This window comes from Mus musculus, chromosome 13, assembly GCF_000001635.26.
Source record: "Mus musculus strain C57BL/6J chromosome 13, GRCm38.p6 C57BL/6J".
Lineage (NCBI taxonomy): Eukaryota > Metazoa > Chordata > Mammalia > Rodentia > Muridae > Mus > Mus musculus.
The window spans coordinates 22,123,954-22,196,042 of NC_000079.6; the positions used below are offsets into that span (position 1 = coordinate 22,123,954).

Genomic DNA, 72,089 nt, shown 5'->3' on the forward strand with positions numbered 1-72,089 from the left:
TTTGCAAACAACTCCCCTCCAGAAATCAGAGCTACATGGAGTGTTCTCATTCTTATGGCCTGTTTTCTTTTCTTCTATTGGGTAGATTTCATTATTTCCTTCTACACAGGTTTCACAGTGACTCGAAATTTTACTTTACTAAATATTAAAATATTTTTAGAACTTGGTTATGCTAGTTTCAGCCCCTTTGTTCTGATCAGCAGAGATGTCCGTGTTCCTAATGTCTCACATGCTCACTGAGAAGTAAAGAAATTACATTCTACAGTTATTTTCTATGTTAAACATATGTACTTTGTAAAGTGGTTGGGCATTATGAATTTTAGAGGTATGTGTGTTCATTCGGGAGAAGGCGGGGCGAAGGCAGGGCATAATATTTGCTATGAAGCATAAGCTGACTTTGAGGTGTCTTGGGACACCAAGTGCTGGGATTATAGGCATTCCCCTCCTAACTGACATTTGCCATAATTTAATATTGCAGCATTAAATTAAACATTATAATAACTCATTTCAGTTTCTTCAGAAGTCTTTCACCACACATTCTTAAATTTGGGGTTTCTAGGAAGGTAGATTCTTACCATTTTTCCCATCCCACCATCCCTTCCGTGTGACTTTTAGCTTTTCATTTGCACTGGGTATATTGCTTTAGGTAATGCTACTGTCAGAAATCAGTATTTCAGTTTTTATTCCAAAGCCAGAGCATGAGAGCAAGCTAGGGTAGATGGACGTGAGGAGGTGACTTATCTGAGCTGAGTTTGCAGGGCACAGTGAAGACAGTGAGACAAGTGAAGTCACTGGAGAAGGACACTTATTGACAGTAGTCAACTATGTGTCAGAGTTAGGTTACAAAACTGCTAATAAACCTAGTGTTGATGCAGAAGGACACTTATAACTAGGTAAGGCCTTAAAGTAACACAATAGAGCCTGGGAAACAGCCTCTCTCACATGGTGCTATGGCAGGTCTGGAGACCATGCTCCTGGCCAGGCTTCACTGGCACACTGATGTGTAAACACCTTGCTGTCAGACTGTTAGCACTGGAGCTTCCATCTCTGGCTCCTGGTCACTAACTATGGTCTGTACTGTGTTTGCTAGGCCTCCTTGTCCCAGAATCCCAGATTCCATATTCCCTTATACCGTGCAGGTGTACCTTGTTGGCCCACAGACAAGGGAACCACAGTGACAAGGGAGCACGGGGATCTGCTTGGCAAGATCAAGATGGCACAGCCTTGCCAAGCAGCAGACATTGGTGCTGCCCAAACTCCACAGCTCCCAGGCCTGAAGGACCGAGAGGATCCAGAAATTGCATCGACCCTGCATCCTCAAGACACTGCACTGCAGCCATCCCAGGAAGGATCCTGGCTGCTCTGAGCTGTGTGAGTGACATTCCTGAAGGGATGTAGGACCATGAAGGTCTGTTCACCAAAGCTGCCCATCAGTTCACTGCAGTTCTTCCCAGGTTAAACAGAAAAACTCAAACAGATCTTGCTGGAAGTGGGGTTGAACTGCTCGCTCTGCAGCTGAGCACTGTGCTTGAAGGGGAGCCAAGGCTGCCTGAGCTCCTTCTCTGGTTCAAGAGTAAAACTCTTCAGACTAAAGCAAGAGATAGGCTAGGCTAGGCTTTTTTTTTTCTAAAATAAACTAGATTCTTAATGTTTTATAATGTAGATTAAAGACCACAGTTGTGGTTAGTTTCTCTGTCAACGTGTCACGAACTTGGATTGCCCGAGAAAAGAGCTTCACTTGAAGATTTGTTCTGTCTTGACTGATTTGGGAAAATGTACTCCAATTGTGGGTGGCCCCTTTTGGTTAAGAGCCCAGGTTAAAAGTGTGTGTTCGAGGGAAGACCTTCCTGCCTCAGGCTTGCTTGACCTTCCCTCATGTCTGAGTTGATTTGCTCGGTTGCTGCTTCTGAGGCTGATTCCTTTGCTGAGAGGAGAACCAGCAGCTCTCTAGGAAACTTTCAGAGTTCTGGAGCCACACTGAGACTACTGAGGCATGTGCCTGTGAACTAACAACCAGTTATGACCCCCAGTGAGACAGATATGGTGAGACCACTCTAACTGTTGAGGCTTACAAGCTCAAGAACCAGGTAAAAATACTTGGTTTTAGCATTTTCCATGTGGTTTAGTGTTTGCTACTACTTTAAAGCTGACTTAATAACTTCTAGCAGTATACACGTACATATATCTCATAATATATTATTAAATATATACATAATATTTTCCATCCTTGGTTCAATTTCTCTAGGGAACCCTGACTAAAACAGCCACCTTTTCATTATGGTCTGAGTTAGATGCATGGCTGGGGAGGAGGGCTGTCTCTAAAACAACCTTGTGGGTGTTGACACACCATGTTCCACCGTCTTTTTATGGAGTGGGTGAGAGTGAGAGGTCACTACCTCACCTGACATTTACATCCAAGTTATTTCATGTTCTGTAATTTCTCATGTCTTATTAAAAATAAAAGTAGTATATAATTAACCTTGAATAGATATAATTTTGATACAACTCTGAAACCTCACAGATGAGCTAAATTAACATATCCATTTGCTCTTTTATTATCATTTCCTGGGTAAAGTGAAAGCCCTTGACGTCTCAGTGAATCCCAATGCACACTACAGTGCACTTCACATCACCATGTGTGCACTACAATCATGGAATTACTCTACCTGAGGGGCAACCTTGTACCCGTGACTAACAGCTCACCTATTCCCCACCTCCCTGTCTAAGAGAAGTAAACTAATGCTCTCTACCTCTGTGCGTTCAGTGGGTCAGAGGTGTGACTACAGTTTCTTTCAGAAATTCCTAGGAAATGTTTGTGAAAGCATGACTTACCTAGAAAAGGTTTCTCTGAACCTTTGTATCTGCTCTGCCTGTTACCTCAGCATGGTCCCTGCTGTCACCATCAGTCCTAGGAGCACCCATGGAGAAAGTTTCAAACACAGACTACTTGACAAGTTCTTATCTATTTATTCCTCTCTTTGATCTCTAACTTTCTAATAAGGTACAAATATGTCTATTTTATCACAGAAGTCAGTAACGTGATCAGATATGGAGTTCCAATGCATCATAGATATTGTACTGTGCTACAGCTACTTTTATAGAGTTTGTGACCCTGGAAAAAGGCCACAGATGTAGTACAGAGTATAATTTACTAAATGTGCTACCATAACAACAGTCTCTGAGCCAAATTAGAGATTGCCTTGGGAAGGCTGCTGAGGGAAGGATATTTAAAGATGAAAACATAGGAAGACCTTGAGCATCTTCATAAACAAGCCAAGAGCTGCTCTGCTCTGTCAAGGTTAGGTAATCCAGGTAATGTTAGAATAGTCTTTGAATGTCTGCATAAGCAGGGTACAGAAGTCAAACAGCAGCTAGTCATGGTTACACCTGTATACTTCTGTGTGTGTGGGGTCTCTGAGTCTGTGTACTGGGAACTTATCTTCCCAGGACTACAGTCAGAGAAAAAACTGCTAAGGGTTCCATGGCAGATGCCAGCATAAAAATGGAGTTCCTTTTGTCATCACATGACTGTCTAGGTGTGTTGATTGAGTTCATTTTCTCTGATGGTTAAAAAAAAATGTAGAGGTGTCAAAAGGAATATCCAACACAGAAGACAGATTCAGTGAACAGAATGAAGAAAGACTTTTATTAGTGAAGAGGTCACATCCAAACAGTGAGGGCACACACACAGATTGGGCCCTCAGCAAAGCAAAAGGGGACTTGGGAAGCTGAAGCCCAGTGTCTACTTGAGAGCTGGCTGTTCTTAAGATCTTCTCTCCTACTTTAAGTTTGGTCAGTTTGAAGAAAGAAAGGGAGGCTGATGGACCCACAACTGTGGTGTAAACATGTCCTGAGCTAGCCTCTAGCTTCTGAGACCAGTCACAGGTGGGAGTCCTCGTGGCAGGAGAAAAAGCCTACCAGGCCTTTAAGCTTTTGTCTCTGACTGGATGTTTCTTTTCTCTTACTATCTATTACTGGCCCCTCATCTGTCTGCCTCTCAGGGGCTGGACTTCCTCTCCTCGGTGCCGTCCTCACAGATAGTGAGGTGAGGAGCTTCTCTCCTCTCTGCTCTCTTTTCCAACCCTTTCTCTTCCTCTCAACCTTTTTTCTTCTCCCTTTTCTCCCTCCCACTCTCTTTTCTTTGTGACATAATCCTTCAGAGTCTCATGGGTTTGCACAGTCGGTCAATGGTGCTGTGTACTGGTTCATATGAAGATCAGTGTTTCTTTTCCTGTGAGTCCTCTACCTTCACAGCTGTACATTAGCAAACAGTTCCAGTCAGACATCAGAGCTGCAGTGTTCTCAGTCTCATGACTTGTTTCCTTATTTATTTATTTATTTTTATCAAGTAAGTTTGATTTCATCCTCTTACATGGGTTCTAACTGTTCACCATGGCTAGCCCATTTTGTCAAGCTTTTCCATTTTGGCCAAACTGTGACAATTCCCATAGTCAAGTTATAGAATGAAGAAAATTATTTTCTACATTGTTGTGTCCCTTCTCTGTGGACCCCAAGTAATGACTAACCCTGTTTAACCCTAACAACACCCAACTGCAACAAAAAGGAAATTTCTTAGTCTCTTTCCCACCATCTCCCCGAGAAAACCTAAGGAGGGACAGCAACTCCTGTCTGTGCCTTGTGTTAATAATGCTTCCAATAAACTTCTAATCCTCAAAAGATAATCTACCTCAGTATCACCCTTGATCCCTAAACCTAAGACATTTAACTGCCTTGATACATATATCTATAACACTGAATGCTAAGATGTTTCTAAACCTTGGCTATGCTGTTCTCAGCCCCTTTGTCCTGATCAGTGGGGATGTTGGTATTGCTAAAGGATGAGGGGCATACTGACAAATGCATCAGTTACTCTTTACAGCTGTTACTCCATATATATGTATACACACACACACACACACACACACGAAATTACTTACATATATACATATATGTATATATTCTAAGGCATATATAGCTAGCTGCAGTTCCTAATATTCTAATCAAATCATTAACTTAATCAAGGCCTGTAGCTCTCCAGCAGCCATGGAGAACTGGGTATCTGGAAGGGAGTCTGGAAATGAAAAAGGACAAGCAGCTGAGAGAAGGATGAAGCCAAGACAAAGGTTTCTGATCAAGGCCCAAAGTTTAATTTTCAGCTCTGCATTTATATAGGGAAAATACCACAGACCCATCCTTTGTTTCAGGTAGATTATGTTGCAAAGCAAGCTCAGCAGGCAGTCTGCTCCTGCAGGAAGTTGCAGGTGCAGCAAGGTGGAAGACCTCCACCTAGGTGGGAAGATTCTACCCTAGGTCAGCAGAAGACCAACTGTGGCAAACAATTACAGTCTGTTTAGCCTGCTCAAGGCTGAGAGAAAGGCACAATTCCCCCCTTTTTGTTTTTTAAAGATAAGCTGGATGGCAGCACAAGATTTGTTTTCCATGATCTTGTCTAGGGAATAGAGTGGCTAGGCAGTCATACCTGTCTTCGGCCCATGACTATATTGCTCCTTCTTACCCATTGTAGAGGATAAACACAGTTTTTGGTGTTTGTCTCTGTCTTAGGTCGATAGGAGCTCAAGAATGCAGTTTCCCATTCCTGGCTACCAGTCTTCAAAAGCACACTCTTTCCCATTCAGACCAAAGCCAAAAGGACATATGAACATGCACTCAATGCATTTCTTCAGAGCGATTAATGACTGCCATGGTGAATAGGTGAGCTTGCTGAAAGTGATCCTGTGTGAAGGCAACCTATCTGTTTAAGATACAAAGCCTAAAAGTTAAAAGCAAGAAGATTAAAGTTGCCTGTGGGAGTGTCCCAGGTATTTAATTCAGCTGCTAATTGGCAAAGATCCAACCCAAAGTGTACCCACCAGGTATGTAGGGAGTAGCCTTGAGAATTGATAGAAAGCACTTGTTCTCCAGTGAGATTGGAGACTACAGTCCAGGTTAACTCAGCTGGCTGATAGTGATTTTGAGCCATCTTCATCATTGGTATCATAATCATTAGAAGGCTCAGGATCTGTGTCCACTTGAAGAACCAATCTTTCAGGCAGTCATCAGGCTCCATTTTTTCTTGTGAAACAAACAAACAAACAAACAAACAAACAAACAAAGCCTTGCTCCCATATTAAATACCTGATCAGGATCATGCCATATGCCAGTAAGTGGATCCTTCCATTTCACCTTGGCATAAGTATGTCTAGTTGTAGGGTTCCATAGACACTCAGCAGAGAGTTCCTTGGCATTGAAATAAAAAAATTTTTTTTTAAAATAAAAAGAGCATTATTTAAATGATGTCATGTATGGGGATATAATTCCCCCTTTTTGTTTTGTAATGAAGATATTATTTTAAAGTTCCACAATACCGTGTCTTTGAGAATTATAAAGAATCCCAGTAATATGGATAATATTAAATTGTCTACAAAAATCTCAAATGCTTGACTGTAAAAGCCAGTTCCATTATCTGTTTTAATCTGCTTTGGAACACCTGAAAGACCTACAACATGAGGACTCCCCCACGTTCTGACTCAGGAGAGACAACACCCCAAATCACTCACAAGAAACGGTCTTGCTGCAAATTGCAAGAGGACTTTTTTATTTCAAGAGCGCTCTCGGGCCCACAGTCATACACCACGCAGGGGTAGAGGACCGTAGCTGGGTAAAGGGGTATTTAAAGGAAGAAACCACAACTCAAGGAGTTGGGGAGGGCATTGTTGGAAAATACCAAAAATACCAGTTAAGAGTCACAAGGAAGTGCAAAGTCACAAGAGTCACAAGGAATACCTGGTAATTGTGCGGGTTATTTCTCAAGACAGTTTCTAAGAGCCCCTAACAATAGCACTTTTCCATAGTGGGTTCCAGCAATGGTCAGGGTGGGTCAGGGTGACTTTCTTTGAATGAACACTCCTTGAACCCAGGAGGCGGGTGGGTGGAGAAATGTTGCTATCTGTTTTATGATTAGCATACCTTGGAGCATTGAGTCACAGAGGTCACATTCTCAAGCCTGGGCCTAAAGGCCTAGAATTTTGCTTTTACATTATACTTTTTCACATCAAGCATAGAAAAACAGTGCAGGCAATGAGTAATTACATTTTTTGTTGCTTCTCCTATTAAAGCAGTTGCAGCTAGAAAGCCTGAAAAGGTATCAGTAGTCACATGTGCATATTTTCCAACATCAGAAATATGAGTATCTGTTTTTAATAGTTGATTAGATATAAGTCCTTGAGGATTAACACCATTATGTGGTACAGGTAGAAATTGAGGATATTGAGGACAAGTCTTTACAATTTGACTTGCACATTTTCTAGAAATACCAAATTGCTGTCTCAAGCTACTTCTATTTTGATGATATAAAGAATGAGATTGTATGGCCAATTGTTCCTGTGTAAGACATATAATCTTCCTGGTATACAAATCTGCTACGGCATTGCCCTAAGGGGTGCAATCTAGTATGAGCTCCTAAATGTCCAAAGCCAATCCTTTAAAGAAACAGCACTTTCTCTTAACTTGAGTTGTATTTGCATAAATAATTGTAAAACTTGAGAATTAGCAGTATCTAAAAAAGGAACAATTTCAAGCAATCGCAAACCATGAGCTATATATTGGCTATCAGCATACAAATTAAAAACTTAATTTTTCAACATTTTTAAAATAGTGGCTACAGCACATAATTCAATTATTTGTGCTGAAGTAGAGGGAAATTCAAGAGAATAAACAAGTGATCCAATCCATATATTTCTCTCCCATAGGTAAGCTGCTTATAAATACAGTAGATGCATTCTTCATGGGATGCATGCATAAATTTACAGGAAATACAAAAGCATGCATAGAGGAAAATTGTAACAACTTGTCTTTTGGATAATGGTTATCAATTTTGCCTTAAATGTTTGCCATGCAATAGGCTAAATATCAGTATTCTGCAGTAGCCAATTTAATTGCTGTTTGAAATAAGGAATAACTGTTCCATTAGGTTCTTAAGAAATTCTTTCCAAAATACTTTCATGATTCTATTCTACAATTCTGTATTAACATAGCAACAGCCTCATAGTAGGGTGTTCAGACTTGGAGAAGAAGAAAGATGAATCCACACTAATAGTCCCTTTTCCCAAGGAATTGCTGTGAGCACATGAGTAGCAATAACATAAACAGCCAGCAATTAATCTATAGGCTATATAATTTATCTGTTGTTGGATAATGCTTCCTCTACTTTCTGCAAAACTATTCATCCCTCACCAGTTAATCAGCATTCCCCCTTGAGAATATCAAAAAAAGGCTTACGTCCTCCTATGGTGAGCTTAAGGTGAAGTCTTAGTCAATTAACATCTCCTAGAAACTTTTGAAAATATTTTGAAATAAGTAAATAATCTTTTCTTTCTTGAATTTTCTGTGTCACTTTTTTATTTTGGCTATAACTGGAGCCCCAAATATTGAAAAAGTTTGTCTTTGAATCTTTTCTGGAGCAACAACTACTCCAAAATTCTAATGTCCATTGTATAACTACTTTAGAGGCTTCAGCTAATAAAATACCCTCCATATAATGAATAATATACACTGAAAGATTCAAAATTTAAACTTCTTTTATTGAAGCAGAAACATTTAAAAAAAATAATGTAAGGCTGTTTTAGCCATTCCTTGAAACAAAACTTTCCAATGATATTGCTTCATGGGCACTCTAAAGTTACAAGCTCAGTAAAAGCAAACCCTTTACAATCATCAGGATGCAAAGAAACAGTATAAAAACAATCTTCAAAATCTATAATTACATATGTATTTACTGGAATGGCAGCTGGAGTAGGTAAGCCAGTTTGTAATGCCTTCACAAGTTCCTAATTTCATTAATCTTTCATAAATCTTAAGTTTGAACTTTGTTTTGGATAACACTTAGATAGATCTATTATAATAATGCTGCTTCCCAGGTAATCCCAAGGTCTCTGGAGACAAGAGCCAAAAAACTTCGTTAGTCAGGGTTTGCTGTGCAAGTAGAGACTGCCTTCTAAACAAGTTAAACTAAATCAAGGGGTGGATAGCCAGCAGATAAAGTCTTAATTTTTTCTTCTGAACATGAAACATAAAACAACAGTCATTCAAAGAACAAAACAAAAAGAGACATAAATTGACATGTGGACAGATTGGTACACAAAAGACAGACAACACACAGAGAGGGAAGAGAACTTGATGTAACCAGAACTAGGGATATCTCCAGTAGGAGCCAGAGAGGAAGCAGGATGTCGGCTGATTTCCTCCTGTCCCTAGGAGAGCTCTGAAATCCTTTTCCTTCTCTTTTGCTAATGTGTTCTGGACAGGGGACAACTGCTTTTATGAAACCTATTCTCTCTCTCTCTTTCCCTTTCTCTTGTCATTTGTGTATTTACCATTCCTACTTCTGGGAACCATGCACAGCATAAATGTATTTGAGCTAAGAATTTTTCTAACACTTTGTTTTGTTTGCTCTCTCTCTCTCTCTCTCTCTCTCTCTCTCTCTCTCTCTCTCTCTCTCTCTCTCTCTCCTTTCACCTGATGAAGCTCTTGGCCATGGACAAATGCCTATAAAGAATTCCCCCATCTCAATGTGCTTTCACCGCTAGATGAATTTGGTGTTGAGTCAACAGCTCTTCAGCCTAGCTTATATCCCCTTATTGCACCTTCTACATCAACAGCCTCCAAAAAATAAAATGTATGGCTAGCACTAGCATTAATGCTGTTTGTTGCTTACTACTGGGCAGGAAATTGTAACTTCTTCCATTTTCTGTGGAGCTCCACCAAGACAGTGTTTTTTAGTCAGTTCCTCCCCCCCCACCTCCCCCCCCAACCCCGATTTTCTATACCCTTGTTTGGGTGCCACCTGTAGCTGTCCAGCAGCCACAGAGAACTGGGTACCTGGAAGGGAGTCTGGAAATGAAAAAGGACAAGCAGGATGAAAACAAGACAAAGGTTTCTGATCAAGGTTCACAGTTTAATTTTCAGCTCTGCATTTATATAGGGAAAAATCCCACAGACCCATCCTTTGTTTCAGCTGGATTATGTTGCAAAGCAAGCTCAGCAGGCAGTCTGCTCCTGTAGGAAACTACAGGTGAAGCAAGGTGGAAGGCCTACATCTAGGTCGGAAGACTCCATCCTAGGTGAGCTAGGTTGATGGAAGACCAACTGTGGCAAACAATTACAGTCTGTTTAGCCTGCTCAATGCTGGGGAAAGGGCCCAAAAGCCTTTTAAACTAAATTTGCATTGGTTGTAGAGTAATCTTTTCTAGGCAATCTAAGACTGGTCAAGGAGTCGAGAAGGCAGAATGACAGATTATTAAACACCTCCCTCTCCATTGTGCCATCATGTGACTTTGGATCTCTTGCTTACTTGGAAAAAAAAGACTGGAGATAACCCCCATTGTCAGGAAGCTAGACATAAATAAATGACATAACATAACATAAAGAAATAAGGAATAACTAATGATCATCCACATTCATATCCTCTCAATGCACTTCCATGGTTATCAGGTCAAGGAAGTTCCCAGCACCTCCTATTTGTCATGGGATCTCCAAGGAGTCATGAGCGTGAGACCAACAGGGAAAGGGGTGTCAGGATATAACTGCCCTGGAGGGAGAGCAGATATTCAAATGAGAGACATTGCCCTCTCCTTTTCACAATCAGAGTATTGATACAATAAATGTAAAGTTTAACATTTGCTCAAGAGTCTGTCCAATCAAGAGAGGCCCATTGGACACAAAAACTGTATATGCCCCAGTACAGGGGAACGCCAGGGCAAAAAAAAAAAAAAAAAAAAAAAAAAAAAAAAAAAAAATGGGAATGGGTGGGTAGGGAAGTGTGGGGGAGGGTATGGGGGACTTTTGGGATAGCATTGGAAATGTAATTGAGGAAAATATGTAATAAAAAAAAAAAAGATCTGTCCAATCCCTGGAGAAGAGAATGACTGAAGCCCTGGCAACGTCAGAGGAGTAACTTGCCTCCTCAGAGAAGCTTCACACAGTTCCAAAAATACACACACCCCTTTTCTTGATTTTCTCTCTATTATAAAATTGTAACAAGGGATCTAGCAGACCTGAGCATTGCAGACAGGCCCAGTATGACAAACATGGCACCTGTAAGTTTTGCCTTTTCTAGATCCCTCTCCTTTGCTAAACCAGTAGATTATATTCCTAAAGCTAGCCACCAAGGCTTATTCCCTTATTTGTTCCCTTTGTTATGCCTGATACATTCCTGAAGTCAAACTAAGACACATGAAGGTCCAGCCATCAAGATTCATTATTTTGACTAACCTGAATAAAATATTCACTTAGAGCTCACCAACAGGTTCTAGCTCATTCTAACATAGACCTCCCCTTTTTCTGTCTTAAAATTAACACTTGCAAAGCTCTTTGCTGCTGTTTCTGCCTGATTCAGACTCAGCCACCTTGTCCCTTTCCCTTGTTTAATAAAGGATCTCCTTGGGTTTGGTTTGTGCTTAAAAATTGATATTTGGATGAACATAATTTGACATGCATGGAAGTACCCTGTCCATGTGTTTCTTTAGTAACATTGCTAGAGAAAAAGGGAGAGAAAGGATGACTCTTTTACTCCCTGGTTTTGCCAAACCACAAATTAATCCATTTGCTTAATCATTTTGTTTTCTAATTTCTTAAAGAAAACAGTGGCCTTATGAAATTCTTTACAATACCCATTTTTTAAGTGTGTGCATTTTTGTTTGTGGGCTGTGTGTGTGTGCCTGCACACATTTGTGCTCATCTGCAGACTTGATAATTAGGTTGATGTCAGGAATCCTATGTCTGCCACTTCCCTTCAGTCAAACACAGAGCACAGCCAAATGGCTCATCCTATTTCCCAGTTCCTCCTGAAAGAGCCTGTCTTGGTTTCTTTGGTTGGCATTAGTGGTAGGCTGTCACCTCACTAGAGATTTAAGTTAGGTGGCACTCACATTTGAAAGAAAAGCACTTTAACCACTGAGCTATCTCCCTAGCGAGGGTCTATTCATCTTAAATGCCACTCTGTTACAAGTGAATATCCTTTATAAGTGGTCAGCTCTAAGACAACATGAAGGTCTTGTTGATCCCCAGAATGTCCTCTGTGGGTGGGTGGCCAGTTTTCTCTTCAGATCTTCCAGGTGGAAGCTGTAAAAAGGCTCTCTTTTGAAAATTTTAACTTTCAATGAACAAACTAGTCAGAGCACTACAAGTTTAAATTGATTTATTTTTTGTTTATATTTCACAAGCAAAGAAGGAACTTAGAAGTTTTCTATACCACCACCAACAAAAAGAACTCTAGGACAAAGCATGCTGTAGTTGCCCCTCTCTAGCATTTGTGAATTCTCCTAGCTTACATAGCAAAATCCGGTTTATTTTATTTTATTTATTTTATTTTATTTTATTTTATTTTTTAATTACTGGAGTAAAGCAATCCCTTTTGCATATATACCTTTAGTTCATGCCTTCCATTAATGTGCACTCTGACAGTTAATAACAGGTCATCTCTGCAGATCAGGATAAACAGGAGGCGAGCAGTTTACCATCCTTAGAACTGCTTCTATGATTGGTATCATGGAGTCATGTGCCACCATGGAGCCTGTGTACAAGGGAGAATAAAATCTACCCAGTAAAAAAAATAAAGTCTAGCCCCTCCCCAAAATCTACCAATGAAAAAGGAACAGGTTATACTAAAGGAGAACAGTCTGGTTGCTCTGATTTCTGGACAGGAACTGCTTACAACAACGGATCTGGGACATTAGAGGGAGCACTTGTGACATTTATATACACAGCCACAGACCATTGCTCCACCTATGAAACTGTGGGGGTGGGGGAGAGAGAGAGAGAGAGAGAGAGAGAGAGAGAGAGAGAGAGAGAGAGAGAGAGAGAGAGAGAGAACCATTTAATTATATTTGGAGGACAGCATATAACAATATCCACTTTAATTCCAGATCTGTTCATGCTGTTGTAGCAAAGCTAGTTGGAACTTGACAGAAAATTAAAGATATAAAAGAACTTGCCATAATATCTGTGGCTTGAGCTTTCTCCACAGGGTTGTCCTGGGACTGATGGTGACAGCCTGGTCCACGCTGAGGAGACAGGTAAAATACTCAGATACTATTGGAGACTGCAGAGAATAAATGCACACACACACTGTGGTCCAAAGGTCATTTGGGGCCATGTGTCCTCTCCCTCCCCGGCCTGGGTAAAAGGAGCAGTACCCGTGATAGTGGGTCCAGTGCACTGCTGCATAGGGGAGCAGTGGTTTGCGAGGAGCTGTTGACATTATATTAGAAATGCTTCTCTGCACTTTTGCCCCTTTACTCTGGCTTTGCTCATCTGTTTATTAAAATTACTCTTTATGGATGAGCAGGACTGTTTACCTCTGTATTCCAGCATTTGGGAGGCAGAGGCAAGAGGACTGCAACTCTGAAGCCAGTCAGATTCTACTTGTGAGACTTTGTGTCCTGTGTTTCTTTAAAGGAAAAAATAAAATAGCTATATGTCCTTCCTTGCATATGAGTAAAATTTAAAACCAGCATCATTTTATAAATCACATAAAGTTCATTTTGTGGCTGGATGCATATGGATTTCCTTTTTACCGTTGTCCTTTCCTGCTCTCCTCTTTCTCCTTCCCATACATAGGTGTGCATTTTTCCTGTATCCACCCCCACATCAGATCAGGGTCTCACTCTTCCCCGTATTAATACCTGATCAGGTCATGCCATATGCCAGTAAATAGGTCCTTCCATTTCACCTAGGCATAAATATGCCTAGTTATAGGATGCCATAGACACTCAAACGAGTTCCTTGGCATCCATTTTTTTTTTTTTTTTTTTTTTTTTGAGACAGGGTTTCTCTGTATAGCCTTGGCTGTTCTGGAACTCACGTTGTAGACCAGGCTGGCCTCGAACTCAGAAATCCGCCTGCCTCTGCCTCCCAAGTGCTGGGATCAAAGGCGTGAGCCACCACTGCCCGGCAAATGTGTAGCCCAGGCTGGCCTCGAACTTGTGATCTTCCTGCTCTGCCTCCTTCAGCAAATCCTACCGGCATGTGCCACCACAACCGGCCACATTTTTTAGAAAAAGGAGTATGATTTAAAAAATTTTGTGGTGTATGGGAATATAATCGCCCCTCTTTTTTTCCTAGGAAGATATTGTTTTAAAGTTCCATGGGCCTGTTCCACAAAACCTTGTCCTTGAGGATTATAAGCAATCACAGTAATATGGGTAACATTAAATTGTCAACAAAACATCTCAAATGCTTGTCTGCAATAGCCAGTTCCATTATCTGTCTTAATCTGATTTGGAACAACCAGCATAGAAAAACAATGTAGGCAACGACTAATTACATTTTTAGTTGCTTCTCCTGTTAAAGCAGTTGCAACTAGAACACCTGAGAAAGTAGTCACATGTATATATTTTAATTTTCCAAGAAATGTGAGTAACGTCCATAATTGATTAGTACAAGTCCTCCAGAATTAATACCATTATGTGGTACAGGATGAAATCGAGGACACTGAGGACAAGCCTTTACAATTTGATGATTTGATGTGCACATTCTCTAAAAATACCAAATTGTTGTCTTAAGCTATTACTATTTTGATGATGTAAAGAACGAGATTGTTTTAGCCAATTGTTCCTGTGTATGGCCTATAATCTGCCTGGTATACAAATCTGCTATGGCATTGTCCTCACTAAGGGGTCTGGGCAATTCAGAATGAGCTCTTAAATGTCCTATAAAGTAAGGAACAGTGCCTTCTATTAAATTAAGTAGTATTTGCATAAATAGTTGCAAAATTTGAGAATTAGTAATATCTTAAAAAGGGAACAATTTCAAGCAATTATAAACTATGAGGTATATATTGGCTACCATTATACAAATTAAAAGCTTGATTTTTCAATATTTCAAAACCAGTGGCTATAGCATGTAATTCAATGATTTGTGCTGAAGGGGAGGGAAACTCAAGAGAACAAACATGTGATCCAATTGCATTAGATTGCATTAGATTAAATAGTTATATCATGTTAGGCATATCCCTGACCTTGTTATTGTTTCATGTGGACATAAGATATTATTTGTGTCAAGTTGACAAGGGGTGGATTGTAGTGGCTATTCCTGGTTGTCAACTGAGGAGAAGAGACATATGTAGATTTTAGGTTTCCTGGGCTTGAGACCATGAGGAGGAAGGAGAGAGAGAAGAGGCTTCCATGGGATAGTCTGCACATGCAGGAGAGAAGCAAGGAGAGCCGCTGTGGGCTGGGAGCCAAGAGAACATGGCCCATAGGGCTGCCCAATTGGGTTAGGAGCAGCCAAGAAAGAACATAGTTAATATTAAGTGATAATTTGGGGTTATCAATGGGAAGGTAGATTCTAAAAGGATGGAGGGTAGGCAGCTGCCCAGCTATTGAGCTACTTAATGCATAATAAAATATAAGACTGTGTGTGTGTGTTTTCCATTCAGGAACATAGATGGTCAAATACAGGAAGGAAAACTGTGCTGGGATTTATTAAATTTTTTTTTACTACAGTATTTAGTTGAAAAGTCTTTTTGTATCAAAAGCCTATGTCAGGAAGGTCCAAATATCATAGCACTACTATCCTTGTAGAGACTCCTGGAAGTGTCACAATGTAGTTAAGAAACAGAACAAATGACTACATATAAAAGGGGTCATCTTATGCTATGGACTTGACTTATAACCTACTCCCATAGGAACGATTTATTCCTAGACATCTCTATTAAGATCTTACGAAGAGTCATCTGATAAGCTGATTCCATTCCAAATAAGGTTCAACCTCCTCATTACTGACAGATGGGCATCACACTTCCAGTCCTAGACCTCCAAGGCACAGGTAAACCACACTGAAATCACAGAAGATGTTTAACAAGCATATAAAGTTCAACATGTCTGAAACTCTATGTGCCTTCTGTATTTGACCATGGAATCCATTCCTCAAATCATTTACATTTAAAGACTTCTCAGCCAATTTACCTAGGATTTCAACCAAAATTCTCTCTCACATCCTAGTCTTCAGGAAACATTATTGGTACTATCTTCAATTATTGGAAATCCAACTAAATAATACTACCTGTTTAACTACTACCACCTAAATCCAAATTCCCATATTTTTATATCCATAGAGATTGCTTGATCACATCCCACTTGCCGTCATCCTGCTCTTGAATCTTTCTGTTCAGGAGAACCTGCTCTTGCATGGGAATGTTGAGTTTGAGTTGCCATATCTTTTCTGTGTATCACAAAGGTACTTGCCCCAGGCTCATTCCAGATGTTTAGATATAGGGAACACTGACATAGAATTGCCACTGCCTGTTGTAAAGTTGCTCTAAAAAGCACATTTCACTAAGAGCCTCTCATTGGTCCTTAGGTTGCCTCTCCTTTCCTGTTGCATTTGTATCACTGTCTGAAGGCTCTCCTTGTCCTTGTCAGACTCTGCTCATACTCAGTGTGGAACTTGCACGTTTAGTCTTATTTTACACTAGCACAATTCTCTCATACTTTCCTCTAAAATTTCTTTGTCCTGCCAATCACCGCCAGCTACAGCATCAAGAAGTGACTTTTAAAGTATGTTACAATCTGCTATTCTTTTAGTGAAAGTTCTTCAGCGATCTCTTATTATTCTTATAGCCAATCATACCCATGATGCATACTATTTGAATTTTTGTGGCATAGACCTGATCCACATCTTATTTGCATGCTTTCCTTCTGTCAGAAGTTAAGTGTGTTCTTCAGCCAACATCTGCATGCAACATACTACACTTCAGCTGAGTTTTTTCGTTCATTACAGGATAGTGCTATATAAAGCAAGAAGTTTTTTTCACAGATACCACTTCAAAAGAAATCAAATGTCTGAATACACAATAATTTCTTCACTCAAAGAACCCTTGAATATATCCCAAATAAATGACAAGTTAGTGTGTAAAACAAAGGTACATATTTTATTATTGTGGCTGTGGCTATGTGTGGCCAATCATATAGATATATCACATGCTCAGATTATAGAATGTTACTGCTATGTATTTGATTTCAGTGCTGACACATGGTATTGAAAATATTAAGTATTATGATAATCTGAGAGATATTCTCGGTGTACTGGTTCATGTCTTTAACCCCAGAAATCTCTGTGAGTTTGAGGCCAGCCTGGTCTACATAATGAGTTCCAAGATAGGCAAAGTTATAAGCAAGGTCTTGTCATGAAAAAAGTTAAACAAAATAAAATTAAATAATAAAAAAAGACACTCTGAGAAATATTTACCATTGAGATTAAAGCTGAACTTCTTATTCCTTCAAAATATGACAGATTAGGTATCCTTTCCTCTACTATGTCTACTTAGCTCTTTGCAAAATAAAATAAATCCATTGTGCAAATGGGTGAAAAAATAAAATAATCTGCCCAGCTTTCTTGATTTCTCAAGCAAGGTCTTAGAGTGTTTAGTTCAGATTTAATATAAAGCAAAACAAACCTATTATAAAAAGGCTGGATTACCTTATCGACTTGATATGTTAGAACATTAGGCACAGTAAAATCACAGTGAAGAGGAGAACTAAGGACTTTGCTGGGCCTTTGAGCCAGTGAACCTTACCAGTCAGAGTAGTCTCACCATAGCTGTCTCTCACTGGGGGCCATAACTGAGTTACTCCACTGGCACGTGCCTCAGTAGTCCCAATGTTTCTTCAGAAAACCCTTTGCTCTTAGCAAAAGAATCAGTCCCAGCATCAGCAACAGATCAAATCAACCCAGAGAGACAGGAAGGAAGGATGCACAAGCATGAGGCAGGATGCTCTTCCCTCTGACACACACCTTTAACTAGGGCTCTTACCATTAAGGGCCATTCACATTCAGGTTGGGTCTTCCCACATCAATCAGGACAGAAAGAACTCTTCAGGTGAGGTTTGCTGCTAAGGTGATTATAATTCATGACAAGCTGACATAAAAACTAGTCATAGCTTGGCATAGTGGCTCACATCTTTAATCCCACACTCTAGGAGGCAGAGGCAGAAAGATCTCTGTGAGTTAGAGGCTAGTCTGGTCTCCACAGTTAGTTCCAGAACGGACAGGGCTCCCCCGCAAGAGACTAACCACAATAGTGACCTTAAATTTATATTATAAAACATTAAGAAATGAGTTTATCTTAGCATAGAGCAGTATTTCAGAGTCGCACAGCCTGGCCTATCTCTTGGTTTAGTCTGCTGAGTTTTACTCTTGGACCAGGGAAGGAGTTCAGGCAGCCTTGGGTCCCCTCCAGGCACAGCTCAGCTGCAGATAGCAATTCAACCTCACTCTCAGCAAAGTCTATTTGAGTTTTGCTGTTTATCCTGCGGAGGAACTGCAGTGAGCTGATGGGAAGCTTTGGTGAACAGCCCTCCATGGCCCTGCATCCCTTTAGGAGGGGCACTCACACAACTAAGAGCAGTCAGAAGCCTCCCTAGGATGACTGCAGTGCAGTGTTTTGAGGATGCGGGGTCTGGACACTTTCTGGATCCTCCAGATTCTTTCAAACCTGAGGCCTTGGAGTTATCAGGGCCTCCAATGTCCTGCTGCTTGCCCAGGCTGTGCCAACTGGGGTCTACCAAGTGATCCCCTCAGGGCCCTCATCACTGCAGTCCCCTTGTCTGCAGCTCAACAGGCTGCACCAGGGCAGCCTCAGGGATGATAGGATTCCAGGGAGGAGAGGAGGGGAGATCTCAAGAACACTGGGATGTTCAAAACAGGCCATAATGAGTGACTGGAAGAGCGGTGGAAGCTCCAGTGTAAATAGTCTGTCAGCGAGGTATTTACTCATCCGTGTGCTAGTGAGGCATTGTCTCCAGACATATGATGGCGTCATTTGAGAGCCCGTTTGCTAGAGATTCTTGTGGTGGTACTTTAAGGTCTAACTGTGTTATAATTTCCCACAGCATCCACACCAGTTTTCTTTGATTTTGAAACTTAGCAACACCAAACAATTATTGATCAAATTTGCTTGGTTGTGGTGACTTTGTTAGTCTCACTGTTGTCTTCACTCGGCCCTGCAAGCTCACCTCAGATAAGGGTCATCTTCCCACCTCTACCTACCTTATCTTGCTTTCCAATATGGCTCTGTAGAAAAATGAAATACTAATTTTTGATAGAGGCCTTACCTCCAGCGTTTTCCCCAGTTCTAACCATAAGCTAAAAGCCACATGACAGGGATCTTGGAATGGGAAGGTAGTAAGAATCCACTTTCCACCTGCCTAGAAATCTTGAGCAAATCCTAAGATTACATAGTGCCAGACTTCTTAAGAAAAGGAAATCTAGTTTTATAATATATAATTCAATGTTGCAATGTATTGTAATACCAAGGCAAATGGCAATTTGATGGGGGAGGCCTGTTATTCCAGTATTTGGGGTGCTGATGCACCTCAAGATCAGCTTGTGCAACTTCCAGGTCAGCCTATGCTACAAAGCAAACATTGTGTTTCCCACCTCTAATATTCATGTAAAATCTCTTTATAATATACATGCCTTTAGCTCATTGAGAATAGCTATACAATGTAATTCCTACACTTCTCAGTGACCATGCAAGACATTAAGAACATGGACATCTCTGCTGATCAGAACATAGGGGCTGAAACTGCTGTCCTTATGTCCACAGCTGAACCCCAGGAGCCTGAGCAGCTATCAGGAGGTTGGATATCTAAATTCTGAGTATGTGGCTGGCATGCAAGGGGCAAGGTGAGCTAGAAAATGCCCCATTGTCTGTGTAAGCCCTAATGATTGAGAACCAGTAGCTGGGGCACAATGTTCCTGAGGTGTTTTTATACATCATTGTATACTGGAGTGAAGGTCTTAAGTAGAGCTTGTATTCCAAACTGCGATGGCATTGTCTAAAAGATGATATTTCTCCATGCTTCCCTATATATTTCATGACCACATATCAATGTTTTGATGTGTTTGGAATTGACTTACAATGTTTGTTCTTACCAGTTCTTTAGTGCTTGGTACCCAGCAATGCCAAGCACTTAGTAGCTGCAATTAATTAGCTGCTCTCCCTGGTCATCTCCACTTTATAAGAGACCTTCAGATAAAGGATGCTTCCTGGCATTCCTCTTCTTCACTTGCTCTCCTGCTCATTAGAACAGCCTCTGCTACATAGCAAGTGCTTTGTAAATAAATAGAGGAGTTGGTGATCAAGGAAGTACATTAGATGGAATAAGAAGACAGAATAAACCTGTGGGTAAGAAACCTGTAGAAAAACAAAATTCTAATTCCAGTTGACTGCATGCCCTCCTGTATTTCCTGATGCAGCAAGCTAAACTGCATGATAGGAATGGTGGGATGGTAGGAGTGTGAGCATCCCTGCCCACTTCGTAGAGCCTGAACCAGTCTTCAATTTTCTAAGACAAAGCTCTCTGTAAAAAATAATATATACAATCTCAAATTTATTGGTGTGATACATTAGAATAAAAAGGCAAAGCCATCCAAGTGTATATAGCTTTACTTTATAAAGAACTAGGTACGAAAGGAATTTCTTATTTCTCAGGGGACACAGCAGGGCTTAGCAACGTGGACATTCCCAGTGATCAGGACAAAGGGGCTGAGACCAGCATAATTAAGTACTAAAATGCTTTAATATTTAGTATTGTGGAGTCGTGTGTCACTGTGGAACCTGTGTAGAAGGAGAAAATAAAATCTGACCAATAAAAGAAAAGGAAACAGGTCATGAGAGTGAGAACCCTCTGGGTAGCTCTGATTTCTGGCCTAGAATTGTTTGCAGACCTGGAGCTGTGAAGATAGAGGACACGCTTGTGATGCTTATACAGATGGAGAGCCATGGACCCACTGCTCCAGCCCATGAGACCCTGGAAAATGACATCACGGAGAGTCATGAGAGAGAGGAACAGCCACTTAACTGTGTGCCTGGATGGTAACTTATAACAATATCCAGTAAACATTCCAACTTCAGAACTGTTCATGCTACTGCCTACTGTGATATAGTGCAGCAAATTGGAGCTTATGAGGGAATTAAAGATCCAAAAGAGGAGGAGAAAGGCAATAACATGCCATGCTGTCTGTGGTTTGAGCTTTCTCCACAGTGTGGTCCTGGGACTGATGGTGACAGCCTGGACCATGCTGAGGAGACAGGTGGTGCAGATGGAGAGGCCACAGGCAACCCTTTCTAGATAAATTATAGTTTTACAACCAACATCACCTAGGAAGTTTCTGATGTAAAAAATTGTGGCTATGTCTCTGACCCCTATGCAATAAATAATGATTGTGTTTACAAAAGCCAAGTGGATGAGAATAACATCTATATTTTTGTTCTCAGGACCCATGATGAAAGTACATACATGTCTCACAAATAAGATGATGTTTCCTAAAACTCCAAGTCCAATAAGTGAAAAGAAAATTATTTTCTGGATGAGGTCACTCCAAATTATCTTCATGGCTAAAGCTAGGAATAACCTGAGAAACACAAGGAAGTAAGCATGATCTAGTTCATGTCTGTGGGTTTTCTGTTTTCTTCCGTGGAATGAACAGTGTATTGTGTAAGTGCACAGATTTTTTTGCTTACAGATACCTGCTTTTATTCTTGGACCTTCTGTTCTTGGTTCCATTGACATGGAGATGACGATGATGACAATTGGATGTGAGCACCGTGCTGATGCCTTCTCAACCTTCACAGGAGTTCTTTACATCCTCCATCTCTAAACTTTTCCCATGTGAAATCCAGACAAAGAATAGCATCACCAAGCTTCTAAGCAACGGCGTTGAGCATCAACTTAGAGTCTTCCCTTCTTAGATCCCTTTTGCCATCCTGTATACACTCATCCTTCAAGAAAAGATTGAGCTAACAACAAATTGCAGCTCTTCTAAAAGTCTAATACTTGCCACAGTGGGTTGCTTCCCAGGGAAAGTCATGTGGCTTTTCTTTGTCTCCAACTCTGAATTGACCTTGGCAATAAATAACACAGATTAATTAGATAGGGCAGTAGTTAGTCCATATCCTCTTCTTGAGTGGAATGGTTTAATTAATTTTTATTTACTATCATCTTATGGATGAGATCATATTAAAGGTACCACACCCCCACTACTTATAGGCTTTTCGTGACTATTTCCTAAGAACCTTCTTCCAAGGAAACATCAAATCCCAGCTCTCAGCTTAGGCATTGTTCCTCTGGACTCCAAACTGAGGCACTTACTATCACTTTGATTTCTAAGGTTCATGAAATCGGTGATTTTGTCAGTCAGTGATGTGATACCCTATAAATGACAAACAACTTAATACCTCATACTGATTTGGGTAATTTTACACATGACATCTGTTTTCTCATTCTGTTTAAAGTTAAAAATAAGGATTAGAGCTTAAATGTATTCATTTTGACTCCATTTTCATAAATCATAGTTTTATGTGGGGACCTTAAGTGTACATGTCTGCTACTTTTTAGCATTCCCTGCTGCTCACCAAATTTATCTGTGAATCACTTTCATCTACTCCTGAGCAATGTAACACTGGCAGTAATAGGTATTGAAATAAGGAAGCTGTCTTTGATTCCTGATTAGTGCCATTTCTGGACTAGGAAAGTTATTCATTTACTTCAATTCAAGGAAATGTCAGAGAAACAATTATTTTATATTTTGTTTATGTTAAATTTAGTCATTGTTGTGTGTATGGGCATCTTATGTGCACGTATTTCTAATGACCACTGTGCACCTGGTGCTTGCAGAGGCCAGAATACAGCCTTGGCTCCCTGAACCAGGAGTTGCACATGGTTGATAGCTCCTGTCTGAGCTGATAATTTACTCAAGGGACTCTGCAAGACCAGTGAGAGTTCTTACCACAGAGCCTGCTCTTCAGTCCACATGTGTACATTTTTAATTGGCTTCCACAAACTTCTTACTTTTACCATGTTAGAGTCAGTCAGTTTAATCTGTTCAACCAGTTAAATGAGGGATTCAAATGACGTGTGGATGCCAAAGTTTTAGAAATAGAAAGCTCAGTATTCACAAGAACATCCTTTGTGACCACCCAAAGTAGATTTAAATTCTGGCTTTCCAATTCATATGTTCATCACCTTGAGCATACTTATTTGGCTTCTTTAAAAAGTACTTTTCATATGTAAAGTATGCTTTTATGTAATACAGGTATAATTTAGGGAGTCAATGAACTGATAGGAATAGTACCTTGTGAGGTTCCCACTATGCACTAAAAATGCATTTTCTAAAATCAGATGTTACTACCAGTATTTAGCCTCATGACTGTTTTATCCGCAATTCTCATATTCGATGGTTTACATTTGATCTAGAAAAGGAGAAATTACAATAAATGAAATCACCATAAAGAAAGAAAGAATGTTCCATGCACAGAAGACTGAAGTCACCAGAAGTTACACAACCAAGAGAAGCAGTAGGAGCAAGAGCTTCCTACTCCAGGCTGCACTGCAGGTGCCTCTGTCTCCTACCCCTGCCTGTCCTGTGTAAGGAGCTGGGACTGTCCTTGTGGACACTGAGACAATTCTGGATCGCACTTAGGAAATGATAGACCATCCTCTCCCTGAATCCTGCCACTGTCCCCTCTCAGAGTGACAAGGAGCCCACATCCTTCTCTCCCACACATCAGCCCTCCACAGATATCTATCAAGGTCAAATGCAGCCCCATCTCCCATGACATGGCAGCACTCACCTGTGCAGCCGGTGCAGGGCTCAGGGTCGGTGTCCTCACAGCACAGCCAGGCCTTGTTTATCAACCTCAAGTCCTTGTGTTCAAGCAAGGTGACAGGATGTCACCACCAGGAGTTTGGCTTTGTCAGGGGAAGAGACTTTTCTGTCTCCACCCTCAAGGCCAGCACTGCCTTTTCCCTGGTGCTCTGTCATTTGCTGAACCCAGAAACTTTATGATTCCAATTACAGTGTCTGTGAGTAAGGAGAAGGGTGATGATCAGGGCCTGAGGGGCCTTTGGGCTTAACTACAGTCTTGCCTCTTTCCCTCCATGTACCCGCTAAACCAAGAACTGCTTTGAAAGAAATTTCTGACAATCCAAAGTGATCACTCTCTGAATAATTTTTAAGCATATTATTTAGTAATAATAATAGATCATCGAGTTCTACAGCCAGGGGCTGTCTGCAGTGTCATGTTTAGGACAAAGAGATGAGGAGATATCTGGTAGATTCTTCTGTGCGCTTAGCACTGCTTAGGATGCCTTTACAGATAACTTAAGTGATTTAAGTTTGTCTGATGTTATTTTCTTTTTCTTACTTCAGTTTTTTCCACACAATAGATTTTGATAATGTCATTTCCTTCCCCCAACACTTCCCACATTCTCCACATCCCTCTACCCACCCAACTTTAAGTTTGCCATCTTATGCTCTCTGCCCCACAAAATAAAACAAAAGATCTGAAAAAGAAAGTCTAAGCAACAACAACAACAACAACAACAACAACAACAACAACAGAAACAGAAACAGGAACAAAAACATGGAGTTTCCCTGGAGTATCGCTGAGGTCACCCAGTGACAATTGTTGTAGAAAACTAATTGTCCCATTTTTAACAGATATTAATTGAAAATAGTTTCTTGGTTACTGTTACAACCTCTACTTCTCTCTCTCAGTACTGGTACTCTATCTAACTTAAACTCGTTCAGGTCTTGTGTGTGCTTCCATGGTGTCTATGAGTTCTTTTGTGCATCAATCCATGTTACTATCCTCATCCCCTCTTCCAACTACTTCCCTTCCTCTGATGACTATTTTATTTCCTCTCTAAGTGAGATTCAAGCATTTTCCTTTAGGCTGTCCTTATTACTTAGCTTCTTTTGTCTAAGAATTGTATCAGAGTTATCCTGTACTTTATGACTAATATCCACTTACAAGTGAGAACATATCATGGATCTGGGTTACCTCACTCAATATGCCCAGTTTGTGAGAACCCCAGGAGACTCTCAGGGACCACTGGTGCAAGCACATAGATGCAACTCTCCCTGCTCAGCAGGTTAGAAATGTGACCCCCGGGCTTGGTGATTATATAGGGAAAATGCACAAGCTGGGGCTTTTGAACCTTGGCATTACATGGTTAGGTAAGGGGTAAAGAAATGCTATCCTTCAAATTGATAACTTTTGTTCAGACAGCAAGGACGGACCATACATCTGGAAAAGGTGTTTTTTGACCTGGGAAGGAGTAACTCATTCTGATATCAGTAACTAGTGCATCCTTACAAGGTCACAGCTGTCTGGGAACACTGGTTGTCTCTTTTTCATAGCTTAAGAGTGGGGGCCTTATCACTTTAAGGACATTGAATTTTCTGCCCCCTTCAAAGACAGGAGACAGCTGCACCAGGGGGGAGTGCTAGCAATTTAACTTGGTGTGTGTGTGTGTGTGTGTGTGTGTGTGTGTGTGTGTGTGTGTGATTGTGCGCGTGCGAGTGTGTGGTAATGTGGAGGGGAGTGCTAAACTCAGCGCCAGGGCTAACACAGAGGCAAGTGCTGGCTGCTTTTTGTTTCTTCAAACTCAGGATGATATTTTATAGTCCCATCAACTTGTTTGCCAAATTCATGGTGTTGTCGTTTTTAGTAGCTGAGAGTATTCCATGTATTAATGAACCACATTATTTTTTATCTACTCTTCAATTGATCGACATCTAGGTTGTTTCCAGTTTCTGTCTATTATGAATACAGTTGCTATAAACATAGTTGAGCATGTGTCCTTGTGGTATCGTGGAGGATCTTTTGGGTATATGCTCAGGAGTGGTATAGCTGGGTCTTGAGGAGGATCTATTTCCAAAATTCTGAGAAACTTCCTAATTTATTTCCAAAGTTTTATACCAATTTATACTCCTACAGCAATGGAGGAGTGTTTCCCTTGCTCGATATCCTTGCCAGCATGTGCTGTCACTTGAGGGTTTTTTTTTTTTTTTTAATCTTAGCCTTTCTGATGTGTATAAGATGGAGTCTCAGAGTCATTTTGATTTGTATTTTCCTGATGGCTAAGAATGTTGAACTTTATTTGAACTTTATTTTTGTTTGTAGAACAGGATTTTAATATTTTAACTGTTAATATTCAACAAACAGAATAATTATTTTAAGATATATTTTGTTGTTATGTCTTCCTTTCTATTTCTGATTTTATTAATTTGGATATGGTCTCTGTACCCTCTGGTTAGTCTGGCTAAGGGTTTATCTAGCTTGTTGATTTTTCTCAAAGGACCAGCTCCTGGTTTGGTTGATTCTTTGTATAGTTCTTTTTGTTTCTATTTGGCTGATTTCAGCCCTGAGTTTATTTTCTGCGCTCTACTCCTCTTGGGTGTATTTGCTTCTTTTTGTTCTAGAGCTTTCAGGTGTGCTGTCAAGCTGCTAGTGTAAGCTCTCTTCAGTTACTTTTTGGAGGCACTTAGAGCTATGAATTTTCCTCTTATCACTACTTTCATTGTGTCCCATAAGTTTTGGTATTGTATGTGTTTATTTCCATTAAATTCCAAAAAGCCTTTAATTTTTTCTTTATTTCTTCCTTGACCATGTTATCATTGAGTAGAGTGTTGTTCAGCTTCCACATGTTTGTGTGCTTTCCATTGTTTTTGTTGGTATTTAAGACCAGCCTTAGTCCATGGTGGTATGATAGGGTGTATGGAATTATTTTAATCTTCTTGAATCTCTTGAGACCTGTTTTGTGACTGATTATATGGTCAATTTTGGAGAAGGTACCATGAGGTGCTGAGAAGAAGGTATATTCTTTTGTTTTAGGATGAAATGTTCTATAACTATCTGATAGATCCAGTTGGTTCATAATTACAGTTAGTTTCACTGTTTGTTTAGTTTCTGTTTCCATGATCTGTCCATTGCTGAGAGTGGGGTGTTGAAGTCTTCCACTATTATTGTATGGGGTGCGATGTGTGCTTTGAGCTTTAGTAAAGTTTCTTTTATGAATGTGGGTACCTTTGCATTTGGAGTATAGATGTTTAGAATTGAGAGTTCATCTTGGTAGTTTTTTCTCTTTGACCAGTATAAAGTGTCCTTCCTTATCCTTTTTGACAAGTTTTGGTTAAAAGTTGATTTTATTAGATATTGGAATGGCTACTCATCCTGATAAGCCCCTACAAACAGTGATCACGGGACTTTGTTTATTGCCTTGCTTGTTCCTTGACTATTTGTGTTTCTTGCCTTGTTTGTTCCTAAACCTAGAACTGATCTTAATATTTGCATGTAATTAAGATGGCATAAAATCAGACTGGGAAAAAACAAACCTGCTTCAGCCTCAGAACTGGCTGGGGTCATGCTACAGTGTTGTTTAATTGTCTGTATATATATATTTATCGTTCTTGCTCCCTCCCTTGAGAACCCGTTGACAGATTGAGCTGGCTTGGTCAAAAATCCAAACAGACCTTGCAGGGAGTGGGGTTGAACTGCTCTCCCTGGAGATGAGCTATGCCTGGAGGGGACCCAAGGCTGTCTGAGCTCTTTCCCTGGTCTAAGAGTGAAACTCTCCGCACTAAAGCAAGAGATAGGTCATGCTGTGGGTCTCTGAAATAATGCTCTTTGCTAAGATAAACTAGGCTTTTAATGTTTTATAATACAGATTACAGACTACTATTATGTTTAGATTTTATGTCAACATGTCACAAATTTGTAAAACTTGAGTAAGGAGCCTCATTTAGAGTTGTTCTGTCTTGATTGATGTGGAAAGACCCACCTGATTGCGGGTGGCCCCTAATGTTAAGAACTCAGGTTAAAAGTGTGTGTCAGACGGAAGATCATCCTGCCTCATGCTTGCTTGCCTTCCCTGTTGTAGCTGAGTTGATTTGTTCTGTTTCTGCAGCTAGGGCTGATTTCTTTCCTGAGAATGGAACCCAGGACTCTCTTGGAAACTTACAGGCTTCTGGAGCTACATGGAGGTACATGCCTGTGGACTAACAGTTATGGCCTCCAGTGAGAGATAGCTATGGTGAAATTACTCCAAAAGGTGAGGCTTACAGGCTCAAGCACCAAGTAAAATACTGGGTCTCACCAACTCTCTCAAACCACCAAGTGTGGGTTTATAGTATGTTTTGCCATCTATCTCATGGAGTGGGCAATGTGGGTGAGAATGAGAGGTCAGTACCCCACAGGACATTTCTATCCAAAGTGATTTGCTATCTGCACTGCCTCTTGCATTATTAAAAGTAAAAGTGATATATAATTAACCTTCAATAGATATGGCTTTGATAGATTCTGAAATCTCCCAGATGAGCTGAATTAACATATCCATGACCTTTGTTACCATTTCTTTGGTAAAGTGAGTTCCTCTGAAGTCTCAGTGAATTCCTAATGCACACTACAGTGCATACCACAGTCACCATGTGTGCACTACATCCTTGGAATTACTCTACCTGAGGGCAACTTTGTGCCTGTGACCAACAATTCATCTATGCCCACCTTCAAGAGAAGAACAATTTTGCTCTCTATCTCTGTGTGCTCGGTGGGTCAGAGAATTGATTACAGTTTCTTTTTCTTTCAGAAAATCCTAGAAATGTTTGTGAAAGCATGGTTTACCTAGAAAAGATGTCTCTGAACCTTTACACCTGTTCTGCAGGTCACCTTGCCATCGTCCCTGGTGTTACCATCAGTCCCAGGACCACCCCTTGGAGAAGCTTCGGTCAGAGACTACATGACAATGTAGTCTTGCTTATTTATTTCTCTTTTGGATCTTGATGAACTCCAGATTTCTCTATTATATCACAGCATCCAGTAGCATGATCAGATAGATCTGGAGTTGAAATGTATTGTGGTTGTTGTACTATGCTACTGTTACTGTTACAGAGTTTGTATGCAGTAAGGACTGTAATTTATCAAAGCTGCTAGCAGAACAACAGTCTCTGAGCTAAACTTGAGACTGCCACATGAAGGCAGGTGAGGGAAGGATATTTAAAGGTGAATACACAGGAAGACCTTGAGCTTCTGCATAAGCAAGCTAAGAACAATTCTGCTCTGCCAAGTTTACACAGCCAAGGAGACCTCAGAATAGTCCTTGAATGTCTGCATATGCATGTTATAGGAGCCAAAAGGCAGTCAGCTATGTTATAACAACTATGTGGTTACAGCTGTAAATTTAGGGTGGTGGAGGGGGTCACTTAGGATACTGGGAACTTATCTACTAGCAACTGGAGTCAGAGACAAACTAATAGGTACCACGACAGGTGCCTAGCACAAAATGGATTCTCCTTAAGTCATCACATTACTGTCTAGAGGGTCTTGATTGGGTTCATTTTCTCGGCCAGTTACAAAACATTAACCAGCATAGAAAAGAATATCTGACATTGAAGACAGAAACAGCAGACAGATCTGAAGAAAGACTTTTGTTAGGGATGAGCATACACACAGTGAGTCAGACACGGAGAAGGACCCTCTGCAAAGCAAAGGGGCAGGGGACTTGGGAAGCCATAGACCAGTTTCTGCCCGAGGATCGGGTGTTCTAAGGGTCTTGGTAGGGTTCTCCTGCCCTAATTTTAGCTTGTTTAATTTGAATGAAGAAAGGGAGGCTAATAGGCCCACAACTGTAGTGTAAACATGTCCTAATCCAGCCCTTAGTTTGTGAGATCAGTCCACAGGCAAGGGGCCCTCTTGGCAGAAAAGCCTGCCACGTCTTAAAGCCTTTGTCTCTGGACTGGATGTTTGCTTTCTCTGTTATCTATTACTGGTCCTCATCTGTCTGCCTATCAGGGACTGAACTTCCTGTTCTCAGTGCCATCCTCACACATAGTGAGGTGAGGGGTTTCTCTCCTCTCCTCTCCTCTCCTCTCCTCTCCTCTCCTCTCCTCTCCTCTCCTCTCCTCTCCTCTCCTCTCCTCTCCTCTCCTCTCCTCTCCTCTCCTCTCCTCTTTCCTCCTTTCTTCTCTCCTCTCTCTTTTTCCAATCTTTCCCTTTCCCCTCAACCTTTACCCTCCTCCTTCCTCTTCTTCCTCCCTTCCTCTTTGTGACTTAATCTTTTAGAGTCTCATGTGTTTGCACAATAGATCAATGGTACTGTATAGTGGTTCATATGAAGGTCAATGGTCTCTTCCTGTATAGACATCCCACTGGTGTTCTCTACCTCCTTATATATACATTGGCAAACAGTTCTAGTTCAGACATCAGAGCTTCAAAGTGTACTCATTCTTATGACTTGTTTCCTTATCTTTTTATCAAGTAATTTTCATTTCATCCTCTTACATGAGTTCTAACTCTTCACCATGGCTATCCCATTTTGTAATGACAAGTTTGGCTAAACTGTGACAATTCCTATAGTCAAGTTCCAGAAATAGAGTACATTATTTTTCTATATTCTTGTGTACCTTTTCTATGGACCCTCAGTAATGACTAAACCTGCTTCACCTGAGCAATAGCCAATTGAAACATCAACAACAAGAAAAACAACAATATCAAAAAGAAAAAAAGGAAAAGCAAAAGAAAAAAGAAAAGAAGAAAGGAAGAGGGAAAGAGAAAGAAAGAAAGAAAATAAGAAAAAAAACTTTTCAGTCTTTTTCCCAACCCTTTTCCTGTGAAAAATCTAAGAAGGGTCTTCACATGCTTTATGGGCCTGATCTCTCTTCAGAGCCCCTACATGCTGCTGTCTGTACCTGGAGTTAATAATGTTTCTAATAAACATTTAACCCTGAAAAGATAATCCTCCTCAGAGGAATCCTCTAACTCTCAAACCTAAAACATTGCACTACCTCGTTCCACGCTTCTACAACACGAAGTGTTAGAATACTTCTAAATCTTGGCTCTGCTGTGCTTATCCCCTTTGTCCTGATCAACATGGAAGCTGGTATGGCTAAAGGATGAGGAGCATGCCGACAAATGCATCAGTTAATCTTTATACCTGTTCCTTTGTGAAATAAAAGTATATATAGAACAAATTGTAGTTCCTTAAAGTTCCAACATATCAAGTCATTAAGTTAACCAAGGCTTTTTAAAGATAAGTTTGCATTGTTACTATTATTATTTTTATAATTGATCCTAGACAATTTAAGACCTGCTCAAAGGGGTCTAGAAAGATGCAAGCACAAATACCCAGTGCCCTCTCCACTGTGCTCATCATGTGGCTTTGGATCTCTTGATTACTTGGGAAAAAGACTGGAGATGACCTTATTGTCAGGAAGTTAGACATAAACAAATAAATAAATAACATAAAGAAATAAGGAATAACTAATGATCATCCACATTCATATCCTCTCAATGCACTTCCATGGTTATCAGGTCAAGGAAGTTCCCACCACCTCTTATTTGTCATGGGCTCTTCCAAGGAGGCAAGAGTGTGAGACCAACAGGGAAAGCAGTGTCAGGATATAACTGTCCTGGAGGGAGAGCAGATATTCTAAAGAGAGACTGTCCCCTCCTTTTCACATTCATATTATTAACATTCAAATGCAAATATTAACATTTGCCCAGGAGTCAGTCTAATCCCTGGGAGGAGAAAGGCTGAAGCCTTGGCACTGTCAGAGAAGGGACTTGCCTTCCCAGAGAAGCTTCACACAGTTCTGAGGAGATATGCACTTTTCCTGGATACTCTTTCTGTTATAAAATTGTAACCTTGCTACAGAGAAGTGGAGAGAGCAAGAGTCTTTCTTTCTCTGGTTTTGTCAAACCACAGATACATCCATTTTCTTTGTCAGTTTGTTTCCTAACTTCCTTAAGGAAGCAGTGGCTTTAATGAAATCTTTTGAAGTTTTTCATGGATGTATAGGTTTTAAATGTATATGTGGGTTTTGAGTGTGTGTGTGTATGTGTGTGCATGTTTTTGAGTAGATGGTCACATGTGTATCTGAGGTGGTGCACATGCACATTTGTACTCCTCTGCATGCATAGGACTGAAGTAGATATCAGGATTCATCCTCCACCTTCCACAATATTCAGGCAGAATCTTCCAATCAGACACAGCATAGAAAAATGGCTAAGCTCACTACCAAGCTTGTACCGATAGCCTATCACTGCCTTCTGAGGCTGGAATTACAGTGAAGTGGCCACCCCATCAGGCATTTAAGTGAGGTGGCTCTCACACTTGGAAGCAAAGCACTTTAACCACTGGGCCATCTCTCCAGCCAGAGTCTATTCATCTTAAGTGCCACCTTGTTTCAAGGCTACCCTTTATATGAGGTCAGCTTTTGGGACAAATAGGAGGTAACCAGGTGCCCTTCAGTATGCTCTCTGTCTGTGGGAGGTCAGTTTTCTCTACAGACCTCTTCCTGGATAGAAGGTCTCTCTTACATATTTCTGTCTTTTATTGAGTAACCTAGTCAGAGAAGTGCAAGTTTTAAACTTTTGTTTTTCTTTATACTTCAAAGAGAAAGAACTTTAGTTTTCTAAACAAAATAACAAAAATAACAGAACAAATTGCTTCTTTTTAGACTGGGAAGAATTATTTTTAAATATATTTTATTTTAAAATTTATTTTCATTTATTGTATTTATTATTTAAAATAATACTTAAATTTAAATGTATTCTGATCATATTCTTCCCCTCTTCCAAGTTCTTCAATATCATTTTCCCCCTCTGATCCATTCAACTGCCAGTTCTTTCTCAGAAAGCAAATATCCAATGAACCAATTAAAAAGAATCCAAACCAAGAAAACCAAATAAAAACACGTTAAAATAAAAGAACTAACAGATTGTGATAAAATAACACACACACACACACACACACACACACACACACACACACACACACACACTCACCTCTGGAGTCCAGTTATATACTTGAACATGATACCTGTCCCGGAGTAGTTGATATACCAAGTGTTATTCTGAAAGAAAATTAATTTCCCCCCTCTGAGAAGGTAAATGTGACAGTTCACATGTTAACGTTTACCCCAGTGGCAAGATTTGCAGTCATTCACTCAAAATTATAGCAAAATAAAATATACTATTATAAAATAAAAACTACCACATCCACATTGAACAAGACAAACAAACAGAAGAAAAAGAGTCAAAGAGAAGACAGTGGAATCAGAGATCCACTATTTTCACACTAGGGAATCTCATAAAACCATCAAACTGGAATTCATAATATATACATAGAGGACCTGGCATATTCCTGTGCTGTCCCTGGGCATGCTTCTTCAGTCATTGTGAGTTCATGCGAGCTTTGCTCATATTGATTTAGAGAGCCTCATTTCCTTGGTGTCTTCCATCTCCTCGGGCTCCAATGCTCTTTTTGCATCCTCTTTTTTGGGGTCCCTCAGGGACCCCCAAATACATCAAATACCTGGGGAAGGTATATAATACCTAGATAATTTTTTTGCCTCAGGCCAGCCTTTTCTTTTGTTATTTTTATTTTTATTAACAACAGGGAGGAGATGTAGCCTCCCCTCCCCCAGCCTTAATAGTTCCACTGTTTACACCTGGATGGAGCTAGCTGCTCAATCGTTCGGCCACGCCCACTGCTGGAGCCCCACCGCTTTGCTGTTCCGAAGCCATCATGTGTTCACCTGCAACCTTACTCCAAGATTATTTGGTGGGAATCGGGTCCCTCCCCATCCTTCATAACTAAGTGTCGGAAATAAAAAATTGAGCTTTGATCAGAATCTGCTTTGACTTAGCTACATTTCTTTCTCTTGTTGCCTAGTCCCTCTTCTCTTCCAGGTTTCCAAAATGCCTTTCCAGGCTCAAACCCAGACCTGTGAGCTGCTGGCCAGACACAACATTTGGCGCCCAACGTGGGGCTGAGAAATGGCAAAGGATTTTTGGAAGAGGCACTGCTGGTTTGGAGCTCCATAGAAGAAGAAAATAATTAAAGGATAAAGGAAATTCATACGGGAGAAGGTCAGTATGTGCTAAGCTGAAACAGCATTAAACCTGAGTGCTGGTTCACTTAGGTTCAGCAGTGAAGCTTAACAGGAGCTGGAAACTATAACAGGTGGTAGGCCGTGGCTCTTAGAAGCTACATTTTTAGGCGTGAGAAAAGAAAGGGTTTATTAAAAGGAAATTAATAATCAGGTGGATTGCTGCAGTTAAAAAAACTGCATCATGAGGGAGGAAAATGTCCCAAAACTCAGAAAAAAATTTCAGGAGTTCCATGCTTTGTTCTCTCTGGGCCTTATAGCAGAAGTACTCTGTCTCCTTTTGTGTCTTGTCTAATATCTGGTGCATCAATCTGTTCTCATGTTCAATTCATGTATGTTCGTGTCCAGTCTATATGAATGCATGTTCTATGTTTTATGTTAGATAATAAAGATGGTATAAAAAAACTTTATCTGCAAAGCCGAGAGCTGCTACGTGCTTCATTCAGGAAACAAACACATGGCAGGAGGGTCCTTGCTGGAAAACTGTTCATTTTAGGAAAAAAAAAAAGGGCAAGTGCACAGCCTCTTAGTTTCAGGGTAAAAATGCTGATAAATGGTTCGTGACTAATGTGTTTGACAAATGGTAAAGTGCCTTTTATTCTATGATTGTAGCTAAAAAAATTAATATTCTCTGATTGGTCTAAATGTAACTGCTTCATTTGTTTTTTTTTTATTGATAATGTGCTTTGCATGTTTTCACATTCAGCTCATAAGTTGTTGGTTAAGATTAATAATTGTTACACTGCTACAGATGGTTAGTGTTAAATTTGATAACTCAAGTTTAGAGTCCTTCTGACACGTGGCATAAGGCAGGCCAAGAGGCTGGGTCTCTAAATAAATTTCTAGTTTAGATAACAATTAATGTGGTTCCTATCCTAAATAGTAAAATTTAAGATAAGATTTAAAGCAATGCCTCTTTATTAAAGCATTAAAGCTTGCATGTATTCATAGGTATTAATTGGCAGCCAAACTTCGTAATATGATGGTAATGCTTCTAATATTGATTTTAAAGATGATACATTGTTTTAAACTTGGGTTTTGCTTTCCCAAGGTTGTAGATATTATCCTAACATTGCGCAAGAAACTTAAAAATTATGGTTAAAACTGCCAGTGTTCCATTGACTACAGCTTGCAGTTTAATTGCAAATTTAAGATTTTCTACTCACCCATATATTGTTAATTAAGATTATTACAAGAGTAACCATCTTTTAAAAGCTCTAATACAACTCACTTCATACAAAACTGTGACAGAGTTATCTAGTTATGTTTGTCTTTGTGCATAGATTAGACCCTCAAACAATCAGTTTGGCTATAGTTGCTGCCTGGCAGGAAACTGCAGTATGGGCAATTTTTTCACAACACTAAAGTTGTGAAAAACGTTTTAACTGTAAGTCATCTTTAAAAAGAGTATCAAAAATTAGAGGCGTAGACAGTTAAATTGTTCCTCTAGAATCGGTCCTTATTACAAGAGGGCCAAGATGCTCAGATTAAAAAATTTTACATTTGAGTCAATACAGGGCTCTGGGCAGCCCCAGAGTGACTTGTGGCCTTCTTGTGTTTCACAAACAGTGCCTGAGAAAGTTTTTCCCTGTGTTCAAAAAATTTCTTTTTAACAGTGTTGCAGATCTATTCAGATGTTTAAAATAATGCTTTAGCAAAGAGTTTTGCTTCTAGTGAACTGGTAATCACTAAAAAATTTTGCCTCTAGGTATGGCTAATGTAACTTTACATTATGTAAGAAAAATTTTTATTGTTTCTGCTTCTATATAAGAAGCCAAGAGTTTTAATCTTTCAGTGTATATTGTCTCCTAGTGAAAAGTATTTTATTAACTAATGCTTCTCAATGAAAGTTTACCTTGAATCCTTGCTCTCACCCAAAAGATTCAGAGACAATATCCTTTTATTACTTAGGGTTTTAGTTTACTACAAAAGGTTTTACAAAAAATAAAGAAAGCTTTTGTAATTGTTATTAATTATATTCATTGGTAATTAAATATTAGCTGTGCCCAAGACAATTCTTTGGCCAAAAATACCCATTATTGTAAAGTCATTTTTCTCATCTTCCCAGCCGACCATTGGCCCACGTGGGCCCAACTAGCTACTGTGGGGCAGAGCCTTAAAACACGCACTTTCCCCTGTTTTAGCACAAATAATCTAGTTGTGTGCTATAGATGATGTTTTAAAATGCTAAACAATCAAACCTTAATTTGTATATTAATAGTCAATGCCATATCTCTGAGCTCACAATTGCTTAAAATTGTTCGTCCCTCAGATACTATTAATTCTCAAATTTGCAATTGCTTATGCATATTTCTAGTTAATAAATAAATAAATTATGCACATGTGACTCTTAATAACTTTTCAAGCTTTCTAGTTACAACCGCTCCTTAAGAAAAATAATTGAAAGTGCAATTAGTCACTGCACCTTTACAGCCAAGTATTTAAAATATTTTGTCAACAAGTTATTAATTCAACAGATTAGATATTGTAAAATTTTAAAACTTTAAGTTCTTAAAAGACAAAAAAGAGAGAAATTGTATCCCCGTACATACTATTTAGTGCATTCCCATGCACACTATTTAAATCATGCCTTTATTTTCAAATTTTAAAATTTAAATGTCAAAGAATTTAATAAATGCTTTATAGTATCTTAAAAAGATCTACTTATTGGCTTATAAATTGATCCTAAAACAGCTACCTTATTGGAAAAGGGAAAAACAGGTTCTCTCCACAGAACGCTGCAGAAACGTATTAGTTAATTCGTGTGACGAGCTGGCAGGTAAGTTGACTCAGTGTCCTGATTAAAATGACTAACAAACTAAATTAAATTCATGTTTTAGATCCATCCTTGCTTGACATTTTTCCAGTTTAGACTAGCTTCTAGCCTTTTAACTTTATGGCAATAGTTCATCAGAGATTGTATGTACTGACTTAGTAAAATTAGTCATTTAATGGAGTCATAATGATTTTTCTCTTTTCTTCAGTGTGACCAGTCTTTCTAACTCAATCTTAGACTGGTCTAATATTCAGTCCAATGTTAGAGATTCCTATATTCTAAATTACCTAACAAAGTTAATTCAGAGCACATCCCCCACTTCCCCTAGATCCCTAACCTCAAAAGGATTGCTGGCCTTACAGCTAGTAAAAAAAGCTATTAAAGAGCAATTTGTCACTTATATAGATTACTCCTTGCCGCTGCATCTGTTAATTTTTAATACGACTCATGTGCCTATGGAACTGCTATAGCAAAAATTTCCTATAATGTGGATGCACTCAAAGATTTCTCCTAAATGTAATATCTTGCCATATCACAAAGCAGTGGCACAGATGATGATCACTGGAAGAAGGCAGGCATTAACGTATTTCAGAAAAGAGCCAGATATCATTGTTTAGCCTTACAGCGTAAGTCAGGACACTTAGCTAAAACAACATAGTACAGATTGGTTGCTTGCACAAATAGGTTTTAACGAAACTATAGACAGCCACTACCCCCAAGATAGGTTAATAAAATTTTTAAATGTACATGATGTGAAATTTCCTAAAATGACTTCCTTACAGCCTTTATATAATGCTCTATTGATTTTTACTGATAGCTCCTCTAAAGGGCGAGCTAGATAGCTTATTAATAATCAACAAGTTATCATAGAGACTCCTGGCCTTTCGGCTCAATTAGCCAAATTAACAGCAGTACTAAAGGTCTTTCAGTCTGTACATGAGGCTTTTAATATCTTTACTGACAGTTTATATGTTGCACAATCAGTACCCTTATTTGAGACCTGTGGTACATTTAACTTCAATACACCGTCAAGATCCCTTCTCTGCATACAGGAGAGGCTTCTAAAAACGTGATTGATCATTGCCTACAAGCATTTAATGCCATGGGTTTGCCTAAACTTATTAAGACAGATTCTTGTCTAGGCCATCCTATTGTAGTAAAAATTTTATTTCATTCTGTAAGGAATTCGATATCAAACATAAAACTGGAATTCCTTATAACCCCATGAGAAAAAAAAATCGTTGAACGTGCTCATCACACCTTGAATTGGCTTTTTAAGACAAAACAGGGGCAGCTATATCCCCCAAGGTCACCAAAGGCTCATCTTGCCTTTACTTTATTTGTTCTAAATTTTTTGCAAACTGATATTAAAGGTCAGTCTACAGCGGATTGCCACTGGCATCCAGTTACTTCTAATTCTTATACATTAGTAAAATAAAAGAACTCGCTGACTAACGAACAGAAGGGTCCAGATCCGGTTCTAATCTAGGGAAGGGGCACGGTTTGTGTTTTTTCACGAGATGAAGATGGAGCACGGTGGCTGCCCGAAAGATTAATTCGTCAGATAAACATAGATTCTAAATCTTCTCATAAGTATCACCTTGAGGACTAAAATTCCTCTTTTGCTTAAAATTTAGCTGGGGACTCAGGCTCCCAAAAAAGCTGTTTTCCTGCTACTCTCTGAGCCAGCTCCCCAACAGGAGGCCAGAGACTAGCCTTAGCTTTACAATTTGCAACTAAATAAAGTACCTGGACTTCCCCAAAAGAAGATTTACATTGCTATTTTCTCATTGTCTAGTTATGTTTTTTTTTTTTTTTCAAGCAGGTCAATCTACACCTTCAGCCAGACTGCAGTGGGCATGCATCCCCACCCCTTAGAACATACAAGAGGCAACTACTATTTTCATTTCAACACGTTTTGTGACTTTCAGTCTGAGTTAAAATTTAGGTTTACCAAGAGGGCTAGAAAAGCAAATATTTCAAATATTAAAAGAAATTGGTTTTTATTTTGATAGACAGGCTTAGTCCCTTAGCTGGCCTCTGGCTTTTCACCCTTGCTGTTACTGCAAGGTCCCATTAGTTCCTCAGGCTGTAAAAATAACAGAGATGAGGAGAATGACTTCCAGCTTCTATTTCAGCCACAAATCGTGGTGTTACTAATGACATAATTCTTGTCTAGGCCTTACTAAATCTGAGGTTGACAATTCTCCTTTAGGAGCTGCACAATACTCAAAATTGTGCATACTGGTTCGTGATCATACAAATACAGTAAGGGTACCACTTAGTACAGAGAACTACTGCAGGGAGAAGTCCAGCTTGACCAGTTCTGAGTTCTCTGTGAGATATACCCCGTTTAAATAGAGGTTGGTATCTATTCCCAGCTAAAAACCAAAAATGTCTAAGGCTCTGCCTCCCCTCTCCAAAAGATACCAAGAGCCACAGGTGTGGGTCGTGACAGCACCCATGAGAGAAATCGGGTCAATGTCCACCCAAGCCAAGGTTAAAAGCCCATTCATCTACAGATGAGAAAATCATTTGATCACCTCAGTTAAGCGTGGCCTTTTTAAACTTAATTTATAGGGGTGGAGAAAGGTTGGAAACCATACTGTTGGAAGGGCAAGCCCTTCACAGCCTCCCACCCTAAAAAAGCCAATTGGCCTTTAACTACGGAGCCAGTCCTTACCCCCTTTTCCCTGTTCCCCGCCGGTCATCCATTAATTCAGAGGAATATCAACTCAGTGTTATTCTTAATAAAGTGCATTTCAAATTTGTTCTGTCAAACTTCGCCAGGGTTCCAACGCCTTACTTAAAATTCAACTAGAAAGTTACCTATTCAGTACTAATTAGCATTATAAAGTCAGAGCCTACTACTCAGGGCTTTTCTGTTGTTTACTAGGGCAGAAAGGACAGTCTTATCCAGATACGGTTTACCATAAAAAAAGTTAGGGAATCCCACGGAGACAGGTTTTTATTTTAGCTCTAAGAATTCAGGCAGAACTATTAAACATAGATAATTTTTTTGCCTCAGGCCAGCCTTTTCTTTTGTTATTTTTATTTTTATTAACAACAGGGAGGAGATGTAGCCTCCCCTCCCCCAGCCTTAATAGTTCCACTGTTTACACCTGGATGGAGCTAGCTGCTCAATCGTTCGGCCACGCCCACTGCTGGAGCCCCACCGCTTTGCTGTTCCGAAGCCATCACGTGTTCACCTGCAACCTTACTCCAAGATTATTTGGCGGGAATCGGGTCCCTCCCCATCCTTCATAACTAAGTGTCGGAAATAAAAAATTGAGCTTTGATCAGAATCTGCTTTGACTTAGCTACATTTCTTTCTCTCGTCGCCTAGTCCTTCTTCTCTTGCAGGTTTCCAAAATGCCTTTCCAGGCTCAAATCCAGACCTGTGAGCTGCTGGCCGGACACAACACTTCCCACTAGATGATTTTGATTTAACTGAGGATTTTTCTTCTTAAATGTGAATTTTGATAACCTCAGTATTTTGTTGTCATTCTGAGCTGTATCTGCTAAGCTGTTGTGGGATAGCTGCTGAGTACTCAACTTCATATTAGTAGCAATTTTTGTGCTCATAAGACCTAAATTTACATTCAAATTTGAACTTCCTCCAAGAACAAATTTTGAGCTATTCATTTGTACTGGTCCATGCTTATTATCACTTGAATTCTTAGAACACACAGACAAATTTGTAGCATCCAAAATATTGGGGCCATCTCCACATATGTCTCTTTTCTGTACTGTCACTGGCTTATTCATCTGTGACTTATTTGCTAAAGACAATGGCACTGCAGAGCTGACAGCATTCCAATGTTTAGATGGCCCCGACTGGCTTGCTTGTTTAGATGCCGTAGAGCTACTTCTGGACCCATGTTTGGAAGTATTACTAACACTTTCTGACTCCTTGCTGCCCTTGTTTTCTTGCTGAGTTAGCCTTTCAATGTCATCACAAGCCTGATAGAACAAATCATCATCTACATCGTCTGCTTCCCAGGTAGTCTCTAACTGATGACATGCTTCAACCATTTCACTAGCCAACAGCAGATCATTCCAGTCGTCAAAGGAAGAATTGAACTTTGATCCATGAGACTGATTTGTGTTACACACAATATTTTCTTTGCCCAAGAACACAGAATCAAATGGATCAGTAGTGGGTACTTGCAAAGGCAGATTAACACCAAGCTCGTAACTTTGTTTATTAGGATACCTTGTGTACGAACTAGACTTGTTAGAGGAATGTTTATTAACTATGCACTTACTGTGACTATCTTCTTTCATTTTTTTAAGTTTAGAGACAGCAGCATAATCTTCATCTTTACTAACTATGTTAGTGACAGATTTCTCAAAACCCATTTTATTTCCTGTGAATGATACCTTCCTTGATTCATCACCTGGATGTAATGAAAACCTATATTCTCCAGCATTTCTTAGTTCTCTGTTTCGTGTCTTTGAAGGAAGATCCAGTTTACTTTTGAATCTCTTAACCTTCCACCTAGGTTCATATTTGTTCTTGATGTGATTGTATCATTTTCACCAACTGAGGTACACATTGCCTTCTGACAAGTATCTTGGGCAGTTGTAGAAGGAACAAATTCAAGCATTTCAGCATTTTCCATAAGGAAGGGTTCACTGCCTAGTAAGCTTTCCCAATCATCCTCAAAATCATTAGCAGTCAACTCATCAAGTTGTTTATCAGGTGCTGCTGCTGTCTTAGGACAGGGAGTCACACATGATTTTAGTATTACGGTAGTATCTATTTGAGGGGAAAGTGATATTGGAACTTTATTTAGCAGGTTTTCTGTGAGCAGAGTTTCAGTAGTAATTATTTCCTCTTGTAGTAAGGCATTTTTCTTTCTCAAGGAAGTTTTACTATTGTTCAAAAAAGCACCTAACAGATCCTGGCTTAGCTGTCCACTACACATCTGAGTGGAACCATAAAAAATAACATTAAAGGCTGCTTCAACATTTTGGTCAAAGGGTTTCTGACTGCTGTCTTGCACCTTTGCCAAGGATATTCTACTGTCTCCTTTCATTTGCTTCTTTAGTGGAGTACAACTGATTTCAGGAACTACATCATCTGATGGCATCTGCACAGAATCTTTATGGTTATCTAAATGTCCCATTTCTGAAGTCATCTGGATAAAATCATGATTCTTCCCATCTTGCTCTTGGATCACATACAGCTCTTCCATATTTTTACCAAACTGTTGGGCCAATTTCATAAGTTCTTTTTCTCGATTTTTTATTTTTAATCTTACTGAATTTCAAGAAGTGAAGGATGAACTCACTTTGTGCAGTTGATTTTCACTCTTGATTTTCCTTTTGCTACACTAGGAGTGTAACCTCCTTCCAGCCTAGCCAGGGTGGCCTCAGACCATCCACCTCTGAGGCAGAGCCACCTGCTGTGCTGCTTCTCATCCCTCTCCTTTGTTGTCCCACTACCTGCTACCTGCCTGAGGCCTAACAGGTTCTCTGAGATCTTCCGGAGTTAGCTACGAACTGTGATTTTTGCAGGTTCCTACTAAAAGGCTGATCTGACAACTTCAAATGAACTTTGCGTGACTGGGAATGGGTCTCCCCTCTTCTTTATAAAGCGTGTTTGCTGACATTAAAGTTGAGTCTTGATCAGAATACTGTCTTGACTCCATTTCTCTCTTTACCCGCCTAGATTCCCTCTTTTCTTTCAGTTCCAAGATGCATCCCAGGCTTGAACCCAGACATGAGAGCCACAGGCTGGCCCCAACAAATTGGTGTCCCATGTGGGGCCTGGGAAAGGCAGAGGACACTGAAAGAAGCACTGCTGGTTTGGAGCTCCATGGAAGAAGAAAATAATTAAAGAAAATTCTTACCGGAACACAAGAAGCAACAGGCATAAGGTTGCCAGGTGTGGTACAGTCTAAGCTGGAACAGCACTAAACCCATGTGCTGGGTTCACTTAGGTTCAGCAGTGAGCTATCAGAATCTAGGAACATAACAGGCAGTTAGCCGCAGCTTTCAGAAGCTGCTTCTTAGGTGAGAGAGACAAAAGGGTTTGGATTTAATAATTAGGTGGATTGGCCGCAGTCAGAAACTGCGTCAGGCGGGAGGAAAATGTCCCAGAAGCAGAGAGAAATTTTAGGTGACACCCTGGTTTGTTCTCTCTGGGCCCTACAGCAGAAGTTCTCTACCCTCTTTATTTTTTTGTCTAAGGTCTTGTCTAATGTCTCATGCACCACTCTGTTCACATGTTCAATTCATGTATGTTCATGTCTAGTCTGAATGAATGAATGTTCTGTGTTTTCGTGTTGGTAGATAAAAGATGACTAAAACTTTCTCTGCTGGTATAGCAAAGCCACAGCAGAGAGTGGCCACAGCATCAGGCACAGCAGGAGGGCCCCTGCTGGAAAAAATTGTTTTTTAAAAAAGGAGAGTCTGCAGCCTCATGGTATTGGGGCGGAAAAAGTGGATAGATGGTTTTGTCCTAAGAAAATTCTCTGCATTCATGATTATTGCATTTAGCTAATTGCAAAGTGCTTTTTATTTTATAATTATAGCTAGAAAAATTGATATTCTCTGATTGGTCTAAGTGTAGCTGCTTCATTGGGTTTTTTTACTGGTAATGTGCTCTGCGTGTCTTTACAATCAGCACATAAGTTATTGGTTATGATTAAATAATTGTTACATTGGTAACAGAGGTTTAACCTTAAATTGGCAACTCAGGAGTTTTTCAAACACATGACATGAGCAGGCCAAAAAACTGGGCCTCCTAAGTTACTTCTAGCTGAGATAATATTTAATGTGATTCTTATCCTAGAAAGTAGAATTAAGATAAGATTTAAAGCAAAGTCTCTTTAATGAAACATTAAAGCTTGCACTGTCATAGGTATAAATTGGCAGCCAAACTTTGTAATATGATAGTAATGCTTCTAATATTGATTCTATAGGTGATAAATTGTTTTGAAATTGGGCTTTGTTTTCCCAAAGTTATAGTTATGGTCTAATATTGCAGTAGAAACTTAGTAATTTTAAAATCTGTCCTCATGGCAGGAGGAACTAAGCTCGGAGCAGCCTCAGCGAGGTTTGTGACTTTCTTTTGTCTTACAAACGGTGCCTAAAGAAGCTCTTCTTGCCCCTCTTTGCCTCCAGGGAAATGTTCTTTTATCTAAAAGAGCACTTTTGCAGATCTAGCCAGATTCTGTTTTAATAAAGTTCAAATTCATAGTTTATAAAGGGTCAGTCAGACTGTAGAATTTATAAAGGCATTACAATCTGGCTTGCCTACTTCATATAGAGTTATTATAGATTTAAAAGTTTGTCTTTCCTTTACATTCTGATAATTGTAAAGGTTTTTGCTTCTAGTGAGTTTGTAATAACTGGAATATTTTGCCTCTAGGTATGGCTAAATATAGGTCTACATTATGTGAGAATTTTTATCATTTCTGCTTCTATACAAGAAGCCAAGAGTTTGAATCTTTCAGTGTATATTGTTTCCTAAGTGGAAAATATTTTATTAGCTAATGCCTCTCAAGGGAAGTTTACTTAAAACCTTAGCTGTCATTAAGCTAACCCTAGGCAGAGCAGCTTTATCCTTACTGGAAACATTTATCTGGTTCCTGTTAATCCTTCTGAAGTCATTCCTTTGTTTCAGGTCAGGTAATTTCTAAGTATTTTGATTGCTGTGACTTCCTACCCTCTTTTATTATCTGTATTCTTTGGCTCCCGGCCAGATGGTCGCTGGTGGCTGTGGGGCGGGGCCCTTGGGCACTCAGCTTTCCCTGAACTTGGTGACAGGAGAAGCCACCAAAAAGCGGGCGGCTTTGTAGCGAACTCAGGGGAGGGCCTTGCCCACCATTAGCCCATGAGCCTCCACCTGTCTTCGCTGGGGTAGCTGTATTTTTCCCATTAAGGCTCAGGGGTGCTCCCCCGCAGGGCCAGGGCCCTGGTCCTGCTTAGCACGCAAACACCTTTCCTTGAGGGAGGTGGCGGCAGAGGTGGCAGAAGCAGCTGTGGCGGTGTGTGTGTGTGTGTGTGTGTGTGTGTGTGGTGCTGGCTCCGCTGCCAGTGCCAGGACCGCGGAGCTGTTGCTTGGGCGTGTCAGGCATGCACCGCCTCCGCTTTGGAGATGTGGGGCTCAACATCGGGTTAAAATCCAGAGTCCTTTCCAGAGTGGCTCCATGCCATGGTGGAGGGCAGCCAAAGTTCGGCTCGGGTGGGGTGGAAAAAGACAAGGACAAAGGAGCCGTGACATGGCAGGTAGGCGGGGCCGAGGTAGCACAGTTTCAAAAATATATTAACTACTTTGGTGCTAATAAAGAATTGTAAGATATATTCGTGTATTTTGGAAAACCTATAACAAAAATTGTGTCTTAGGAACCTGACAAAATATCTGTTCCTTGTTCCAAACAGCATTTAATTTGGTTATTACAGAATATTAATAATTGATCTATTGCATACCATCATTTTTAAATAAGATTGACAATCAATATCCCAAAGATAAGTTAAAAATTGTTTTTATGCATGCTTCTATATCTTCTATAAATTCATGCATGCATGCATCCCAATTATTGTGTTTAAAAACAACCCCTCTATGGGAAATAAATAGATGTGAATTAGATCACATGCTTATTCTTTTGAGCTTCCCCCGTGCTCCAGCACAGATAATTTAGTTGTGTGCTGTGGATGGTGTTTTAAAATGCTGAACAATCAAACCTTAATTTATATATTAATAGTCAATATTATATCTCAGAACTCACAATTGCTTAAGATTGTTCATCCTTCAGATACTATTAATTCTCAAATTTGCAATTGCTTATGCATATACAACTCATAAGAAAAAATGCTGTCCTCTTAAGAAGGCTGTTTTTAGACATTTAATAAATTGTTCTGGATTGCCTGGACATCTTAAAGCAATGCCATGCTAGATTTATATCTCAGGCAATCTATAGGTCCTACATATAAGATAGATTGGATATATAATCTCGTTCTTTATATATTCAAAACAGTTATGGTTTAAGATAATATTTTAATATTCTTGGAAATTATGCATGTCAAATTCTTTGCTCTTAGCGTCCTCAGTTACTACTTGTTTCCACATAATAGTGTTAATTCTTGAGGACTTATACTTAATAGATTGCTGCAAATAAATACTCTTATTTGTAAGTTAACAAATAAATAATTTAGGCACATGTAACTATTAATAACCTTTCAAGCTTTCTTGTTACAACTGCTCTTTAAGAGAAACAATTGAAAGTGCAATTAGTCACTACCCATGTTACATGAATACTGACTATAACAGTCAAGTATTTGAGATGTTTTGTCAACAAATTATTAACTCTCAAGGACAAGGTATTGTAGAACTTTAAAACTTTAACTTCTTAAAAGACAAAAAGGGGGGAAATTATATCCCCGTGCATATTATTTAGTGCATTCCCATGCACATTATTTAAATCATACTTTTATTTTAGAATTTTGAAATTTGGATGTCAGAGAACTTAATAAATGCCTTATAACATCTTAAAAGTATCTACTTATTGGCATATGGTTTGATCCTGAACAGCTACCTTATTAGGAAAGGGAAAAACATAGGTTCTCTCCACAGAACGCTACAGAAGCATGATGGCTAATTCATGTAACAAGCTGGCAGGTGAGTGGGCTCAGTGCCCTGACTGAAGTGACAAGGAAGCTAAATTGGGTACATGTTTTCGACCCATCCTTGCTTGCCATTTTTTCAGTTTGGACTAGTGAAGCTGCCTTGCTTCAAGCTTTTTAACTTTATGGCAAAAAGAACATCAGACTGTGTAATCTGAGTTAGAAAGATTAGTCATATAATAGAGTCATAATGATTCTTCTCTTTTCTTCAATGTGACCAGTTATTTTAACTCAATCTTAGACTGGTCTAGTAATAATTCCAATATTAGAGATTCCTATTGGAGATAGCTAAAATTCTTAATTACCTAGCAAAGTTAATTTGGAGCTCAGCCTCCACTTCCAGAGAATCTCTGGCCTTTCTGCTAATTCTCAAAGCCAGCTCCCCCACACGGGGAGGCCAGAGCCTGAGCTTGGTCGTTGCTAATTTGCAACTGAATGGAGTACCTGGACTTCTTCAAAGAAGCTTTTATACAGTTGCTTTTTCACTGTCCCACCTTCATTTCTCAAACAGGTCAGTCAACACCATTCAGCCTGACTGTAGCAGGAGTAAAACCTCACCTCCAATAGCGCAGGTAGCAGTTATTATTATTCTCCATCAAGAAGCATTCTAAGTACATATTGTGGCTTTGGTCTGAATTGGGAGTATGGTGTGCTATGAGGGCCTGACAGTCAATGACGGGCAACCAGATCATGGAATCATACCAATCTAAGACAGAGGTACATGCCAAAAGGCCGTGACTGTTGATAATACACCACAGAGCCATGTTTGTGTGAAATATAACACAAACTAGCTGCACGTAGCCCCCATGAACGAATTGGATGGTTCGAGAAGATTTGAGATCCTAAGACAGGCGGAGCCACCAGCCAGCATAACTCCCAGGCAGGACTATTGAGCATAAATAAATTTTATGCCTCAGTCCAGTTTTGTTTAATATTATTTAAAGGGGGGGGGGGGAATGTAACCTCTTTCCAGCCTAGCCAGGCTGGTTCAGACCATCTGCCACTGAGGCAGAGCCACCTAGGGTGCTGCTTCTCATCCCTCTCCTTTGATGTTACACTGCCTGCTACCTGCCTGAGGCCGGAACCGGTTCTCCAAGATCTTCCGGAGTTAGCTGCAAACTGTGATTTTCACAAGTTCCTGCTAAAAGGCAGTTCTGACAACTTCACAAGGAACTTGGCATGACTGGGGATGGGCTTCCCTCTTTATAAAGTACAGATTATCATTAAACATTTGAGTCTTGATCAGAATACTGTCTTGGTTCCATTTCTCTCTCTACCCATCTAGATTCCCTCTTTTCTTTCAGCTCCAAGATGTGTCCCAGGCTGGAACCTGGACATGAGAGCCGCAGGCCAGCCCCAACAGTTTCTGCCTTCTTTCTTAGGTTTTCTATCTACAGAGTGGTCTCTCTTTGTGATTTCTTTATTGTTTCTACTTCCACTTTTAGATTCTGGATGGTTTTGTTCAATTCTTTCACCTGTTTGGATGTGTTTTCCTGTAATTCTATAAGGGATTTTTGTGTTTCCTCTTTAAGGACTTCTACCTGTTTACCTGTGTTCTGTATTTCTTTAAGGGAGTTATTTATGCCCTTTTTATAGTCCTCCATCATCATCATCATGAGAAGTGACTTTAGATCCAAATCTTTCTTTTCTGGTGTGATGGTGTATCCAGGACTTGCTATGGTGGGAGAGTTTAGTTCTGATGATGCCAAGTAACCTTGGTTTCTGTTGCTTCTGTTCTTACGCTTGCCTCCTGCCATCTGATTATCTCAAGTGCTCCCTTCCTTTCATATATCTGATTGGAGCCTGTCCTTCCTGTAATCCTGGTTGATTCAGAACTCCTCAGAGTCCAACTTTCTCTGTGATCTTGTGATTCTGGGATCCTGTCAACCTGAGATTCTGGGTGTGTCAGATTTCTTTTCAGTCCAGGTTTCTCTGAGACCCTGAGATCCTGGTGTGACCAAGTTCCTGGGGTCCTGGGATCCTGGAATCCTAAGATTGTAGGTGTGTTAGAGCTCCTGGAAGTGGTACCTCTTTTGGGGACCATGGGGCTGTCAGCTGTGTTCGAAACCAAGGTAGACAAACACCAACTGAAAGGAGCCTGAGTTGCTGGTAGGGTGGGTTTCCTGGGTCCCTGCTCCTGCTGACACAGGCTCCTCATTGTTGTTTTGGAATAGATGTTCCATTCAACTCACCAATGATCTTAAGATCCTGGGTGTGTTAGGGTGCCTGCAGTGTGGAGAGTTCTCTGGGGACTGTGGGACCATCCACCAAGTTCCTGTCTAAAGTGGCCCCTGATTCTGTTTTCTTTACAGAATTTTAAACTCAGTTTAGCAAACTTACAAATCTTAATGTAGAGAAAATGTATGTTATCTCTGCTTTAAAGCACATAGTATCTTTTCGGTGGGGGTTGTTTTCTCTTCTTTTTCCTAATCAGATGGCTTTCTGACCCAAGACAGAGATTTTTGAAGAAAATTTTAAACAAACATGCTTGGATATCAAGGAGGGACTCATATCCAAGCTCCAGAGCTAGCTTTTTAACAAAGTAGAATAGCCTTAAACTATTGCCCCACTGCAGTGGTGTTGGGTGGCCACAGCTGGAGCTCCATGGTCAGGGACAGGAACCAGCTTGGAGTAAATGAAGCAGGAAAAAATACATCCTTCAGAAGCAGAATGAAGGAACAGATCCCAAATGGACAGGCTTAGAGAGGTGCCTGCTATACAAGACTCCAATAATCCAATGAGAGGGACAAAGATAAAGAAAGCCCCAGGGGATAGCTAGTATGGAAGAAGCCATAAGGAAGAAACCCCTGAAAATGTTTCAGCATACAGCTCAGGGGCAATTTACTGTGCTCTCAGTCTGACTCCAACCTCTGTAACAAAACTTGAAAACATAAATACAACAGGTAACAGAGAACAAAAGAAAGAGACCATACAAGAGCATAATCAGGGAAGACCAGATGCACTCATACACGTGGGGGCCACTTTCATTCATACACCAAAACCAGAAGTACAATAGGTGTCAACTCTGTCCCAGAGCCTGTATCTACAATTGTGTCTGATATTGCATTTGTCTCACCAAATGTCGGGTCTCCAAAACAACACAACTCACAAATCAGTCCATGCTTCAGACACACATTTGTTTTTGCTTTTAATTTACAAACTTCAGGCAGTTGTAATTTATGTTTCTGGGGACTTATCAAGTCCACTTTGGACTTCTTCTCTCTGGGAACTATCCTGGGCCAGCGGTCAGGAATCTGGGGTCTCCACTGTAACTAAAAAATTTATTGATTACTTGTTAACATGATATCAGCCTGAAAGCATAATTTCAAGTATGTTCTGAGGGAAGGGTATGCGAAAGGTTTTTATTTTCATGTAAAAGACACAAGTAGACCTTCAGTCTCTACATAAGCAAGCAATAATGGTCTGTGCTGCTAGTGTAAGTGGGTCAAGTAAGTCAAAACAATATTTAGGCCTCTGCATAAACAAGTTACAGAAGCCAAAATAGCAGTTTTGTCATATCATAAGACATAGAAAGTCATATTGTACATTTCTATATTGGGGTAACTGAGTCAAGCCTGCTGAGAACTCTTCATGCAGGGACTGGAGTCAGAGACACAGGGCTAGTGGGTAAAAACATGCATGCCTAGCATAAATTAGAGTTTCTTTAGCAATCACAATCACATGTCAATGTCTTTAATGTGTGTGGAATTCATATGCTCTTGTCCTTGTAATGTTTCGCCAGCAAAACACACTTGGACAACCAGATCCTTCTACGGCAAAGCTTTATTGCTTACTTCTCAGGAAGACCCCGAACCCGGAAAATGGTGCTGCTTAAATACCCCTCTGTGTGACGTGTCAGCTCCTGATTAGCTGCTCACTATCAGCCCAGATGACGCCACGGGACAGGCAGGGCACAAGGAATGGAAAAATACCCTAGCACATGCGCAGACTATTTGTTTACCAGTTAGAACACCGGATATCAGCGCCATCTTGTAATGGCAATTGCAAGGGTGGCTTCTCACAATATGCAGTGTATATTCTTACCCTTTCTTTAATGCTTGGTACCCTGAAATGCCAAGCACTTACAACAGGCAGTGAATTAGCTTCACTCCCTGGTCATGTCCACTTTGTAAGAGACCTTCAATTAAAGAATGCTTCCTGGCATCCTTCTTCACTGGTTTCCAAGAGTCTCTGGCACATAGTGAGTGCTTTGCAAATAAGTAGAGGAGTCAGTGATGATAGAAGAACAGTAGAACGAACAAGAAGAAAGGAAAGGTTTGTGGGTCCTTATAAGACTAAAACTCTAGCATGAGGAAAAAAAATTCTAATTAGGTGACTGCATGCCCTCCTGCACTTTCCTATGAAGGATGCAGCAAGCTAAACTCCATGATAGGAATGGTGGGATGGTGGGATAGTGAACATCCCTGTCTATTTCCTAGAGCCTGAACCAGTCTTCAGTTACCTAGCACCAGCTATATAGAAAAAAATCTATTTTATCAATTAATTTATTGTTGTAATACATTAGAAAGGCAAGGCAAAGCCATCCCAGTAGCATTTGATCATGAAGAACTGGATGTGAAAAGATATTTCCTCTATCTCAGGGGAAGTAGCTGGCCTTAGGGATATGGACATTCCAGATAATCAGGACAAACAGGCTGAGACCAGCATAGCTAAGTACTAACAATGCTTTCATACCTGGTATTGTAAAATCACTTGTCACTGTGGAACCTGTGTATAAGGAGAAAATAAAATCTGCCCAACAAAAGAAAAGGAAACAGATCATGAGAGGGAGAACCCTCTGGGTAGCTCAGATTTCTGGCTTGTAATTGTTTGCAGACCTAGAACCGTGAAGAGGAGATGCTTGTGACACTTATACAGATGGAGAGCCATGGACCCACTGCTCCAGCCCATGAGATCCTGGAAAAATGACATCACGAAGAGCCATGAGAGAGAGGAACAGCCACTTAACTGTGTGCCTGGATGGCAGCATATAGCAATACCCAGTAAACATTCCAGTTTCAGACCTGTTCATGCTACTTCCTGTTGTGATATAGTGAAGCAAATTGGAGCTTATCGTGGAATTTAAGATCCAAAAGAGGAGGAGAAAGGCAGGAACATGCCATGGATTGAACTTTCTCCACAATGTGGTCCTGGCACTGATGGTGACAGCCTGGACCACACTGAGGAGCCAGGTGGTGCAGATGTCATGGAGAGGCCATGGGCAACCATTTCTAGATAAACTATAGTTTTACAAGCAATATCTCCTAGGAAGTTTCTGATGTAAAAAATTGTGATCATGTTTCTGACTCCTAGGCAATAAATAATGGTTGTGTTTACAAAAGCCAGGTGGATGAGAATAATATCTATATTTTTGTTCTCAGGACCCATGATGAAAGTGTGCACGTATCTCAAGAATAAGATGATGTTTCCTAAAACCCCAATTCAGTAAGTGAAATGAAAATTATTCTCTGGATGAGGTCACTCCAAATCATCTTCATGCTCAGAACTAGGAAAATCCTTTTGAGAAAGATAAGGAAGTTCATGCCTGTGAGTTTTGAGAAAGACAAGCTTATACCTGTGAGTTTTCCATAGGGAAAGCAACAGTGTGTTATGTAAATGCACAAACTTCTTTGCTACAGATGCCTGCTTTTGTTCTTGGACCTTTTGTTTTTGGTTCTGCTGACATGTTGATGTTGATGATGACAACGACAATTGAACATGAGCACCATGCTGATGCCTTCTCAGCCTTCACAGAAGATAGTTCTTTATATCTTCCATCTCTAAACTTTTTTTTCTGTGAGAAATCCAAACATAGAATGATATCATTCAATTTACAAGCCATGGTATTCATGCATCACCTTAGATGCCTCCCTTCCCAGATCCTCTTCCAAGTTCTGTACAGATTGATTCCTTAAGAAGCGTGTTGAACTAATAAAAAAATGTAGCTAATCCAAAGATACTTGCACAAACAAGGTTGTTTCCTAGGGAAAGTCATGTGATTTTCTTTGTCTCCAACTCTGAATTGACCTTGGCAGTAAGTAACATACAGATTAATTAGGTAGGGTAGCAGACAGCACATATGCCTTGAGTGGGGTGTTATGGATCATTTTTGTTCTTTATCATCTTGCATGTGGGATCATATTAAAAATTACTTACTCCAATGCTTATGTGCTTTTCCTGACCATCCCCTAAAAACACTCTGCCAAGGAATCATCCACTCTAAAAGTTTCTAAAAGTGTTTATCAGATGTAGACATCTCCTGGTAGAATCTTAAGGTCTGTTATGTACAAAATCATCAGAACTATTGATCTATAAATGTAACTGAGAGTTACATCAAGAGAGAGAGAGAGAGAGAGAGAGAGAGAGAGAGAGAAAGAAAGAGAGAGAGAGAGGGCCTATTGAAACCTCCAAGCCTGCCCCTGGTGATATACTTCCCCCAACAAGGCCACAGCTCCTAATACTACTTCCCTCTTGTCTCTCTTTGATGACTAACCATTCAAAGATGAACCCATAGAAGCCATTCTCATTCAAGCCCCCACATTACTATTATAGAACAAATATCTAAGCTCTATAATCAAATCCTTTGAGCTCCAAATTTAGACAAATTGTATCATTTGAATCCTTGTTTATCCTGACAAGGGTCATTCATAGAATTACATAATTGCTATGTAACGTGTTCCTTCCTTTCTTACTTCATCCTGTCATATTTCCATTTTGTAATTCCTAATGCCAGGGGATAAATCGATGTACCTTACCTATATTCGACACTTGCAAATGTGTGTCTCTTATCCATGGTACATATGGAAACACTTGAGAAACATGTTGCTTCAAGTATTTCAATATAGCAAACATTAGAGGTGTTTCAACTTTCATTATGTCTCTTATATTATATATTTTAAATTATACTCATTTTATATGCATATATGTTATATGTCTAGGCATACACATTTGTCATGGTGTGTGTGTATGTGTGGAAGCTGGAGGACAATTCTCAGGAATTGGTTCTCATTTTCTACCATATGGAACTAGAATGGAAATCAGGTTGCCAAGTTAGGGATCAAGTGCTTTCCTTGCTGAGACATCTCACTGGACCACTACATTGATTCAGCTTTCCCTGCTGTTTTCCCCTTTGGTAATCAAAAGGAATCCTAGGGTTGACTTTTCTCTTCCAATTTGTGTGTCTTTGTTTCACAACCTAAATATTTCCTGGGTTATATTTGAACCCCAAACTGATTCTGTGCTTTAATATTAAATGCCATTTTAGGGTTCAATATTACATTAAACTACAGTTTCTAGTTACAGTTTAACAATTAAAGCTGACCCACCCAAAGATGTCTAAAACTATCTCTTGTTGAAACAAAGTTATCTAGTAGGTGTAGCTTGGAGTGTACCTTTGAAACACTGAACTACACTCATCCAAGAGGCCTAATTTTGATTCCTGACATCTAAGGGAAGGCTGGGTTTGTTTTATATGTGTGGATGCTTTCTAAGGTAGACTATATGAGGGCAAAAAAAATGCTGCTGTGTATTGTCATGGATTAGGGAAATCTGAGAACAGGGAATATGTAGTATTTTCTTTCAGCAAAGAATACTGGTCATGGACTGAAATGAAATCACTCAGATCCTGGTTGTCATGGATACTGTGTTGTTTCAGGAGTTCTGCAGTCAACTTTTAAGTTTCCTCTGGCTTCACTCATATCTTTAACCTTGTGAATAACTGGGTCCCTAATCTTTGCGAGATTAAGTTGATTTTCAGATTCAAGGTGGTGTTTACTGTTCCTGTTTCACATCTAAGAGCTCCAACATCATGTCGCTCATACATACATGTACATGTGTGTATATAGTATATATGTATATATTCATATATACACACATATACATATGTACAAACATTTAAACATAAACATAAACATAGAAAGACATTAAAGCATTCTTTACTGTGTACCTTGTGGCACTAATATTAGCAAGCACAATGTCAGGTCAAGATGTGGAATTTCTTGAACTAACATGACTGAATTTCCATGAAATTGTTAAATTTACCAAATTCCTTTGGATGCTTCCAGTCATTGAAAGACCAATTTTAAAAAACATAATTAAGACTGTTTTCTTAGTGCTGGAGAAAAGCCTCAGTAGTTAAAATCACTAGCTGGTCTTCCAGAGGATTCAGGTTCAATTCACAGCAAGTACATTTTGGTTCAGAACAATCTCTCTTACTCCAGTCAGTCAGAGGACATTTGGTGGAGTCTTCCAGATCGTATAGGCATCAGGCATGGATGTGCAACATAATTCAGGCAAACTACTTATACACTGTAAATGAATATAAATATAAAAAAGTTTTTCAAAATCCCTTCAAATGGGTAGCAAAATGGAGAATGAGGTTTCTATATTACTGTAATTTGCTAAGATTACAGAGTTAATTCATAATTAATTCTCAGTTCAAAACTTGGGTCACCAGGAAAAGTGTCTTGAGAATAAATAGCTTTTTATACTTCTTTGTAAGGTTTTAGTGTATCCGTAATATTGCAGAACTGAGAGGTTTTTTCCGTACTTATTGAACAGATAAATGAGAGACATTTTCTCCGTTTCTCTCACTGAGCAGAACAACATCCAGCCAGAAGCCCATCCCTGTGAATCAGCACAAGGGGGCTAAAAGATGCGTAAGCAAGGGTCAGACATTCTTGAATATTTACTATCAAGGAATTTTCTACTAAGGAGATACTTAAAATTAGAGAAAAGGCACAATCTGTCCAGTAGAAGAAAACAAAACAGAGCATCAGAAGGAGGACACTTTGAGCAACTCTCAGCTCAGGAGGAGTTCTGTAGAGAAGCTTGGAGTTCTGAAGGTAGAGGACTTGCTGGTGGTGCTTGTGGAGAAGAAATACCATGTAGCCACTGGCCCCTCCCATGGCACCCTGAAACACTGCATCTCTCAGGACCATGAGAGGGAGAACAATCCATTTGATTTTCTGACTTGGTAGGATGAAATAGCAATAGTTGTCGCTATTCTTGAGATGTGATATATTCAGACCTGTACTTGTGATGGAATGGATTAGGTGTATACTTATTAAAGAATTGAATGTCCAAAAGAATGAGAAGAATGGAAGGATGTGCCATGCAGACGTTGGCCTGAGCCTCCTCCATCCAGATGCTCTGGGACTGATGATGATGGCCTGGACCACAGTGAGGAGACTGCTAGTGCAAATGGAGAGGCCCCGGGCCACCCTCTCCAGGTAAACAATGACCTTACAACCTATGTCATCTAGGAAGTTTCTCAAACCAAAAGCTGCTACTGTCTTTGGCAATCCTTTTGCAAGAAGTAGTATGATGTTTGTAAAAGCCAAGTGGATGAGAATAAGGTGTATGGGTTTCTTCCCAGTGCTCCTCCACCAACTGAGCATATAATTCACAGAAACAGACATGTTCCCCAGAGTGCCAACCAGAATCATGAAGAGGAAAACCATTTTCTCAATAAACTTCAAAACCATTTTCACTTCCTAGATAGAAAAATGTATATCCAGGATGAAAAGACCTTTCCAGAAAGCAATAGTAATGCTAAACATGAACAGCACATCTGCATAGTAGCATTTTCTGGTGTTCAAGAGGCAGAGTTGGACACGTGTCATGTTCCATATTAGGTTTTTCAATCTCCCCCTTTGTTCTACAGACTCTGGAATATTGTGTGTGCTCTCAAAGATGAGTTTGTTAACTGTTATTCAAAATCTAAAGTTTTAAAAGGGATATGTTTTACCTTTACACTAGCAAAATTGACTTGTTTAAGTGTGTATGTGTGTGTGTATGTGTGTGAGTGTGTCTGTGTGTGTCTATTTCTGGGTCTCTCTGTGCCTGAATTATCTGTGTTAACTCTCAGCATAGCTGAACTGCACTCCAAGTTTCTTCAATTGAACTTTCCTCACTGTTTCTTACTCTATTTCATCATATTTGTCATCCAACTTCCAAAGTCTAAGGCCCCTTCTTATTTGCATCTTGATCAGTTTAACCATTTCTACATTTCATTTGGCTTCAAAGTAAGTAAGTAAAAAGAACTTCAATTTCTACATCATAATATTTAAACATTTTTAAACTGACCATTCGGTAATTTCACCCCATATAAATGTTCATCAGTTAATTTTTAAACATATTCCTCAGTGTCAAGTCAAATTGAATAACTTTTTCAGATAGGGTTCTGCAGTTAAAGATGAATCATCAAAAATATGCTGAAAGTTTCATATTACCCTGTTTGCAGCCAGGGTGGGTGTCTAGCAGAACCCTGAGGTGCTTCTTAGGAGACAGGGTAGCATAGAGCTGTGATCCCAGTGGATGGACTTCAGGGCATCTGTGACTCCTGCGAGTGACCTCAGGCCATCTAAGGGAGCAAGGAGCAGCTCTGGATCAGGGAATGATGATGAGGTGAACAGGAGAACTGGACTAATGACATGTTATGTGCTGCCATGAGATGAGTGAAGGTTTTGGGTTATGAGTGCTTAGTATCAGCTGCAGGCAACACAGTAACTTGGACATTATTGCTGTGAACAGGGATTCTAACATCTAAGAGGCCATCCTGGCATTTGCCTCTGTGGGGACTTTAATAGCAGTTGTGACACTTGGCTTTGCAGCCTGGTTTTCCTCTATCCTGTTTGTTTGTCAGGCATGCTGCTTCGTTCTACATCTGTCCCAGGTAAATCCAGAACTCAGACCTCTGCAGGATGTTTATCTTAATGTTCGGGAGCTCCACTCTCATTTCTTAGGAATTTATGGTAAGCTTTGGGCACCTTTTCTAAAATAAGAGGGGTCCAGATGCCTCAGTGGCTCCATGGACTTGTGTGTTCTGAGTACTTAGAGTGCCTCTGTCCCCTGCTCATCTTCCTACTAAACTCATAGGATTATTTAAATATCTATGTCCTGATACTCTCACAGGGGACTTACAAGAATCTAGCTTTGTTTACAGGTTCCAGTCCAGATAGCCTCCTCTAGAAATGTCAGTCTTTCAGCTGCTCCTCTGACAAAGAAGAAATCATTTCCTGTTTCAGTGCTTCCTAGAAATTGGAAAACCATCCTAAATATCTGCACATAATGAAATACGCTCCAACTATTAATACCAAGCACATCAGCATTCATTAACATATTTAATATAAAAATTAAGTGTTCAGTCAGAGATTGGAGTTTGTAAAAACACCTGCTATCAATTCACTCCAGATTCTGATGGAGAATAGTAACATTAATCTGTCTAATTCTTGTTTTCCTGAGATTCCTACTTTTCTAGTCCTCTCTTCCCTTTTCCAAACTTCAAATCATGTTTGAGAGCAGATTCTGATGTTCGAATATGTGATTTCTTCTACTGAAGTGGACTGTCATAGGAAGGAGGGGTGACTCACCTTCCACATTATCTTGGGAACTGCTATAGGAAATTAAAAGACAGTATGTACTTCTGTTTAGATACATGGATGATCCTTGTTTAGCGCTAACCTTCAAAAGGTTGAGGTAGGTTACAATCACCCACCCTGGTTTTCTAAAAAACAAAACAAGTAAACAAACAAAAGAAAAAAGATTGTTACTTTTAAAAAAATGTTTTTTAGTAGATATTTTCTTTATTTACATTTCAAATGTTATCCCCTCCTCTGGTTTCCCCTCTGAAAACCCCCTATCCCCTCTCTCCTCCCCCTGCTCACCAACCCACCCTCCCTCTTCCTTGCCCTGGCATTCCCCTATACTGGGGCATAGAATCTTCACAGGACCAAGTGACTCTTCTCCCATTGATGACCAGCTAGGCCATCCTCTGCTACGTATGCAGCTAGAGCCATGAGTCCCTCTATGTGTACTCTTTAATTGGTGGTTTAGTTCCAGGGAGCTCTGAGGTTACTGGTTGGTTCATATTGTTGTTCCTACTATGGGGCTGCAAACCCCTTCAGCTCCTTGGGTTCTTTCTCTAGCTCCTTCATTGGGAAAGGAGCTTTGCTCGGTTTAGATTGTTACTTTTTGCTACTTAGTGCTGGGCTAAAGTTCAGATGAGATGAGTTGTTTCAGAATGTACTAGTTCACAGCCTGGATCCTTATAGCAGGAATTCTAAAGACTGTACTGGTAACTGTAACTCTTAGTGGTTTATAGTTTTCCATTCCAGCTATGCATTCAATGTGTATAGTTGAGATGAGTGTGTAGGATATCATGTGATAGAATTGATAGATTTTAAGAATGGATACAGAAGGAAAACCTTCACATTGGGAGTTCCAAAGTTTTTGTAAAAGAAAACATATGCCAATATTTGAAGACTGGAAGTGCACCAAAGTGAAAAGTACAATCTTTATAAATACTTGTGGCACTGTTGGAGCCACAGTGCCAGCAAACCTGAACCTAAACATTGATTTTAGTTTGGTTTTGTTTTGTTCACGTTATTTTTGAGACAAGAGTCTCTTTATATAAACCATTGAAAAACATTTATTAACTCAGACTCTTCACTGCTGATGTTATGGAAGTGTTTCATCAGTGTCTCAAGTTTTGATAGACATCTGAAAATCTTCTTTTTCTTACTGACTCCTTAAAAAAAACAAACAAAGCCGAAGGAGGTAACCTTAATCAAAGACCCACCCAAGGCTCTGTCTTGAATCCAGCTTAAGGATGGATAGCAAAGCCTCAGCATTTCTGTCCCTCTTATCTATCTCCAGTGCTATCCTTCTTTGAGATCTCTGGAGTCAGAGACCAGCCTTGCCAGGGTCAGAAGAAATGTGCAGGAGCCTCTCAACTCTTCCCTGGCTTAATCAGAGAGGCTTTAGCCTGAATGAATTTCTCTATGGCACAGCTGAGGGCATCTAAGATCTTCTCTCCATGTACTCACCTGGACCTCTGTGGTGCAAACAGACTCTGGAGCAGCTCTGGGAAGGTGACACTTGCCAGGTCATATTTGTACTGTATGGATCTGTGGGACTCTTGGCTGTCATCAGGTACTGCAGATTTTAGGTTTCATGTTGTCACAGTGTCAGGGGGAAGGAAGGTCACAGAAGGGCCTCTGTCCCCGAAGTACTGCTTACCCCTCTCCCACAGTTATAGTATCTGTTTTGCTCAGAAGTTATTTCCAGCTTAGTTAGGGTTTAATTATTTTGAGAGAAAGGATGTGAGATGAGAAAATGAACAACCAACCAACTTCCTGCATCTCCTGACTTGTTTTCACTGTCTCAAAGTTCCAATATGTGGCCTGGCTGGGGACCAGCTTCTGACACACAGGCCTTGCTTTTCCTTTTCAAATCCTCATTAGACAGGAGTAAAGTAAGTGTTGCTCAGCACCCTGGGATTCTGCTTCCTGATGAAGTCCCAGATATGGATAAGGACAAATTTAGAGTCGTTTGTGCCAGTCTCTATTGAAGGTCTTTGCTGTTACTGTTTATTTTCAACACTGAATGCATTAAATATCAGATAGGACTTGAAATATCTATGCCACCCCAACATTGACCTTATTCTAAAAGCAATCCTTACTTATTATAAAACTTCAATGACACTTCTAACACTTCCGTGTCATTTCATATATTTTTCAATCTAAGCCTTTCCTACCCTAGATGCAAACTAATGTAAATAAATGTGGGGCAGAGGCAACGCTGTTGAGAAAGCAGCACTGGCTTGTCTTGGGAAGATGAGTTTGAGGTCACTTGTCTCCCTTTATGCCCTGTGTGATGGTGTCTCCATACATGTAGGTGCAGCTGAAACAACATAGGAGCTAAATATACTTCTTTTGTATATAAAAGGGTAGCTATTGAGGAAAGCAGAATCTCCATAACCACCTCTTTTGGTATGCAGAGAAACTTAGTTGTAATATATATATATATATATATATATATATATATATATATAACTTAAAATATAAAATAATTATCTTTGGCCAAACAAGAAGTGCTTCCCCCCCCCCCCCCCGCCCTGCTTGCTTTGTTATTTTGTTTAGAAAAATCCTAAATTACTTCTTTATATTTGAAATATAAAGAAACTAAAATGGTTTAAAGCTTGTAGTGTTCTTACTAGGTTGTTCAATAAAAGAAAAGAAAATATCAAAAAAAGAGCCCTTCATGCAGTTTTCTTTCTGGAGGAGTTCTGTAGGGAAAATTGTTCATCAGCAAACAGAGGACATTCTGTGGGATTCATGGAGCAGAAACACTACACAGCCCATGACACAGCCACAATTCCCTAAAATGGCTCTTTTAGAGCCATAAGAATGAGAAAAAAAATCACTTTATTATTCAGTTTTATGTGTTTACTGTTTGCCTGCATGCATGTTTATGCACCACATATGTGTATTGCCCGTAGGGCAGAACACTGGATTTGGATGCTCTGGAAGTGGAATAACAGATGGTGGTCAGCAGCTATATGGGTTCTGGGTAATAAACCTTTGGCTTCCGAATGAGCAGCAAGTGCTCTTACACTACTAACCATTTCTTCAGCCCCTATCATAGAGGTTTTTGTTAGGTATTCTATGGTTTAGGGTGTAAGTGTATGTGTCTACTGTGTGTGTTTCTCTATGTCTGGTGTTGGTGAATTTCTCGTATTTGTATATGTGTGTGTTTATATGTGTGTTTATGTATATAGGGTGTGGGGATGGAAATGGGTGCTCACTTATGTCTGACGTAGTGCATTGGAGTCCTTAGAACTTGAGTTATAAGAGGTTTTGGGGCTATGTGACATGTTGCTAAGAACCAGTCTCAGGTACTCCACAAGAATAATGCATATTCTTAACCACTGATTCTCACCAGAACTCTTTCTTTTTCTATGTATCATTTTGCGGGTTATTATGGTATTTCTTTTACTTCCTTGATGACCAGTGTTCAAAAATATTTTTCTCAGTCCAGAATATTTTTGGGTTTCATGCCAGTTAAATTAATATACTTATGATGTCCTTATATTGCCAGAGCAGAGAAACATGACCCTGACCAATGAGCAAGATAAACCTCCTTTCTTTATAGTTAGCCTGTATAAGGCGTTTAGTTATAGTAACAGAAATAGATTAATGGACAGTATGATCACAGGCTTATTATCACATTCCTTATCCTTTGGTGGCTACTCTGTATTTCTGTTCATGAAGAAATTAACAAGTGCATGAGTAGGTGGTTATAAGGAGGTTACAAATGTTAATTGCTGAGAACCCAGTTAGAAGAAATGAATGCTCCAGGAAATAGACTATCTTTGGTATTTATTCAGTTCTGCTCTGAGCTTCTGAAATGCTTCCTGTCACAAGGCAGATGCTAATAACTATTTGTTTAATGAGTAAGTGATTGATGCAGAGATAAAGTCTTGACCTCAGAAGGAGAGGTTGCTTGACAGTTACATTCCTTCATCGTTGACACTTCTGACAGAGGATCATCTATAAGTCACTAGGATTACTTAATATTTAGACCATACATCAGCCTTAGAAGTTTCATTTGCTAGCAAGGAGTACTTTTAAAAAGTGCAAATTTTTCCCATTCCAGTGAGATGCATGTATCCCCAGTAGAGCATTCATCTTTACTTAGTCTCTTTGGGTCTGTAGATTGTACTTTAATTATCACTTACTTAACAGCTAATATCCATTTATAATTGAATACACATCATATTCATATTTCTGGGCCTGGCCTACCTCACCCAGGATGATTTTTATTGTTCCATTCATTTGCCTGAAAATTTAATGATATCACTTTTTCCCTAACAGCTTAAAGAGGGGGAGGAAGAATTGTAGGAGCCAGAGGGAACAAAGACACCTATAGACCCACAGAATCAAGCCCACTAAGAAGTACAAACATATATTCTATATCTAATCTCTATGAGCTAAAGGTGTATGCATTATAAATTGTTCTTCCATATTGAATTTTAGATGTGGGGACATAATGTTTGCTATGCAGCATAGATTGACCTGGTGGTCTGCATGCAACAGAAGCTGATCTTGAGGTAACTCAGGGGGGCAAGGAGACTCAGCAACACGTGGATGTTCAGTAGAGGACATAGTGTGTTACTGGTAGTGAGAGATGGAAGATTCAGTGTTTAAAATCTAAGATCAATGTTTTAACCCACCAATGTGCCAGTGAGCCCTGGGCTACAGCATGAACCCAAAAAGCATCATTTCTGAGAGGCCATTTACCAGAGATTCTTGTACTAGCACTATAAGTTCTAACCCAGTTATAATTGGGCAGCATCATTGACATGTTATTTTTCATTCTGGAGTGTGCTATGGTGGCCTTGCTTGTTTCACTGTTATTTTCACTCTGTAGTATTAGTTCACCTCAGATGAGGTACATTTCTTCATCTCCACCTGTGATGCTTGACCCAGGGAGTGGCATTCTTCAGAGGTGTGGCCTTATTGGAATAGATGTGTCACTGTGGGTGTGGTCTTAACACCTTCACCCTAGGTGCTTGGAAGTTAGTCTTCCACTAACAGCCTTCAGATGAAGTCAGAACTCTCATCTCTGCCTGCACCATGCCTGCCTGGATGCTACCCTGTTCCTGCCTTGAGGATAATGGACTGAACCTCTGAACTAGCCCTAATTAAATATTGTCATTTATAAGACTTGCCTTGGCCATGGTGTCTGTTCACAGAAGCAACCCTAAGACACCACCTAACTATTTTTTTCATGCTCTGTCTTTGGAAAAAAATGCAATAGCAATTTCTGATAGAAGTTTTACCTCTAGCATTTACCCGGTACACATAAAAGGAGAAATCACATGGCAGAGATGATGGAATAGGAAGATGGTAAGAATCCACTTTCAACTTGCCTAGAAACCCTCAATAGGACTTAAGATTGTGCAGTACCAGGGTGCTTTAGAAAAGGAACTCTATTCCCATAATATTTAATTTTAATATAATATTTAACTGTGATAAATAGAATATTAAGGCAAATGACAGTTTGATGAGGAATGCTGCAATCCCAGCAATTAGAGTGCTGAGTTACCTCAAAATCAGCTTCTGTTGCATGCAGACTGCCAGGTCAATCTATGGTGCATAGCAAACATTATGTCCCCATATCTAAAATTCAATATGGAAAAGCAATTTATAATGCATACACCTTTAGCTCATAGAGATTAGATATAGAATATATGTTTGTACTTCTTAGTGGGCATGCAAGACATTAGGAACACGAAAATCTCTGCTGATCAGAACATAGGGGCTGAAACTAGCATAACCAAGTTCTAAAAATGTTTTCATATTTAGTGAACTAGAATCATGTGTCACTGAAAAACCTGTGTAGAAGGAGAGAATGAAATCTACCCAATAGAAGAAAAGGAAGCAGGTCATAAGAGTGAGAACCCTCCATGTAGCTCTGATTTCTGGAGCAGAGTTGTTTGCAGACCTGGAGCTGTAAAGGTAGAGGACATGCTTGTGATGCTTATACAGATGGAGAGCCATGGACCCACTGCTCCAGCCCATGAGACTCTGAAAGATGACATCACGAAGAGTCATGAGAGAGAGGAAAAACCACTTGATGATGTGTCTTGATTGGAGCATATAGCAGTGGCCAATGAATGTTGCAGCTACAGACCTGTTCAAGCTACTGCCTGCTTTGATGTAGGAGAGCAAGTTGGAGCTTATGAGAACATTAACAATCCAAAAGACAAGGATAAAGGGAAGAACTTGGCATGCTGTTTGTGGTTTGAGCTTTGTCCAAAGGGCAGTCCTGGGACTGATGGTGATAGCCTGGACCACACTGAGGAGACAGGTGGTGCAGATGGAGAGGCCCCGTGCCATCCTTGCCAGATAAACCACAGTTTTACAACCAGTATCACCTAGGAAGTTTCTGAAATAGAACACTGTGGCTATATCTCTGATCCCTGTGCTACAAATAATGATTATATTAGAAAAAGCCAAGTGGATGAGAATAAGGTCAACAGGCTTTTTCTCAATCCACAAGGCAGGCATGTATATATGTCTCACAAATATTAGGGTATTTCCCAGAATTCCAGGTCCAGTCAGAGAAAGAAAGATTATTGTGTGGATAATATTATTCCAGTTCATCTTCTGACTTTATGCATAACAGTAGGAATAATCTCCTTAACACATGTAAGATTTTCTATGTTTATTCTGATGAAAATAATGGTCTCAGCAATGTAAATTCATATGTTTCTTTCCCTGAGGATGGTTGATCACAGTCTTTGTTTTTCCCGTGGAAGTGATGATGGCTAAAATCAGGGCATAAACCTGATAGTTTCCTGCATTTCACGACAATCCTTTGTTCCTCAAGTTCACATGACCATGTTCTTCCCAGACAAAAGCTTTATGCATGGCATCACTTTGGCATTTTTAAACCAACAGAGTCCTGAGCATTGGCCTGGCAGGCTCCTTCCTTTTCCTTCATGTCACCCAGTGTGAGTTCAGGCTACTAGACTGTCTTGTGCTTCATCCTGGCCTCTTCACTGACCCATATGCAACCATCACTCAAATGTTGTTGAACTCATAAAAAGCTTGTGGCTTCTCAGAAAGTTGTGCTTGGTCAAGTGGACCAGGTTCTCAGCTGAGATGATATGGTATCTCCTCTTCTCAGGCCCCTTGACCATAAATTATACACAGGTTAATGACTTAGTCAGGGTATGAAAATCTAGATTAATGGCCTCAAAGTGGGACTAACTGTGATTAAATTTGTGTTCCCAAAATGCATGTGTGGAATTATAGTGAAAGTGATTTCTTTTTTACCTTAATTAATTAACAAATTAAATTAATCCTGTGTTTTGTTTTGTTTTGTTTTTCGAGACAGGATTTCTCTGTATAGGCTGTCCTGGAACTCACTTTGTAGACCAGGTTGGCCTCGAACTCAGAAATCTGCCTGCCTCTGCCTGGGCTGGGATTAAAGGCATGTGCCACCACGCCCAGCTTAATCCTGTTTTTACCATGTCTCTTGGGAACACTTCCCCTAACAAAACTCCAACAAAACTGTTCTCGAAGAGTCTTAACAAAGGTGTACCTTCCCGATTGTTTTAAGATGGGTTTAGTTTAGTGATGTATTTAGTCAGAAATCTGTCAGCCTGCCAGACCTCCCCAATATCTCACACTGTGAATGTAATCACTTTATGAATGGTATGTTAGTTTCTCTGTTTTTCCTTTTTCTTTTTTTTCACTTTGTTTATTGCAGTAAAAAATGAGCCTTGGAGGCTGAAACTTACTCCATTTGTATCACACCTCACAAAACACATAGAACTTCACACAACAACCTTAATTTCAATTTGTCCTTCACAATTTAACATTTCATCTACGTCAAAATCAGTTCTGAATTACTTTGAAACCCTCCCAAAGACATGTTGACTTTGGTGCTTACATTTCCACAGTAATATGTGCTGTATTATCCAGGACTGATCTTTGCCCATTCCCCATGCCTCATAGCATCTGTTTAGTGCTTTATCACTTAAGATTATCCTTGTCCCTGCCTTCAGAAGGCTCTGCTGCCTGTGTATATTTTCCCTTCCTGCACAGGGCAGTGAGCAGGCCTCAGAAACACCAGTTTGTATGCTTTATGTAAATATTAGTGTAGTGCCTGTTCAAAAGATCATAGGTTGCTCAAGGAAACTGTTGATTTAAAACTGCACTTTAATCACAGATATAAACTGACAAAGCAATTTGCAGAAACATTTGAGTTGGGCTCTTCCCGAGGACTGATAAAGCGCAGTATTCTGGAGAAGTCAAATCCCTTGGCATAGTTGGTAAATATTTAGCACTTATTCCTTTTTGTAATGTCATGAGCTTTTAAGAATTTTACTAAAAAGCAGGGGTTATCCTTGAAGTAACTTAACCAACAATGCTCCATTTTCTATCAAAATATCTCTGTATTTATCTGTTTATAATTCGATGTGTTTTAGTTGTACCTTTGTGATCTCTGACTCGCCAATAGCAAGACTTATAATGATACACACACACACATATGCATATGCACACATATACACACACATGTCTATCCCAGGACAATTGGGAAGAAATACTTATGTACACATATATATGTATATGAATATAAATATATGTATATATATGTATGTACATATATATATATATATGAATATAAATGTATGTATATATATATGTGCATACATATATATATATATAAGTTTCTCAACCCTCATAATAGGTAAGAAATAGCAAGAGCAATCTTTTTGAAACTAACCAAGTCAACATATTCTTTCAGAAGTAAGAAATAGACATTAGGAGCAGGATACAAGGTCCAGATTTGAGGGAGAGAAATCAGTAGAGAATTGTAAAATCGACAAGCTCAAGTTTTGCAACCAGTTATTCTATCTGTTAAAGGCTGTCTTTCCCAATTGTTATGTGCTGGACTTAGAATACTTTACTTGGTCCCTTTAAGACTCACTAATGTAGGGAAGTTGCTTTGTACCATTCAGGTGTATTGTGAGGTTTCAGAGGAGCAGAGGCACATAGTGCTTAGAACAGTGTCTGCCCCGTGTTAAACATGCTCTAATAGCCGTTGCTCTAGGATTTTATGTCATGTCAGTTTCCTGCATAGTTATGTTATGTTCTGAATCAGGAGAAACTTTAGGAACAATAAAACCATGACAAGAAGGGCAAAGTCTCCCACTGTGAGAAAGCTAAAGGGCACCTGATATAAGACACTGTTGAGGAGAACCTTTCCCTCCTGTGAGGACAAACATACAAACTATAGAAACTGCAAAGAAAAAAAGCTTCCTCACACTTAAGCTGAAACTTCAGCCCATGTCTCCTGTACCTGCCTGAGCTGTAATGAGCATCTCTGGTTCAGTGCATCACACACAGCTGCACTTAGCTCCCTTATGGTCATGGAAATAATTCTGGATGGCAGGTGGGAAATTAGAGACTCCTTTCTTTCTGGATCTTATCACCTTCTTCTTTCACAGTTACAGAGAAACCAAAACTTTCTCTTCAACCACCTCCCCTAACTATCCCTACCTCAAAGTGTCTCTGTCAACGTGAAAGGCTGCTGTAATCCACTGTGACATAATGGGACACTCACCTGCAGAGTCTATGGAGGGCTCAGGGTTGTCCTTAGAGCATATCCAGGCCCTATTTATAATCCTTGAGCCCTGAGCTCACAAGAAATTTTACTGCTGCCAGGATGTCAACAGCAGGAGTTTGGCTTCTCCAGGGAACAGGCTCCTTCTGCACATCTCTATCCTATATGTCAGGTCTGTGTTCTCCCTGGTGTCCTGTCATTTGCTGAGATAGAGACTTTCTGCTTTTAACTGCAGTACCTGAGTTTCTTGGTTTCTGGAACTTTTTCCTCCAAGGAACTGAATTGGCAAAAACTTCTCTGAAACTGAAACATTTGCTCTCTAAACACTTCAAAGTTCAATAACATTATGGCTGGAGAGATGGCTCAGTGGTTATGAGTAATTGTTGCTCATTCAGAGGATCCATGTTTGATTCCTAGCACATGGACCATGTGCTTCAAATATGGTGGCTCAAAAACATGTATGTCCAATTCCAGGGTATCCAATGCCTCCACATCACCTCCATGAGCATCAAGCACACACAGTACACTTATATATATGCAGACAAAACACACAGAAGATAAAATGAATCTGTCTAATAAAAATAAATGTTTAACATTAAACAAACAAACAAACAAGTTAAAAAAAAACAAACAAACATAGAAAGCCCAGAAACACGTAGAGTAAAGGATACTCAAGGACCAAAGTCAGTGGCTGGTCTTATGTTATGGTATCCAGGGCAGAGCAGCAGTGGGGATTTTTAGAGGTTGTGTCTGCTTCTTGCTCTGGGTGCAGACTTTATGCAGAGGAGTCAACTCCTCTCCTGCCTGAGTTCTTCATTTCTCCTCTTGTTTGTAGCTAGCTCTTTTTGATAAGTTAACTGTCAAATGGTTCTATCTCTTGATCAGATTGTCCAGTTATTGCCAAGGTCAGTTAGAGCAGGGATATATGTTGCTGTATGCCAACCCGAGGCTTACAAGGACTAGGTACACCTGGGAGGCAGGCTGGAGCTGAAAAGAGAGAAACTAGATGGTTGAGAGAAATAATGGAGGCCCGTGAGTTTATTAAGAGACCGTGCTTATAAGGGGGAAGGCCTGTTCCCTCCCCCCCCCCATGCCAGGCTTCTTGATGTATTGTTGCCAAGTTTTTAGCACTAGTTTGCCAGTTCCACACTTGATGTCTGGAGCCATTTTGTCAGCACTAGGTAACCAGGCTGGTCACTTATTCAGGAATCTCTCAGGAAAATAGGTTTAGCCTCTCGGCAGGTGGCAGAATCTCAGGGCAGATGTCACTTCCAAAGAAGCCAGTTAGAAGAAGCCAGCCAAGTCAGAAAGCTGCACTGCAGGTGGCCCTACCTCAGTGGCCACCTGGTCAATACCAGCCCACTTCAGGCTGGGGGAGCCTACAATTCCTCCCTGGTTATATAATGAAAATAGCCAGACTGAGGCATAAAATTTATTTATGCTCCATAGTCCTGCCTGGGAGTTATGGTGGCTGGCAGCCATGCCTGTCTTAGGAATTCTCAGATTTTCCTGAATCATTCAGATCCATCAAGGAGCATACATGCAGCTTGTTTGTGTTTATTTTACACAATACATGGAGCTGTGGTGTATTATTAATAAACTACGGCCTCTTGGCATGTACCTCTGTCTTAGATTGATATGGTTCCGAAATCTGGTTGCCCATCATTGGCTAACCGGCCCTCATAGCACACCTTATTCCCAAATCAGACCAAAGCCACAATATATACTCAATATGCTTCTTCATATTGAATAATTTCTGCCACCCACACTTGCTAGGAGGCTAGGCTGCACACTTGCTGAAATCAGACTTTGAGGCTTGACTTTGAGTTGACTGATCTACTTGAAAAACAAAGTCAAGACAGTGAAAAGCAACAGGATAAAAGCTTCTTTGTGGAAGCCCAGGTACTTTATTCAGTTGCAAATTAGCAACGATCAAGCTCAGACTCTGACCTCCCAGTGTTGGGGAGCTAGCTTTGAGAATCAGCAGAAAGGCTAGAGATTCTCTGGAAGTGGAGGCTGTGCTCCAAACTAACTTTTTCGGCTAAAAAGGATTTTTAGCCATCAAGGAGGTTAGAGTCATACTTACTAGAAGATTCAGGATCTGTGTCCACTTGACGAACCAGTCTTTCAGGCAGCCATCGTGCTCTGTCTTCTTTTTGTGAAAAAACACAGACAGAACCTCTTCCCCAGATAAAAACGGGGTCTGGACCATTCCACGTATTAGTTAATGAGTCCTGCTATTTAACCATGGCATAAGAACTGGAAGTAACTGGATGCCAGTGGCGATCTGCTGCAGACTGACCTTTAACATCAGTTTGCAAGAAATTTAAACCGAACAAGACAAAAGCAAGATGTGCTTTTGGTGACCTTGTGGGGTAAAGCTGCCCCTGTTTCATTTTTAAAAGCCAGTTTTTCAGAGTGTGATAAGCACGTTCGACAATTCCTTGTCCCATGGGGCCATAAGGAATTCCAGTTTTATGTTTGATACCAAATTCCTTACAAAATGAAGTAAAATTTTTGCTACTATAGGATAGCCCGTTATCTGTCTTAATGAGTTTAGGCAATCCCATAGCATTAAAGGCTTGCAAACAGTAATCAATTACATTTCTAGAGGTCTTTCCCATATGTAGAGAAGCAAAAGGAAATCCCGAACAAGTGTCAATACAAACATGTATATATTTTAATTTTCCAAATTCCGCATAATGAGTTACATCCATTTGCCAAATATGATTAGGCATAAGACCTCGTGGATTAACTCCCTTTTTTTTGTTAAACAAGAAAATATATTTATTTATTTATTTTTCTCTTATAAATAATTTTATTATTTCCAAATTCTGACTTGCCTATAAATTCCAAAATTGGTAGGTTCTTCTGGATTACATACAATTCTTTAATTTTTAAGTTAACAGTGTCAATGGGTTTCCTTATTGCACTTTAATATATTTTATAATTATTCTTCTGTCTTCTCTTTTCTTTTTTTTTTCCATTTTTTATTAGGTATTTAGTTCATTTACACTTCCAATGCTATACCAAAAGTCCCCCATACCCACCCACCCCCACTCCCCTACCCACCCACTCCCCCTTTTTGGCCCTGGCGTTCCCCTGTACTGGGGCATATAAAGTTTGTGTGTCCAATGGGTCTCTCTTTCCAGTGATGGCCGACTAGGCCATCTTTTGATACATATGCAGCTAGAGTCAAGAGCTCCGGGGTACTGGTTAGTTCATAATGTTGTTCCACCTATAGGGTTGCAGATCCCTTTAGCTCCTTGGGTACTTTCTCTAGCTCCTCCATTGGGAGCCCTGTGATCCATCCATTAGCTGACTGTGAGCATCCACTTCTGTGTTTGCTAGGCCCCGGTGTAGTCTCACAAGAGACAGCTACATCTGGGTCCTTTCGATAAAATCTTGCTAGTGTATGCAATGGTGTCTGTGTTTGGATGCTGATTATGGGGTGGATCCCTGGATATGGCAGTCTCTACATGGTCCATCCTTTCATCTCAGCTCCAAACTTTGTCTCTGTAACTCCTTCCATGGGTGTTTTGTTCCCACTTCTAAGGAGGGGCATAGTGTCCACACTTCAGTCTTCATTTTTCTTGAGTTTCATGTGTTTAGGAAATTGTATCTTATATCTTGGGTATCCTAGGTTTTGGGCTAATATCCACTTATCAGTGAGTACATATTGTGTGAGTTTCTTTGTGAATGTGTTACCTCACTCAGGATGATGCCCTCCAGGTCCATCCATTTGGCTAGGAATTTTATAAATTCATTCTTTTTAATAGCTGAGTAGTACTCCATTGTGTAAATGTACCACATTTTCTGTATCCATTCCTCTGTTGAGGGGCATCTGGGTTCTTTCCAGCTTCTGGCTATTATAAATAAGGCTGCTATGAACATAGTGGAGCATGTGTCCTTCTTACCAGTTGGGGCATCTTCTGGATATATGCCCAGGAGAGGTATTGCGGGATCCTCCGGTAGTACTATGTCCAATTTTCTGAGGAACCGCCAGACTGATTTCCAGAGTGGTTGTACAAGCCTGCAATCCCACCAACAATGGAGGAGTGTTCCTCTTTCTCCACATCCACGCCAGCATCTGCTGTCACCTGAATTTTTGATCTTAGCCATTCTGACTGGTGTGAGGTGGAATCTCAGGGTTGTTTTGATTTGCATTTCCCTGATGATTAAGGATGTTGAACATTTTTTCAGGTGCTTCTCTGCCATTTGGTATTCCTCAGGTGAGAATTCTTTGTTCAGTTCTGAGCCCCATTTTTTAATGGGGTTATTTGATTTTCTGAAGTCCACTTTCTTGAGTTCTTTATATATGTTGGATATTAGTCCCCTATCTGATTTGGGATAGGTAAAGATCCTTTCCCAATCTGTTGGTGGTCTTTTTCTCTTATTGACGGTGTCTTTTGCCTTGCAGAAACTTTGGAGTTTCATTAGGTCCCATTTGTCAATTCTCAATCTTACAGCACAAGCCATTGCTGTTCTGTTCAGGAATTTTTCCCCTGTGCCCATATCTTCAAGGCTTTTCCCCACTTTCTCCTCTATAAGTTTCAGTGTCTCTGGTTTTATGTGAAGTTCCTTGATCCACTTAGATTTGACCTTAGTACAAGGAGATAAGTATGGATCGATTCGCATTCTTCTACATGATAACAACCAGTTGTGCCAGCACCAATTGTTGAAAATGCTGTCTTTCTTCCACTGGATGGTTTTAGCTCCCTTGTCAAAGATCAAGTGACCATAGGAGTGTGGGTTCATTTCTGGGTCTTCAATTCTATTCCATTGGTCTACTTGTCTGTCTCTTTACCAGTACCATGCAGTTGTTTTTTTTTTTGTTGTTTTTTTTTTTGTTTTTTGTTTTTTTTTTTTGTTTTTTTTTGTTTTTTTTTTTTATCACTATTGCTCTGTAGTACAGCTTTAGGTCAGGCATGGTGATTCCACCAGAGGTTCTTTTATTGTTGAGAAGAGTTTTTGCTATCCTAGGTTTTTTGTTATTCCAGATGAATTTGCCGATTGCCCTTTC

At 39.9% G+C, this 72,089-nt stretch overlaps 2 protein-coding genes and 7 pseudogenes across 2 annotated transcripts; 3 read left to right on the plus strand and 6 right to left on the minus strand.

The window, feature by feature from the left end:
* Vmn1r-ps95 (vomeronasal 1 receptor, pseudogene 95) overlaps positions 1-240 on the plus strand; it is an 899-nt pseudogene extending 659 nt beyond the window's left edge.
* Positions 2,762-3,101, plus strand: Vmn1r-ps96 (vomeronasal 1 receptor, pseudogene 96; annotated as a pseudogene).
* Vmn1r-ps97 (vomeronasal 1 receptor, pseudogene 97) lies at positions 12,471-13,072 on the minus strand (annotated as a pseudogene).
* Positions 20,488-21,572, minus strand: Vmn1r190-ps (vomeronasal 1 receptor 190, pseudogene; annotated as a pseudogene).
* On the plus strand, positions 28,409-28,774 carry Vmn1r-ps98 (vomeronasal 1 receptor, pseudogene 98; annotated as a pseudogene).
* Positions 39,906-41,855, minus strand: Gm11284 (predicted gene 11284; annotated as a pseudogene).
* On the minus strand, positions 50,742-51,642 carry Vmn1r-ps99 (vomeronasal 1 receptor, pseudogene 97; annotated as a pseudogene).
* Positions 54,733-55,629, minus strand: Vmn1r191 (vomeronasal 1 receptor 191). The gene has a single exon (NM_145849.1). The coding sequence runs from the start codon at positions 55,627-55,629 to the stop codon at positions 54,733-54,735; it is 897 nt and encodes a 298-aa protein (NP_665848.1).
* Positions 55,630-63,192: 7,563 nt separating this feature from the next.
* Positions 63,193-64,095, minus strand: Vmn1r192 (vomeronasal 1 receptor 192). The gene has a single exon (NM_145845.1). The coding sequence runs from the start codon at positions 64,093-64,095 to the stop codon at positions 63,193-63,195; it is 903 nt and encodes a 300-aa protein (NP_665844.1).
* Positions 64,096-72,089: the final 7,994 nt, after the last annotated feature.

What these genes read in the sequence shown, in the direction of transcription:
- Vmn1r192 (NM_145845.1), bottom strand. Translation starts at nt 64,095, where the DNA reads ATGAACTGGAATAATATTATCCACACAATAATCTTTCTTTCTCTGACT.
- Vmn1r191 (NM_145849.1), bottom strand. Translation starts at nt 55,629, where the DNA reads ATGGTTTTGAAGTTTATTGAGAAAATGGTTTTCCTCTTCATGATTCTG.